The sequence below is a fragment of the Pinus tabuliformis genome, chromosome 3_1 (genome assembly GCF_031772625.1).
Source record: "Pinus tabuliformis cultivar Carrire ecotype Pingquan chromosome 3_1, CPIR1, whole genome shotgun sequence".
NCBI lineage: Eukaryota > Viridiplantae > Streptophyta > Pinopsida > Pinales > Pinaceae > Pinus > Pinus tabuliformis.
This window is the reverse complement of record NC_142301.1, coordinates 728,546,293-728,618,381: the sequence shown is the minus strand read 5'-3', so window position 1 is coordinate 728,618,381 and position 72,089 is coordinate 728,546,293. Positions and strand designations below refer to the sequence as shown.

General features: G+C 34.7%; 4 protein-coding genes and 3 pseudogenes across 7 annotated transcripts; 2 read left to right on the top strand and 5 right to left on the bottom strand.

Moving 5' to 3' along the window:
• Positions 1 to 22,383: 22,383 nt before the first annotated feature.
• LOC149189365 (formate dehydrogenase, chloroplastic/mitochondrial-like) lies at positions 22,384 to 25,674 on the bottom strand (annotated as a pseudogene). Its single transcript, XR_016255599.1, has 5 exons — positions 25,476 to 25,674; positions 25,030 to 25,201; positions 23,054 to 23,238; positions 22,727 to 22,929; positions 22,384 to 22,563 (listed from the first exon to the last, which is right to left on the bottom strand). The product of XR_016255599.1 is annotated as a formate dehydrogenase, chloroplastic/mitochondrial-like (transcript).
• A 1,146-nt stretch (positions 25,675 to 26,820) lies between these two features.
• LOC149189364 (ABC transporter G family member 29-like) lies at positions 26,821 to 29,828 on the bottom strand. The gene is made up of 7 exons (XM_089410205.1): positions 29,423 to 29,828; positions 28,977 to 29,267; positions 28,354 to 28,437; positions 28,121 to 28,254; positions 27,786 to 28,013; positions 27,290 to 27,461; positions 26,821 to 27,024 (listed from the first exon to the last, which is right to left on the bottom strand). Exons 1-7 carry the CDS (start codon positions 29,624 to 29,626, stop codon positions 26,821 to 26,823), a joined length of 1,317 nt encoding a protein of 438 aa, XP_089266331.1. The 5' UTR covers positions 29,627 to 29,828.
• Positions 29,829 to 30,709: 881 nt separating this feature from the next.
• LOC149189363 (putative mitochondrial adenine nucleotide transporter BTL1 pseudogene) lies at positions 30,710 to 31,553 on the top strand (annotated as a pseudogene). The gene is made up of 2 exons (XR_016255598.1): positions 30,710 to 30,985; positions 31,171 to 31,553. The product of XR_016255598.1 is annotated as a putative mitochondrial adenine nucleotide transporter BTL1 pseudogene (transcript).
• Positions 31,554 to 33,423: 1,870 nt separating this feature from the next.
• On the bottom strand, positions 33,424 to 37,228 carry LOC149189362 (putative cytokinin riboside 5'-monophosphate phosphoribohydrolase LOG9). Of its 2 annotated transcripts, XM_089411803.1 has the most exons (7): positions 36,959 to 37,228; positions 36,768 to 36,869; positions 36,502 to 36,634; positions 34,675 to 34,774; positions 34,128 to 34,198; positions 33,908 to 33,994; positions 33,424 to 33,711 (listed from the first exon to the last, which is right to left on the bottom strand). In XM_089411803.1, coding segments are annotated over exons 1-7 (588 nt in total). In that variant the 5' UTR covers positions 36,961 to 37,228; the 3' UTR covers positions 33,424 to 33,618. The 2 variants fall into 2 exon arrangements, with proteins under 2 accessions (XP_089267929.1, XP_089267928.1); XM_089411802.1 differs by having other exon boundaries at positions 36,768 to 37,228.
• A 3,297-nt stretch (positions 37,229 to 40,525) lies between these two features.
• Positions 40,526 to 42,532, bottom strand: LOC149189361 (exocyst complex component EXO70H1-like). Its single transcript, XM_089410204.1, has 2 exons — positions 41,252 to 42,532; positions 40,526 to 41,194 (listed from the first exon to the last, which is right to left on the bottom strand). The coding sequence occupies exons 1-2, from the start codon at positions 42,530 to 42,532 to the stop codon at positions 40,526 to 40,528; spliced, it is 1,950 nt and encodes a 649-aa protein (XP_089266330.1).
• A 29-nt stretch (positions 42,533 to 42,561) lies between these two features.
• LOC149189360 (putative protein phosphatase 2C 44) lies at positions 42,562 to 54,453 on the top strand. Its single transcript, XM_089410203.1, has 3 exons — positions 42,562 to 42,628; positions 53,948 to 54,163; positions 54,332 to 54,453. The coding sequence occupies exons 1-3, from the start codon at positions 42,562 to 42,564 to the stop codon at positions 54,451 to 54,453; spliced, it is 405 nt and encodes a 134-aa protein (XP_089266329.1).
• A 1,818-nt stretch (positions 54,454 to 56,271) lies between these two features.
• Positions 56,272 to 61,025, bottom strand: LOC149189359 (potassium transporter 26-like; annotated as a pseudogene).
• Between the last annotated feature and the right edge of the window lie 11,064 nt (positions 61,026 to 72,089).

Genomic DNA, 72,089 nt, shown 5'->3' with positions numbered 1-72,089 from the left:
CATCAAGATGCCCAAACTGCAATCTCCACTCTGAAACAATTAGACACCTAATGGAAACATGTCCGCTAGCTACGCAACTTTGGGAGAGAATTGAAAAATGTAACAGGAGATCGGAAGCTCGGATGGAGGACGTTACAGAAACCATAAGGAAATGGACCAAGAACCCTTTTAAAAGCCAGCTTCTTAACTCTCTCTGGAGTCTAATACCAGGCTTTCTTTATTGGATTCTCTGGAAGGAAAGAAACTACAGAATCTTCAACAACACACACCGGCCAATAGAAGCTATGTGGCTCCTCCTAAAACAAAATCTTCAAGAAACTCTAGCTATCAGAACCTGGTATGACACAAATTTGCCAGAATCTCCACAGGAATGCATCATTCTGAAGGACTGGAATCTGGACCTCTCCTTTTTAGCCAATGTTACAGCTCGTCCTCCAACAAGCACAGCCTCTCCGCTATCCTGGTCCCCTCCTGCAATCAACTCTTACAAGCTGAATTTTGATGGGGCAGCCAAAGGTAATCCTGGGCCGACGGGATTTGGAGGAATCTTTAGAAGCCATACGGGAGCTATATTGCATATATATTATGGATCGATTGGCAAGGACACTAACAATGCAGCTGAGTTGGAAGGACTTTGGAAAGGGATCTGCATTGCAGAACAAAAGCACTTCTTCCCTCTAGAGGTTGAAGGAGACTCATCCATCCTAATAGCCGCAGCCAACAGAATACAAGCCGGTACTACAGCAGTCAAAATAGCATCCAGCTGGAGATTGCTCAGTAGATTGGAATCACTGGAGGAAAAGCTAAGAAATCCCCAAAGCATAACCTTTCAGCATGTTAGAAGAACAGCGAATCAAGTTGCAGATAGACTGGCCAACCAGGGTGCCACTCAGCAACTTCCCTACTTCTCTGGATCTCTTGAAATGGCAGCCGATGAACAACTCAAACAAGATTGCGCTTCTTTGGTGCAGAAAGATCTCTCTCTCCCGGATGCGGGTGTTCAATCAGCGTAAGGGTACGAAGGTGGCGCTTCACATGGGCAGGTGTCAGCCCATGCGCGCCACGAGGAACCATGCAGATCAAGTGAGCTGGTCTCACGCAGGGTTATTAATGTGGTTCGTTTACTCCTCCATCTACCTCCTGGTAAATTGTGCAATGGCGCTTCATAATGTTTGTGCTCCCGCGGCCTCCTCGCATTCCTCTACGGTTTCTTGGCATTCCTCGGTGGCCTCTTCGCATCCCTCTGCTGCCACTTCGCACTCCTCTGCGGTCCTGTTGGTAGCTCAGGGGCATTCACTCTCTGTGCCCAAGTCCATCTCCGTCTCAGACTCGAGAGTGTTTCACAGGAATTTAGCTCCAGTTCAACGAGCTCACGTTCTGGTTAGTTGCTCCCCTCCGTGTATTTGTGCGCTGGTCAATCCATTGTATACTGCAATGCTGAGAGAGCGTCCAAGAATGGGTAGCAGACGCGGAGGCTCCCATGGACGCGCCACCTCAAAGAGGTCTGCCCCCATCTCTCCCTCCTCCTCGGTTGAGGTGGCACCTGAGCAAAATCGCCCTCAAGTTTCCAGAGCTGGAAGAGGCAGAGGTCACGGGCGTGGAAGGCTGGTTGAATGTGAGCATGCAGCGCATCCAACAGTCCGCTATCGTATCCCCTGCACTCTTGCCAATTCCACTTTCTTAGTCTCTGTTACTATTGAAAATTGTGCAAATCTCAGCGGCCAGGCAGCAGCTCATCAGGCAATTCCGCCAGAACAAGGGACAGCGCCTCCAATTGACACTCAACACCCGGTCACGGGAAGTTCCTCCTTGGCGACTCAAGCCGCCCCTGATGGTCCAAGCGAGCCTGCTCCGAGAGTCCCAACCGGCTCGGTGGTCCTTCGCTCAGACTCGGAAGACTCTTTGCAATTTGGGTGCAGGGTAGTGGAGGAACCCTACACTATGGATGACGACTGATCTTGGATGGCACTCTACTCTCGGCAGCCTAAGAAGTAGGCGCATTACTCTGTTTTTGGAACTTGCAATTCTGCCTGTGTCAGGTCATAGTATGTGTCTATATGTCTCTGTGTCGACTGTTTGGATCTATGTCTATTTGTCCTTGTTCAACGCTGCACAACAGTGCAATAGTTGTTTGTATCAGCTTGTCTGTTTCGCAATATTTAGAGTCTTAGGAGAAGATGTAACAGATGGAAGTCCACCATTTTTGGAAGGTGTTTAGCTGTGCTAATTGTCAATCTCATGGCAATATTTTCAAGGCTACGGCCTTGCTGTAACATTTTGAATCTTTTTGTATAATAATAGAAGTAGACAGATTGAGAAAAAAAAAAAAAAAAGATTAGATTACATCATCAAATTTTAGAGGGAAAAAATAAAAAACTATTTTTTCAACTCATATTTTCAACATATCTCCCTATGGGTTTACTCAAATTTCAAGTGGAAACACTCGTTGGATGGATAATTTAATTCCTCATCCACGAGTACCCATTTTTCATACTTTAGATGGATCCTACTACACGAAAAATGAGAAATACATGAAAAACATTATTGCAAACAAATTTTTAATGTATTTCTCATTTTTTGTGTAGTAGGGTCCATCGAAAGTATGTAACATGGGTACTCCTTAGATGAGGAATTAAATTTTGCATCCAACGAGTACTCCCACTCAAAATTTGAGTAAAATCTTAGGGAGATAAGTTGAAAAAGTAGTTCTATTATTTTATTATTTTTTAATCTTTTTACTTTTTTACTCCAAAAATGGTGAATCATCCCCCATGGTTGACATCATCACCTTGAATCTTATTGGTTCTTATAAATTTTATTTTGATTGTAAATTTTTCTTAGGAGGTCCATTTTAGACATCAAAATTCCCCTAATGTTACAACTTGGTAAAACTATATTCATTTCCAATGAATTTGGAACTTGGTTGCATCTTCGAACTAGAGAAAATACATGTAAATATAAATCATCACAAAAATAGAACCATAATCAACTCATTGTATTTCAAGACCATACGTCTTAGAATATGACCATGAATTGGTTTCATAAGCCTTTAGAACTCTCACCAACTCATTATATTTCACTTGTGCCTCGGTCGATCCATAAAATTTTATTCATTTTTTTCATTGCGGGACACAATTCAGATCGTAAATAGTCAATATCAAGAATTATTAGCCAAAAACTCATCCAAACTCATTAGTAGAGCCATATCATGAAGGCATTCCAAAACAATGAAATCAAATGCTTCAAATGGTTACACCCATAGTCAAAATTATATCGGCTTCAACAAAACCTCTTAGCTACATCTACAATCTTTAAATCAGAACCATGAACAATGTAACTTCTTTGAAATCAAAACCACAATTAATATTGACCACAAAGCTTGTATGTTTCTCATTCTCCAAGAGAGATCATTGTACACACTTAATCCCATGCACACGCACACACACATACATTGTTGAGTGGTACCTGGTGTATGTGGGTTGACATGGATGGAACTAACATTCACACTTGTAAACTAGGAGTTTTAACCCCATAATGACGCCCAAAAATATGGAATGTTAACCCATATGACCACATTCATATGACAAGTGACCATGAACTATGTACATTCTTCAATAAGTTTGGTGATTTGGGTTTTTTTCCACTATTGTTTTTTTCAAATGACCATAACTTCTCATTTGGGAGGTATTTTTCAAGGTATAATATACTATTGGAAATCTCTTTAGGATAAAAATCCAACCACACTATCCATATGATTATTAGGGCAGCGTAAATTCATCAAAAATTTAATAATATTCAAACCTATTAAGCTTCACTTAATGAGAGCCTACAAGAGATATAGTTGTGATACTACTTTATAGAGGTTACTTTTTCTTCCTTAGGCACCCCTTTGAAATCAATGAAACTTATTTTCATCAATTAAAACACAATGTGTAACCATATATATATATGAAATATCTTGTAGGAGCCAACCTATTGTTACATCAATCCCTTCTGCTACTTTATAGGCACCAACCTATAGGAGACACCAATCCCATATACTTCTTTGTAGGCATTACAAGAGACACCAATCCCCTATGTTTCTTTGTTAGTTGCTTCTACCACCACCAATTCTACCTACTGCTTCTTCCTTCACCAACTCTACTTCTCCCAAAACTTGTTTCTTTTGGCTTCTTCTCAAGAAAACATTTATATAGTATGCCATGTATCTAATTTTGAAAATATGGCTCTATAATTTATGTCATAGGTAGATGGATATTTCTTCTCTTTCTCTTCTAAATTTCACAGTCTGAAACATCTTAGGAAAAAATTTATAGTAAAAATGACTAGCTAACCTATTTGAAACATGCTTCATGAGAATTCAAGAAAACTAACTTCCTTAAATAATATCTCATAAATTATAGTTAACCAAGGTCTATAATTTGAACCATAGGTACATAACAATATTCTATTTGTATCCTCCAATCTAATGGTCTGAAACATCCTAGAACATTCTCATATTACATGTTTGAAGAATATTTCAGGAGCATTCAGGAACCCTAATTTTCTTCGACCATTTCTCTAAAATTATAACGAATCAAGGTATGGAATTTCAACCATAGGTACATGAATATATTCTATCTGTATCTTCCAAATTTCATGGTCGAAAACATCATATACCAAAAGATATAGTGAAAATTCCAAGATGACTCATTTAGTCATATATCACTTTTTTGCTTCAAGCTTTACACTCCAAGAATCATCCCAAAAGTTATTCCTCGGATCCTCTTTCGACCTCATATATGTTCTACAATGAATTATTATTAAAATGAACTCATATTACCTTCCTTTATTTATAGTGTTTGTATGTTCTCTTAAGCAGATGACTTATAAAACTATTTTGGTTGGCCTACATGTACTTTGGTTGCATCATCTAGAAAGACTATTCCATATATCCTTGTTCCTATGGAATTAGGAGTTACATATGAAGTTGGAAATTCTACGAATAGGCTTTCTAGTCATACATCCTATGATCTTATTTGAGCTAGGTAATTAGAGTAAAAATCCTTCAACAAAAGGGTATTCAAATGGGGCTTGCTTGTGCTTTGGTTCATTCATCTTGAAAAAATATTCCATATCTCCTCATTCCTATGGAATTAGAAGGAGTGCCATATACCATTCAAAAGGTATTGGAATAATATTTCCAACCATATATCCTATGCTCCCATTTGAGATAGGTTTTGGACTTAAAATTCCTTCAAATATATGGTATCCAATTGGGACATCGAAAGTCAAAAAACAACATTTGCAACAATCTTCATTTTCCAATATTTATCTTGGACATAAGTAGTCTCCCCTGTCTTTAACGTTAATGAAAAAAATATTTCCAAAAACTAGTTGATCGAGTTTTAATTGGGTCATATGATCGTGTACTATTATGGTTGAAAAAGACTCAATGGATTGACAAATAATGATATGATCGTGTTAGCTGGCTGATCAACTGGACCATGTTGTTTTGTTATCTAGTCAACTAATTGGTGATTGTGCTTTGGATAGAAATTGGGAGAAGCACAAGTTTAGGGGGAGCATCCCTTTGTCATTGATGTCTTAAATGGGAAGAGTTGCAAACACGGGGAGTATTGGAGCAAGGGGAAGTTTATTTTTCTATTCCTAGCAGATTATGTGTTTCATTGCAGAATTTCCATCAATTGCAAAGGGGAACATTATTGAACAAATTGTTATCGTTGATGTAAAAGGGCTTATATCATTGATATTATATATAAGTATCCAAGTATTTTAGAAAGGGGGTTCTTGTGAAAAAGAATGAGTCAATGAGTGAAATGGGGATTCCAAACCCATGGTTTATGAAGACAATATTATTTCCCATGGTATTTGGAAAAATGGAATAAAAAGGTAAATTAATTATTTAATTAATAAATTGATGTGACTTTTTGAATTAAAATATAATTTTCATGGAGGGTTATGATAATATATAATAGGAAAAAGAATTGGAAGGAAAGTGTGTGTTAGAAAAAATGTAATTTGTGGAGTGAATAGTTTACTACTTGGAATTTTCATTATAACTATTTTTTTGGTTTCTTCAAATGGTGAAATTTTGAGCATATTGAGCAGAGATTGAGAAGATCATTTGATTATAATTTCATATCTTATTTCTCTATAATTTTGGAGATATACACTATGGAATTTAGGGTTTATGATTGATCCTGTAATCTCCTTCAAATGAATCATCTCGATACTTTTGCTATAAAAAAAATGACATTTTTGACTAAATTTTTTTATGGAGATGGAGGTGAGATCTCCAGATACACATGATCAAAAATTCAAAATTTGATTCATCATACTTTATAATATATGCCTTGTGGAATTTATGATTCCTGAATGCTCTTGAAATCAATTTCAAATAGGTCAATATGAATTTTTCGTTATAACTTATTTTTTGGAATGTTTCACACCGTGAAATTTTGTGTAAATGGAGGTGATATATTTGGGTACATGTGGTCAAAATTATAGACATTGTATCATTATATTTATGAGATATGAACTATGAAATTTAGGGTTCCTAAATGCTCTTGAAATTAGTTTTAAACATGTCATTTTAGCATTTTCACTATAATGTATTTTCTTAGAAATTTCAGAATGTGAAATTTTCAGGAGACGAAGGCGAGATATTTTAGTACCTATTATAAAAATTTCAAATTATAGTTTGCTACACTTTCATAGATATTCTCTTCGAAAGTGAATATTTTTTAATGATCTTGAAATCATTTTCAAATAGGTAAGCTTGAAGTTTTCACTATAACTTGTTTTCTTGTACTTCAAACTGTCAAATTTTTAGGGATGTGTCGAGACATATAAAAGTGTCTCCAGGTTAAAATTTTATAGTCATATTTGCAAAACTAGATATGTGATATTTTGTACAAGTTCATTCTTGGCAGGAGGCAAAAAAACAAACTTTGGGAGAGTTACCATAAATTTTATTTGTAGATTCAAATTTTGGTTAAACCTAGTTAAGGTAATGGTAGTAAACAAACTTAGTGAAGGAAGAAGCAATGATCATACCTAGTGAAGGAAGAACCAGGGAAAATACTGGTGAAGGAAGAAGTAGTAAGGAAATTTTGTGAAGTTGACATGAATGTTACTATCTTTTGAATAAGTTACATGCACTAAAGAAGAGTTGTAATTGAAGGTTGTTGCTCAATAAAATGGATTGATGTATCTTTCTAAGTTGATGCTTGATAGTGGGGATTGGTGTCTAGTATGTTCGTACCTATAAATATTTGTAGGGATTAGGATTAGTGTACCTAGGAGGTTTGTACCTACTAATGTTTGCAATGATGTGGATTGGTGTTTTTGGGAGGTTGATTCCTATGAGTTTTTAGAATAGTGGGGATTGGTGTCTCGATTAGGTTGGTGCCTATGAATATTTGTAGTTGTGGGCATTGTTGTCTCGAGTAGATTTTTGTATAAAAAGGCTGGTAAGATTAGTTTGTACAGAATATTAGGTTCATACTAGTGGGCATTGGTGTCTCTAGTAGGTCAATTCCTACAAATATTTGCAATAATAAGTTAATGCCTACAAAGAATTATAAAAAAAGGTTTTGTGGTTTTATCTTGAAATGGTTTTAATGTAAATATTGTGTTTCACGCTTTACAATTGATATATATTATATCTGATTTATTTAGTATGGTTCATGAAAGTTTAAATAAGTAAAAATTACCCTTGGTAAAATAGTGGTACAACACATTCTTCCATACTTTATAAATTGGAAGTATGACTTATAAAATGGAGTTTCCTCCTTCTTCACATGTACATCTATTCCTCCATATTTCTTGCTTGAAGAAGGTAATTGGTGACAAGATCTCAATTTAAACTATTTTATGAGAGATTAATAAAGAAGGAAAAATCATACTAGAATTAGAAACAATCTTGGAAATAAAGATTAAGTAGTTGAGAAATCAAATAATTATTGAGTACCTCATCAAATGGAATAACCTACTAGTGGAAGAGTTGACATGAGAACATGAGAAGATGGGTTATATTCTTTGCACTTCTATCTCCATGCATGATTTGTTGCACCTAGTGCAATGGGGGAAAAGCTCTCTTACATGAGGGTTCATGGGAAGTGCCCACACATATATATATATATATATATATATATATATATATATATATATATATATATATATATATATATATATATATATATATATATATATATATATATATATATAGATAGGTAACAAGTTTTTTGTGTCTATTTTTGGGGGTTTTCAAATGACTCTTGTTTTTTCCTGTTTAGGTTGTATGGTAATTCATCCCATGGTTTTGTAATTACATTTAAGGAATTACAATTATATTCTAATTGAGGATTAACAGATGGGGGGTTTATAGATGTTAAGGCATATGCATATTTTTTTGTGTCTATTTTTGGGGTTTTCAAATGACTCTTGTTTTTTCTAGTTTAGGGTATATGGTAATTCATCCCATGGTTTTGTAATTACATTTAAGGAATTACAATTATATTTAAATTGAGGATTAATAGATGGGGGGTTTATAGATATTAAGGCATATGCATATTGTATTGTAACATTGTAAAGAATGGATATACTAAAAATATATATTATAATGTTGTAAAGAGCGTATATACTAAAAAAACTTTTTGATTTTCCAATTTATTTTTTCAAAATAAAGTTTTTTATTAATATATATGTTTAATAATATATTTTTTGTTTTTATGGAAATGATTTGCAATAATTAATTATACATAATTAAAATTTACATGGCAAAGTATTGATGCAATGGAATATTGTTGAAGTAAATATGGTTTTTCCATGTTGTTTTTCCTTTTAGTTAAATATTTTATAAAATATATATATTTTAAATGAAATATGATTCAAGTTTCATGTTAGGTGAAATGTGATTCAGGTTTCATGTTGGGTGTTATTTAAGTAAAGGAATATTAAAAATGGTATAGTTAAGACATTAAAAGTGTTAAAAAATATTAAAGATATTTTGTTATGTTTATTTTCATTTATGTTAATATTTAGTTAAAAATATTGTAGTATGGAATATATAAGTTGATTTAAATATATTTGTATTTTTTTAAATTGGGTTTGAAAATTTAATATAAAATAAGATAATTAAAATAAAATAATAATGGTCTAATTTAATTTTAAAGTTATAATTTTATGAAGATGAAAATATTTTATTTTTTAAATTTAAGTTTATAATTCATTATTAATTTATTCTGAAGGGATAATAGTTCCTTTCAAGTTGAGGGTTGTTATCATTTGGCTATATGAAAATGTTATCACCAAGATTAAAACAATCAAGGGTTCATCTAAAGAAATTAAATACAATATCGGCATTAAGCAAGGGTGTCCCCTATCCCCTACCCTTTTTGACATTTACGTCGATAAACTAAACGAGTGTTGGAAAACTATGGGATGTGATGACCACAAACTCACTAGAATGGTCATTACTCTTCTCCTTTATGTTGATGATAACATTCTTCAAGCTAGAAGTCATGAGGATCTTGACAAGTAGCTTAAAATTCTCTATAATTACTTCTCCAAGATGCATATGACTGTTAATACCGACAAGACTAAAGTCATGATAATTAAATACAAAAAGATCAAGCATGTAATTTCATCTATGATAAAAATCTGTTGGATAAGGTTTCTTCAAACAAATATTAGGTATTGATATTCATAATCAACTCAAATAGAATTATAGCATTGAGAAAAGGATTATTGGAGGCTAGAAATCTTGTCATGATCTTGAAAATAGTTATAAGTTGACTTATCTTTGGGTTTGGAGTAAAAAAAAGCTCATCTTTGAGACTCTCATCTCCCCTGTCATTTTATATGCTGTGAGGTTTGGGGTTGTAGTATATCTAGAGAATCATGGAGGAAGATCATTCTGATGTAAAAGCAATTTATAACCTAAAACCTCAAGCTTAAAGGAAATAATCCCTATCCTATCCTCTTGATTCAAGCTTTCCTTTTCCTATTGAAAGCATGACTATGTTTACGTATCTTATGTATAAGAATAATCTTTACAACATGGAAGCCATGAAGTTCCCAAAAATTGCTACTAACTCTATCTAGAACCCCCACCTTCGGCTCAAGCAAGGATGACACAAAGATGCCAAGTCCTGGATCAACCACTGGGGGATAAATGAGGAGATCATCTTGGGGAATTGGGATAATATTAATAACATTATTACCTCTAAATTTAAGGATAAGTTGTAGGATGATAAGGAGTTATAGGGGAGGATGAATGTAAGGTATTATAAGGAGGTGATCAACCCCACTCGTGCTAACCAATATTATCTTTCTGTCTTGACGAGTGATAAGAAGAATGAACATTATGAAGATAAGGACTAATTCTCATGAGCTCCAAAGTGAAACTAGGTGTTGGTCTATTTCCAAAACACCTTGGGATGAAATAATCTATCGTCTTTGCGATACTAAGAGGGTTGAACATGAAAAAAAGAATTATCTTGGATTGCCTAGCTCTTACTCACATCCTTTCTCATTTCCAAAAAATTTCCAGACTACCAACATTCTTGACTTGTTAAGTTAGTAGAACTACAGTGACCTAGGAACACTTCTTTCCTAAAAAATCTCAATTCTTACTTTCTTAAGTTTCAATAGACCACATTAGTCTTAGTTGACATTAATCATCATCATCATCATCATCATATAATATAAACATAAGCTTAATGAAATCTATAAATTATTAAAAGGTATAAAATTTATTAATAATATATTTAAAAATATATAATATTATTTATAATTAAATATTTAAATTATTCTTATAAAATACAAATCTAATTAAAATGGAAAGCATATTAGATTTGAATGAATCTTTTAGGGGTAATAAAACAAATTTTGAGTTGATTAGTATGTTTTTTTTTTTTTTTTTTATTATGATATTATCTAGCACAACCACATTAAAAATATTAATATGGTTGATATAGCCCAAGGCTTGATTTATATCTACCAACAACAATAATAATAATAATAATAATAATAATAATAATAATAATAATATTGCAATAAAAATATTATTGTTATCATTATAATTAATAATAATAATAATAATTATTTAATATTAAATTTTATGTGGTTTATTATTCTATTAATAATTGATTTATCTTTCCTACATTATTAATTAATTCATTATATAATTAATCCATTGATTAAATAAATAGTAATAATTATTTAGTAGTAACAATAATTATTTTAAAATGATTACAATAATTTTTAATTAACAATAATTACTATTAATTAATTAATTAATAATTAATTGCTATTATTAATTATTATTAATAATTCATTAATATTTAATTCTTTATTATTATTATTATTAATAAATAAATAAAAACTATTACTATAATAGTTTGTTTGTTTTTTTTAATTAATGGCTTGTGTGGTAGATACAAATGAAGCCTTCGACATGTATCAACCATATTCACTGGTAAATATGGTTGTGCTCTTAGTAAATGTGGTTGATATATGCTGAAAGAGTATAATTATCATTATTATAAACTAATATTACTATTATTATTAATTAATATTATTATTTCTAATTGTCGACGAGTCTTGGATAGACGGTGATCAGGTGCTCTGTTAAGACACTCCTTGATGTGAAGTCACTGGTTCAATTCCCTGTCCCGATCAAGATGATATATTGGACATGATGAAAATGTAGTCCCCCAAGCTTACAAAAAGATATCATTATTTTTAATTATTATTATTAATTAAATCTAATATCATTATAAATTAATAATAATTAATTAATTCCTTTTTATTTCATTAATTATTAATTAATTAATTAATTGATAATTTAATTTATTAAATAGTTAATTAATTCATAAAACAATTAGATAATACATGATTAATAATTTATTAATAAATAATAATAGTAATTAATTATTAATATTGTTATTAATATTATTAATCCCTAGAATTAATATTATAAACATTATATATAATATTATACCTTAAGAATATGAGCCCTTAGATTGAGAAATTTAAGGAATTTATATTATTAATCTAAGGGATTAATCTAAAACCCCAAGGTACTATAAACCAAAGAGAATAATATTTGACTCAAGGGATTAATATTATAAACCCAAGGTATATAAACCCTTACATAAATATTATAAACCCAAGGGAATAATAAACCCAAGGGATTATAAACCCAAGGGTATAATATTAATTCCAAGGGTTAAATATTATAAACCCAAGGTATATAAAACCTAAGATAAATATTATAAACTCTAAAATAAACATTGTTAACCATGGTTGATTTTCATATTGACACAATCTTTGTTACAATGCGACGTTGGACTATGGTTGACCATGATTGATTTTCATATTGAGACAACATTTGTGACAATGCAATGTTGGACAATGGTTGGCCATGTTTGATTTTCATATTAAGATAATATTTGTCACAATGCGATGTTGGGTCATCGTTGACCATGGATTACCATGGTTGTCACAATGTGACGTTGGACCAAGAAATAATCTTTGTCACAATGCGACCATGGTTATTGACCATGTTTGACCATGATTGACCATGGTTGATCAAGTTTGGTTTCCATATAGAGACAATCTTACAATGACATTCGAACATGGTTGATTTTCATATTGAGACAATCATTGTCATAATGCAACATTGATTGATTTTCATATTGAGAAAATCTTTGTCACAATGTGATGTTGGACCATGGATGATCATGATTATAAACACAATGAATTTATATTAAATCTAAATATTAATATTATAAACCCAATGGATTTATATTAAAACAAAAAAAATATTATAAACCCTAGGATTAATATTATAAACCTTATGAATAATATTATACCCTAGGAATATGAACCCTTAGATAGATAAACTCAAGGGATTGATATTACAAATCCAAGAGATTAATTCTAAAACTCAAAGGAATTATAAAACCAAGGCAATAATATTAAACCCAAGGGATTAATATTATAAACCCGTCGTATATAAACCCCAAGATAAATATTATAGACCCAAAGGAATAATAAACCTAAGGGATTACAACTAGAAACCCAAGTGATAAATATTATAAGCCCAAGGTATATAAACCTTAAGATAAATATTATAAACCCAAGGGATTGATATTATAAACCAAATGGGGTGTATATTAAACCCTAGGGTTAATATTATAAACCTTATGAATAACATTACACCCTAGAAATATGAACCCTTAGATTGATAAACCCAAGGAATTAATATTATAAAATCAAGAGATTAATTCTAAAACTCCAAGATATTATAAACCCAAGGTATATAAAGCCTAAGATAAATATCATAAACCCAAGGGATTAAAACTAAAACCCAAGGGTATAATATTAAACCCAAGGAATAAATATTATAAACCCAAGATATATAAACCATAAGACAAATATTATAAACATTAGAATAAACATGGTTGACCATGGTTGAGCATGGTTGATTTTCATATTGACACAATCTTTGTCACAATGTGACGTTGGACAATGTTTTCCCATGGTCAACCATGGTTGATTTTCATATTGAGACAATCTTTGTCATAATGTGACGTTGGACCATGGTTAACCATGAATTACCATGGTTGTCACGATGTGACGTTGGACTGAGAAACAATCTTTGTCACAATGTGACCATGATTATTGACTATGGTTGACCATGAATGACCAAGGTTGATTTCCATATAGAGACAATCTTTGTCACAAAGTGACATTTGAACATGGTTGATTTTCATATTGAGACAATCATTATCATAATGTGACATTGGTTGATTTTCATATTCAGGAAATATTTGGCGCAATGTGATGTTGGGCCATGGTTGACCATGATTATAAACCCAATGGATTTATATTAAATCCAAATATTAATATTATAAACTCTATTAATAATATTTCACCCTAGGAATATGAACCATTAAATTAATAAACTGAAGGGATTGATATTACAAACCCAAGGGATTAATACTAAAAACCCAAGGGATAAATATTATAAACCCAAGGTATAAAAACCCTAATATAAATATTATAAATCCTAAAATAAGCATTAATGACCATGCTTTACCATCGTTGATTTTCATACTGAGACAATCTTTGTCATAATGCGACGTTAGACCATGGTTGATTTTCATATTGAGAGAATCTTTAGCACAATGTGACATTGGACCATCATTGACCATGGTTGACCATGATTGTAAACCCAAGGGATTTACATTAAACCGTAAGATTAATATTATAAACCCTATCAATAATATTATGCCTGAGGACTATGAACCATTAGATTAATAAACCTTAGGGATTGGCATTATAAACCCAAGGGAATAATAAACCCAAGGGATCAATTCAAAAACCCTAAGGTGTTATAAACCAAAGGTATATAAACCCTAAGATAAATATTATAAACCCTAAAATAAACATGGTTGACCATGGTTGATTTTCATATTGACACAATCTTTCTCACATTACAACGTTGGACTATGGTTGACCATGATTGATTTTCGTATTGACGCAACATTTGTGACAATGTGTCATCGGGTAATGGTTGGCCATGGTTGATTTTCATATTAAGACAATTATTATCACAATGCGACGTTGGACCATGGTTAACCTTAGATGACCATGGTTGTCACAATGTGACATTGTACCAAGATACAATCTTTATCACAATGTGACCATGGTTGACCATGTTTTCATTTTCCATATTGCGACAATATTTGTCACAATTTAACATTGAAACATGGTTGACCATGGTTGAATTTCATATTGAAACAATCCTTGTCACAATGCGACGTTGGTTGATTTTCATAATAAGAAAATCTGTCGCAATGCAATGTTGGACCATGGTTTACCATGATTATAAGCCCAATGGATTTATATTAACCTAAATATTAATATTATAAACCCTATGGATAATATTATACCCCAAGAATATGATCTCTTAGATTAATAAACCCAAGGGATTGATACTATAAACCCAAGGGAATAATATTAAATCTAAAAGATAAATATCATAAACCCAAGGTATAAAAACCCTAAAATAAATATGGTTGACCATGTTTTACCATCATTGATTTTCATACTTAGACAATCTTTGTCACAATGCGACGTTGGAACATAGTTGATTTTTATATTTAGAAAATCTTTGAAACAATGTGACATTGGACCATGGTTGACCATGGCTGACCGTGATTATAAACCCAAGGGATTTATATTAAACCCTATGATTAATATTAAACCCCTAAAATAAACATTGTTGACAGTGGTTAACCATGGTTCATTTTCATATTAAGACAATATTTTTCATAAAGAAACGTTGGACCATGGTTTATCATGGTTCAACATGATTTATTTTCATATTGAGACAATCTTTGTCACGTTGCGATGTTGGACCATGTTTGATTTTCATGTTGAGAAAATATTTGTCACAATGTGACGTTGGACCATGGTTGACCATGATTATAAACCCAAGGGATTTATATTAAACCCATGGATTTATATTTAAACCCTATGAATAATATTACACCCTATGAAAATGAACCCTTAGATTAATAAACCCAATGGATTAATATTATGAACCCAGTGGAATAATAAGCCCAAGGGATTAATACTAAAGATTCAAGGGAGTGATAATAAACCCAAGGGATAAACTCTTACATTAATAAACCCAAAGGATTCATATTATAAACCCAAGAGACTAATAAGTGCAAGGGATTAACACTAAAAACGCAAGGAAATAATATTAAACCCTTGAGTTTAATATTATAAACCAAGGTATATAAACCCTAAGATAAATATTATAAACCCTAAAATAAACATGGTTGACTATTGTTAAACATAATTAACCATTTTTAACTATACTTAATTATCAATAATAACAATTAATTATTAATTATTAATTATTATTAACAATTATTATTAATTATTATAGTTATTTTATTATTGACAATTAATTATTAATTATTATTATTATTTTTAACCATTAATAGTATTATTGAATTATTGATTAATTATTTATTAATTATTATTATTAACAATTTAGTATTATTTATAATAATTAATTATCAACTATTTATTAATTAAGACTTAATTATTATTAATTAAATTTTTTTATTATTATTATTTATAATTATTTATTGTTATTATTGAATTTTTAATTATAAATTATAAATTATAAATTATTAATCAATTATTTTTGTATGGTTAATTAAACTTAAACTTATTTTAATTATTGGGGTTTTCGTAGTGCATTATATTAGGTATCATTTCTTGGGATTCAACTGCATTAAGTAAGGCATTCATCTATGACCATTTCCATGAGAGGTAGTCGTAACTGACTAATTTCTCATGATTTTTGAATAGTCCAATTAGCACTCATTGCATCGGGTGATGCTCATAGGGGTGAAGAAGTGGGATTGAAACTAGTGAAATAAATCACATAGCATCAATCATCACTTTCGAGGCTTGCACCTCGTAACCAGGACTTCCCGGGAGGTCACCCATCCTAGATCGCCTCTGGCTCAAGCATGCTTAACTGTGGAGTTTTCCCCACAATCAAGCCCACTTAGCTTGCTACCCCATTTGCAAAACCTTAGTAAGTATTGTGTCTCATGAACCATTCAAGTAGAGTTCCCTTCACTCTTTTGAATTAAGTATTGGGGTTTTTGCAGTGCATTATATTAGGTATCATTTTTTGGGATTCAATTTCATTAAGTAAGTCATTCATCTATAACCATTTCCATGAGAGGTAGTCGTAACTGACTAATTTCTCGTGATTTTTGAATAGTTCGATTAGCACTCATTACATCTGGTGATGCTCACAGGGGTGAAGAAGTGGGATTGAAACTAGTGAAATAAATCACATAGCATCAATCATCACTTCCGAGGCTTACACCCAGTAACCAGGACTTCCCGGGAGGTCACCCATCCCAGATCACCTCTGGTTCATTATTAATTATTAAATAAACTTAAATTTATTTAATTAATTTTATGTAATTAAAATGATTTAATTAAACTAATTTAAATTGATTAATCAATATTTAATAGTATGTAATATTAATTAATTAATATTAATAAGTAATATTAATTAATCAATGTTACTCAATAAAATAAAAATTATTTAATATTAATTAATAAAAATAATAATTGATTGATTAAATTATTATTATTAATTAATTAATAATTAGTTAAACTAAGTGAGCTTGATTGTGGGGAAAACTCCACAGTTAAGCACGCTTGAGCCAAATGCAATCTGGAATGGGTGACCTCCCGAGAAGTCCTAGTTATTGGGTGCAAGCCTCGGAAGTGATGATTGACGCTATGTGATTTGTTTCACTAGTTTCAATCCCACTTTTTCACCCCTGTGAGCATCACCCGATGCAATAAGTGCTAATTGGACTATTCAAAAATCACAAGAAATTGTTAGTTATGACTACCTCTCATGGAAATGGTCATAGATGAATGACTTACTTAACGCGGTTGAATCTCAAAAAATGATACCTAATATAATGCACTGCAGAAACCCCAATACTTAATTCAAAAGAGTGAAGGGAACTCTACTTAAATGGTTCATGAGGCACAATACTTGCTAAAGTTTTGCAAATGGGTTAACAAGCTAAGTGGGCTTGATTGTGGGGAAAACTCCACATTTAAGCGCGCTTGAGCCAGAGGCGATCTGGGATGGGTGACCTCCCAGGAAGTCCTGGTTACCGGGTGTAAGCCTCAAAAGTGATGATTGATGCTATGTGATTTATTTCACTAGTTTCAATCCCACTTCTTCACCCCTGTGAGCATCACCTGATCATTATGAGTGCTAATTGGACTATTCAAAAATCAGTTACGACTACCTCTCATGGAAATGGTCATAGATGAATAACTTACTTAACCCAGTTGAATCCCAAAAAATGATACCTAATTAAACTTATTTTATTATATGTATTAATTATTATTTATAAATAATTAATTTTATTTAACTAATAATTAAACTCAACGGTGACAACACTGCAATTAATTAGTTAACTAACTAATTGATTAATATATTAATTCATTGTTAATTAATCCATTATTAATTAATTAGTTCATTATTAATTATTAAATAAACTTAAATTTATTTTATATAATTACAATGATTTAATTAAACTAATTTAATTTGATTAAACAATATTTAATATATGTCATATTAATTAATTAATTAATATTAATAAGTAATATTAATTAACTAATATTACTCAATAAATTAAAAATTATTTAATATTAATTAATAAAAATTAACAATAATTACTTAAACTTAAATAAACTTAAAATTATTTAATTAATTATTGCTGAATTGTTTTTCACACCACCATTTAACAAATTTAAATATACATTACCATATCCTTTTGTTTCATGAAATGTATCGCTCTCTAGATAAATATTTTATCACTATAGTTTTCTCATTATAAGTTTTAAACCAATTTCTATTGTAAGTAACATGAATGGATGCCCCTCAATATATCAACCATGCATTACAATCATATGTTTTTACTTATAAGGCTACATCTAAAATAAACAATTTTACATTTTTGATGTTATTACTTACCTTTACTTATTTATCAACAAAGTTTTTAATCCATCTTCTATATTTAGACATATTAAACTTCTTTTTTCTATGTATTCAAAAGCTTAATGTCCATACCTACCATAATAGTGGCATTCACCATTTCTTTCTATGTTTTTATTAATCCTCACCTTGATATAGTTTCACCTCAAGGTTGCCTCTTTTGTTTCTTGTCCATGGTTTTTCTTTGTATGGTTTCTTATCTTGATTCATTAATCAAAAATTTGAATTTGAAATATGTTATGAAACAATCTTTCTCCTTTTTTCATTCTTGCATAAAAATCCATGTCAACTCATTTGGGGATAATTACTTGATATTGCAACATACAATTTAATGTGATAGTTACTAGATTGCTAATGGATACGTTTTCGCCGATATTATCCAATTTATATTTTAAATATTTAATTTTAAATAAATAATTCCCATTGTTCTCATTTTGTTCCATTCTAATTGAAAGAAGCTAGCTTTTCACAGTATTGCTCTATTTGTCTTTATTGATTAATATATTTTAAATCTTTAATTTTAAATAAATAATTTCTAATGTTCTAATTTTGTTCCATTCTAATTGAAAAGAGCTAGCTTTTCAAAGTATCACTCTACTTGTCTTTATTGATTAATACAAACTTTTTAATGCTTGTCATGTCTCATTTAATGTCTTGCATTTCCTTATATGAGAAATGATCATGTATTTTATAAACATTCTCAAGAAAACCCTTTCTTTCGCTTATCTTTTCTCCTAGTTTAGCTTTTTCCATTGACAATCATGCATTATATGGTTTCAATAAAATTTCTCTTAAACTTTAAATTTATATAATTCAAAAATCTTAATTAGTTAATTCTAGTTATCAAAAATCCTTCATACTCCCTATAACAACAATAGATCCTCTAGATAGCATGAAACATCACCGTTGTGTACTTTTCTCACATCTTTACCTCATAACATCTCACACTAAGTTGTGAGAGAAATTAAAAATTAAACTCACAAAAAAAAACTAATTCTTCATATGTTGAATAAAATAATACACATGTATATGAAAAGCTCTTTATAGAAAAAAACTAATTCTTTACTTCATATGTAAAATAAAAAAATATACATAAAAAAACTATTTCTTTACTTCATATGTCAAATAGAAAAATATACATACATATCTATAGACTTTAAAAACATAACCATGAGCACTCAAACAACCTCAAAATATACACAATTTACAAGCAACTAGATTTGTTCGTTTATTTTTAACACTTAACAGTGAGTAACTAATGGATTGATTTGTTTTAGCACTTGCTAACTAATATATTTTTAGATACATCTTTCACTTACTATCCCAAGGACGTTGCACGTCACTACTTTTCTTCCGGGACGTTTTCTGCGTGGGAGAAGACAGCAATGGCAATATTGAAGAATCCTAAAGTTATTAATATTGGGAACACACGAAAGTGGCCAGTCTTCGCAATCTCTCGTATTAAAGTTTATCATCCACGTACTGTACTCGAAGGTTCAAGTCTATGGACGTAGAGGAAGTATTTGGTTGATTAAAAGTGGTTGGAATTTGGGTAAAAAAATTCAAATTTTTTTGCAAAGACAGTGTTTGAATTGTGTTTTTGATAGTGGAAATAGATTCAGCACCATCATAAAAATCCAAAACACATAAAATTATGAATTTAGACAACTTTTACATAAATTTATAAAAATCCCTACCAAATTTCAAAATATAACAAGAATTTCCATAACTTTCAAAACAAAAAAACATAATTGTTCTACCGCATATATGTGGTTTCCACCGTTGTTACCAATCCTTCAATAATAGTCTTTTCACAAATGGTTGTGTATATACGGGCTTCTAAAGATTGCAGATATTTCTCTTGGAATCTATGACCCCCTACCATTCCCTAAATCTAAATATGAAACTCTGATATTGATGATTCAAAGTGACTTTACTCATGCACTGCCTATATCTAAATATGAAACTCTGATATTGATGATTCAAAGTGACTTTACTCATGCACTGCCTATATCTTCAGTTAGTGGGGCCGTGGCATCAACTCTCATCAGGTTTTTCCTGTACCTATTTACTTTTTGAAAATAAGGCCATCTTCACGAACCTGAGATCAGGGCACTGACGATGTAAAACTGTCCGCATTGAGATCGGGATCTCCTTGCCTGACCGTAATGACCTTCGCGTACCCTTCGACTGAGAATGCGTATGCCCAACAACCTGTCAACGCTGCAAACTCTTTTACTTTTATTTAGCTTCGAAGTATTTTTCATACCAACTCTTCGCGCTACGGCGGGCCTAGGCGGTCCTATTCAGTCGATTTAGCTCTAAGATGAAGTATATTCCAGGCATATTTACGCCCAGATTTAATCTTGTCCGTCAATTTTTTTTTGAAATAAAAATGTCAACGACCCTGCATCCACCTAAATTAAAATAGAAAATCTTTCCTTAATTATTTATATTTAATTATATTTTAGATATGTTATAAAATAATAATAATATTATTAATTATTAATATTTAAAATATTTTTATAAAATATAAACTAGCATTTGCACCAGATGTTGTAAAGGAAACGCTGTAAGGCATAAATTGAAAAATACAAATACAACAAAAGAATACTTTGATAAAGAATAAAAATATATTGAAAAATACAAATACAACAAAAGAATACTTTGATAAAGAATAAAAATATATTGAACGCTCAAATCAATGCCCCATTAACTGGAAGCACTTAGTAGACATATCTATCAACATTAGGATTATACACAATGATCAAGAAATTTCCCATATATAAACAACAACTTTCACAACAACCTTTTGTCACATCCACATTTTAAGAAATGCCTTGGAACGTGATCGGAATCTTCCATATTGCCTTTTTCATTATGCAGATAAATCTTCCATATTGCTATTTTCATCATGAATATTGTTAGTTCATTGTTGTAAAGTGTTAGTGTGTTAAATTCAATACTATAAGTTCGACAAGCGAAAAACATTCCTCAATTAGCATAATATGCATTTTTCTCTCGCCGTGTATTTTTCAGTCAAAGAGCACAAGTAACATATTAATATGTATTTCCCCTTCATTATTTTCATCGTAGAGCCATGAAATCTACACCTTATCTATAAAGTAACAAAAACATTTTGAAATAAGTTTAATATTTCAAGCCAGTGTCTAACCTATAAAGTAACAAAAACTTTTTGAAATAAATTTAATATTTTAAGCAATTAACTAACCTACTTTAATAATTGAAAAATTCTCAAAGATGAATTATACTCCATAATAAGAGAGCCAACATTGGAGCCCATACTTTCACTAAAACCAAAAGAAACACAACCACTTGTTAAGAAGAAATTCAAGTAATAATAATAAAACAAAAATAATAAACATTAAAGTATAAAATGGTATTTCCAACACAGGTATAAATATACATGCTCTATGTCCATTGTTAGATTAAATGGGTGTGGAGAAAATTAGTAAAGAACCCAAAATTGTATTTCTAATTAGGAGAGGGGTGGAGAAATGCTTTAAATGCGGGTTGTTGTCATTCTAATGAAACCCTTTGCAAAGGGGATGTTAAGATTCTGAGAGAGAAGCTAGGCTTGGTAGAGAACACCTTCCTTGTTAAACATTCCCCTATTGTAACCAAAAGGAAAGGGCAAGAGAAACAATAATTAGGTTTTTGTTCACAAGTTGTATAAAATATATAGGTGCTATTGATGTCTGAGTGAATAATGGGAGAGATTATTTATGAAATTGTGATAAGGCGCACCTAGTTTTGTCAGAAAGAGGCATATTAATGACAAGTACATCACATTTAGGTAGCATTTCGTCAAGATTTGTCTCCAATGTTGCTCCAGTTTCCTTTTCCAATTCGGGTCCAATAGAAAGACGTTCGTGGTAAAGAAGCTTACAATTGAAGGGCTGTACAAAGGAACGTAATTCAATTCAACATCATGTAATGTTTATTATTATTAGATAGAAATTTTGAAACAAACAGCATGCATGCATAATAATTATGGAGCACTGATTTTTGAAAAGAAGTTTGCAACATCATGAAGTAGTACTAGATCCTAAGAATGAATACCTTCAAACGCTTAAGTAGTTCTTTGCCAATACGCCCTGCACCAATAGTACCAATAGTTTTCCCTTCTAGATCATATGACCTGTAAGAAATTGCTGCCACTTTCCAATCACCCTCAACAATTTGCTTATATCCAGGCACAAAGTTTCGCATCAATATGAGAATGCGCATTAGCTCATCTTCTGCCACGGACACCACATTACTTGCTGTAAAAATTGTTGAAGAAGGTGTCAGTTATATTATGAAGAATCATTGCAGAAACTTGTTCATACCAAAATTTCCATAGCGTGAACAGGGCAGTGACAAGCGGTATAATTTCAGAAATAGTACCTGTAACTTCTGCGACAGTCACAGCAGCGGCTGCTGCAGCATTTAGATCAATGTGATCAGAACCAATACCAGCTGTCAAAAGAAGCTTTAAGTTCTTTGCCTTCTTGATCCTCTCTGCTGTCACATAGGCGGGTGGAAAGGCGTAGAAATCAAAACATGTGCATCAGGTATGTGCTTTTCAAGTTTTGCAAAGGAAATTAATTGTGTAAGTTTAGTTGTAGTGGGTTACAATTCTCAAATGTAAAAGCAAGCAAGCAATACACTGATTTCGACGATCCATGGTAGCAAGTAGGAAAGGGAAGGCATACTAGAAAATTAATAGATTGGATTGTGGATTAAACAACCACCCAACTTCAATTGTGAATAACCAGAAGTCATTTATGACTTGTTCGACAAGATATATATTCTGTAAATCTCTCTTTTTGAAGCAGCACATACGATACAATCTAGATTGATTATTATTCAGGATATGAGGAACAAAAGGAAGTCTAGGACATAAACTATTCATCCATATCAATAAAAACAACAGATAACACGATTTTATATCGCAAGGGGTGGGTGGCCCTTCACGGGAGCAAATCACATTAAATACCTTGGGGTTACCAGCTGGTATTTCAGCTAGCAGTTGGTTACTACCCTCGTCGTCCATCCAGAAAAACTGGGAAGAGGGAGGAAATCTGCAGGGGGCTAGCAAGATGCTTGGAACGCCTAAACTGTGGGACAATATTTTTCCGGACCTGGAAAAGAAAGATGACTCCAAGTGATGTGGAGTTGGAGTATGATGTTACTAGGTACCATATAATTATACCTCCCTCCCAGGTCAAAGACATATGAGTTGAGTTAGAAGGTCGTCTCAGGTTTCAAGGGAAACTGTTTGTCAAGAAGATTCTATAATACAAGAATCAGCATAGATGGTGCCCTGTCCAACAGTCAAAGAAACTCTACCAAGCAAAACCCTGCTGATACACATTTAGCATTAGCTCTAAATCTTTTTCTGTGCTTTTGATGGCTAGTAACTACAGTTAAACAAATGAGACCTGCTAACAATTAGACCACAGTTTATTCATTTATTAAGAAGTCTGGTGTACATAGCTTGATGATGAGTGTGTCCCAACACTCTAGTGTTAGCAGATAAAAAATCACAATTCCAAATCAGTTATCATGATTTCAAGTTTCACGGGGCCAATTTGACAGCACAGTACATGTAGCCTAGTAGGGCATTTAAATTCCATGTTATCACTTCACCAACACAGAGAACACATATAGCCTAGTGGTATACATGGATACAGAAAGAAACAGGGCATTTGGGGGGCTTCTAACAGTTTAAAGAAAGAGATGGCATTTAGCACAGCTCCCTCCAAGCGTTACCAGATGCATAATCAAGGAAAATTCGGGGAGGCCAAGTTTTGGGCAAGGATAAGGAAAAAATTCGGGACAAAATTGGAGAGTAGAACAAAAATATAAAGATATACACATATATATTTTGATGAAAATATATAAGCAATGGTGAGTGCGACAACATGACCTCCCTTCAGTCTGTTTCACAGAAATTAATCACTCAGTAGAGGAGCAATGAACCCAGCAGAGGTAAAAATAACCTAAATTGGGCTGGATGAGGGTTTTTATTACACAAGTTTGATTCAGTCAACTAAGTCATACTCATGCTCAGAGGTCAAACTCGTGTTGACAGTCAAACTCTGTCAACAAACAAGTTACAAGTTGGAAAATCAAACTCTCTGTCAACAACCAAGTTTGACTCAGACAAGTTGGGAAAATGGCAGGTTCAAGCCACGATCCTGGTAACACTGGTTCAAACTTTCCCTTCTATGTTCTGAACCTACAGATCCCCTGCGCAACTTCTATGCATATGATCGATGATGTTAAATTAAGAAGTTCAAAAAGACACATTAATTTTATTTTATTTTGCAGGAGTGCTAACTTAGACATAACAACAAAAGAAATCACTGCTAACTTACCACAGTCAGGACCTTCCTTGTCATCTGTCACAATGTACTGGTGACCATTAGATTCCAGCCATTCTCGTATGCCCAAAGCATTCTCAACACACCCGAGAAAGTTTGGATTGAGCGAAGCATATTCATTGGCTTTATAAAAGACTCCAACAATTTTATTACTTCCTGCAGGTGCCTGAAACATAATAAGAGCATATAAATTAGAAAAATAGGAAGCAGAGAATGTAAGAAAATATATAATCTTGTTTTGTTAATGAGAGTGATAACTAAGAAAATATATAATCTTGTTTTGTTAATGAGAGTGATAACTGAAACTTGATACTGCCTTCTCCGGGTAAACCAGCCTACTTATACTTGTATCTCAGACCTTCATACGTGGCAAGCAAGCATCATCTTACCCAACTTCAATCCCAACAAAAAAGAAGCGAGGGTGATCGATCATCACTTACATGCAATTCTCTGACAGAAGAGACTGGGGAGCAGATTGGCCTTCTACTCGCAGCTCGGAATGCAGATATAACAGATCTCCTGCTCGCCATGACGACTAGAAACACAAAGAAGAGAAATTTAGCAGGTCAGCCAGTACAGTATGGTAGCAATGGCGAATGGATGAATTTGGCCCCAGGGGTTGGTTGCCTTAAATATGTGGTGATTGCTGGTTTCAATTCAATTTGCGAGTGAGTCTCCAGATGATGAGACGTATAGGACACCATCAGCATACATTAGTTAGATTGTGGATTTCTTCTACATTACAGACAGATCCTGATGATCCTGTAATCTTACAAGAATACAGATTTTTTATTATTATTTTACATTTTTGCTGGACATAATAATCCCCACAATTACACCTACTACTACACACGCATTTTCGTTCCACATTTAAAATATGGTCACATGTCATTTTATAGTTAATCATTTAATTTTAAAGTCGTGGTTTAATCAAACACTATATAACTTCTTTATTTACCCATGCTTTTCCCATGTAATAGAAGTTTAACTTATTTTAATTATTTTATATATTTCTAATTAGGAGAGGGGTGGAGAAATGCTTTAAATGTGGGTTGTTGTCATTCTAATGAAACCCTTTGCAAAGGGGATGTTAAGATTCTGAGAGAGAAGCTAGGCTTGGTAGAGAACACCTTCCTTGTGAAGACAAAATGTCAGTGTTTGGTTGCTCAGAGTTGTTCTCCTAAAAAAAGGGGCAGATGAATTTTGAAGAGGAGGGGCAGATGAGTTTTGAAGATTTGCAAGACGACTTATAGATCTATGAAAATTCCTTCCATATAGATGCTTGGCATCTTCTATTTCTAACCAATGTAAGTTTATGACATATTATATGAAAGTTATGACCGATACGTCTCACGTTATGAGCCATTTATGATGGGAGATTCACATGCTAAGCAGGGAACATCTCTTGAGGAACGATTATTTGTTATATTGGCTAATGATTCCTTTGACAGAGAGATATTTTTGTAATTTCTGTTTCCTTTCTTGTCAAGTCAAGTTGGGAGAGCATTGTAGTTAGCTAGAATGAGTAGAGTGAATCTACTGAGAGGGTGCCTCAGGCTTTTGAGAAGCCATTGTAATCCCTTCACGACAGTGGTGTAACTTTTATATTATGTGGATAAGAAAATATTAACTGTTGTTTCAAACTACGCGGTGTAACTTTTATATTGTGTGGATAAGAAAATATTAACTGTTGTTTCAAACTACTGTGTGTTGTCCACTATATTCATGTTACTGAATTATTAGATCTAGTTATCTTCTGATATGCCATGTTTGTGGTCTTTGAGTTCACCATTCAACAGCAGCAACTTGGTAGCTTGGAGTGATTGCGACAGCCAGCATTCCATAATATGTAAAATAGAGAAAGGTGAAGAACATGGTGAATATATACCAGAAAAATTTCAGTGCAGACCACTGAAATCCTATCATGGTGTACGTGAGCAATCCATACATGGCTGTCTGAATAAGTATGTAGGGAATCTCAATTACAATCTGAAACAAACAGCATATTGTGCAATTTAGATAACATATTGGTATATTTCAATCTAATGTAGTAATGCAATGTCAGTATCTATTATAATTTATCAAATATAATGTATTTTCCTGATTGAAATATTTATTATTAGAATGAAAAATAGGTGAAGTTTTAGTTGTAGGCTATCATATATATATATGTGTGTGTGTGTGTGTGTGGGCTAAAGAAGGTAGAAAATCATTTTAAAGTTTGGTTGAGAAGGTTTATAGTCACTAAGCTTGCCTGTGATAGAGCATAGGGTAAAGCAGAGTACATTCCAGCTGCCTTTTCTCTATAAAAGACAGTTCGCTCCACAGCCACTATGGATTGCACTAAAGAGGAATTAGTGACTCCCAGAAATAAAGTTGCACCATACAAAGCCCCCCTGACCTTTAACAAGTCGTTTTTAGTTTCTCTGCAACAGATGCAAACAAAACAGTTAATACTTATTGTTTTTAAAATTATCGGGTCCCATGGCAAGAAAATAATGGCAAGAAATATTTTCTGCCAATTTTGTGATTCTGGTCATGAATTTGTTCTTTTTTATATTTAAAAGGATTTTTACATTAAAAGGTCTTAACCCAAAATTCCTCCATCAAGTTGCAATGCTTCAATTTTGGCATCACCCCTGATATATTGTTTGGAACATCTGTGGATCATGGATATATAATACTAAAATTATAAGCCATATAAACTTTCTATTTATTATCATTGCTAAGCAAATGTTTGTCGTACTTACATTTTCATTCCACACTGCCAGTAGATGGTGCCAAAAAAGAGTGTCGATATAAATGTGAAGAACAAACGGACTAAATTGTAATCTGTGCTTCGCCAATATGTCCAGTGCTTCTTCCACAGACAAGCAGTAAATTGGGCCCATGTAGATTGGGCAAACTTGGTTGGAAAGTAAAGATCCGTGGCACCTTGAACTTGTGTGGATAATTCTTTAACTAGCTCTATATGATACCTGCAAAAAAGATAACACCATATCACTCAAATAATTGATCTAATATGATATTCATATTTCTTTGAAATCTGTTATGGGCATTATAAGAGCGTTTGATCTGGACTTACTGGAAAAGAGGAGACTTCTTATAAATTTCAGCAAAATCTATCTCAAGGCACTCCTCAGCAGCTCTAAAGCTGATTTCTAGCATCCATGTTGTAGGGTTACATTTATCAGTAATCTTTGTCACACCTTCAATAGCCTGTCCAGGACATTTCAAGTTGCTAGATTCAATGAGACTTGAATAAACTGTAAGATGCCTTAATAACATATGCTGCATTAGCAAACATTAATCATATACCTGGAAGTACTCTATGACATGGATTGAATGGCGACCTAGTGGACCGCCATATATAATTTGACCACCTTGTTTCATCAACAGCAGCTGCAAAAAAAGAAAGAATGCTATTGTAGTTGGGATTGTTTGGGAAAGTAAGCATCATTAAATATTTGCAAGGTGTTGTTCAATAAGCATTGCTTTACACACATGATTATCAGGTTTTACCTAGGTGTCCAAATGCATTGCCCTTCAGAGTGGGCAGTGAAAATTGTTTTAAACATTGATATTGGTGGGCTTCTAAAAGATCTTCCTTTCTAGAAATTTACAGAACCATCTACTTCTTCCTACAATCCATCTTATAACCTTTTCAAAACTAGCCATTTTGTTGAAGACCTTTGATATTAAATATTTTACTCGATGGCCTTGGATTTGAAATTTAAATATAGCTCTCCAAACTCTAGATACATCACTAACAATTGGCCCCCTATGATTATTGTCAGTGGTTTGGATTTCTAGTGAAAAATATTTTTCCTTCCATGACATGTGGTCTCATGCATGCTTTCATATTTTTTTTGTGGGTGTCTGATCGCAATTTCAGATTTGGCTATATTAACAACCTATAAGGAGTTAGAGATGTATCTTACCTCATCAAATCCTTCAAAAATATCTATACTTGGCTGATGGATAGTACAGACTACAATTCGGCCTGTGTCCACTGTATTCCTAACTGTACGCATCACGATAGCTGCAGCTCTGGCATCCAGACCAGATGTCGGCTCATCCATGAATATGATTGAAGGATTTGCAACAAGTTCTACAACAATGGTTAGTCTCTTCTGTTGCTCAGTTGATAGACCACTCACACCAGGAAGACCCACCAATGTGTCTCTCAAGCTATCAAGCTCTACAAGCTCCAGCACTTCATCCACAAACATCTGTTAAATAGAACAATCTCAATCTTAGGAAACCCAATATTAAGAATGAAAGAAAGAAACTATATTAAAGTCCACAGGTGGTTCATAAGTGGCTCTCAACATTTCTGTTGCATCAGGAGTATATTTTTAAGATTAAAATCACCATAAATATTTACCTGCTTGCTCTTGGTATCTATTTCTGGTGAAAGGCGCAAGTAAGCAGAGAACACTACTGATTCTCGTACTGTTATCTGAGGAAAGTGAATATCATTTTGCTCGCAATAATCTGAAACCCTGGCAAATGTCTCCTGTACCTTTGGAAAACCAGAGATATGTATATCCCCCTCAATATAACCTCCTGTTTTTCTTCCATAGCACATCCATGAATATGATATTCATATTTCTTTGAAATCTGTTATGGGCATTATAAGAGCGTTTGATCTAGACTTACTGGAAAAGAGGAGACTTCTTATAAATTTCAGCAAAATCTATCTCAAGGCGCTCCTCAGCAGCTCTAGAGCTGATTTCTAGCATCCATGTTGCAGGGTTACATTTATCAGTAATCTTTGTCACACCTTCAATAGCCTGTCCAGGACATTTCAAGTTGCTAGATTCAATGAGACTTGAATAAACTGTAAGATGCCTTAATAACATATGTTGCATTAGTAAACATTAATCATATACCTGGAAGTACTCTATGACATGGATTGAATGGCGACCTAGTGGACCACCATATATAATTTGACCACCATGTTTCATCAACAGCAGCTGCAAAAAAAGAAAGAATGCTATTGTAGTTGGGATTGTTTGGGAAAGTAAGCATCATTAAATATTTGCAGGGTGTTGTTCAGTAAGCATTGCTTTACACACATGATTATCAGGTTTTACCTAGGTGTCCAAATCCATTGCCCTTCAGAGTGGGCAGTGAAAATTGTAATAAACATTGATATTGATGGGCTTCTAAAAGATCTTCGTTTCTAGAACGAAGCCACTAGATATGGTGCCGGAATCGAACCATTCAGTCTCTTCAAGTAAAGACGGTATTTCTGCAGCAAAACATGACTTATTTCTTTGTAAGGGATATGCCTGAGAATCCAACAAGCAAGCTTTCCTCTAGTCACAACATTCAGTCATAAGCATTCTGAATTTGCATCTGCCCAAACCTAAGAGAATTGGATTTTCTAAATAAGTGCCTTGCAAATGTTCAATCTAATTAAATTTATTATATTTTTGTTTAAAAATTAAGGATTAAACATTGTTTTTTATTTTTATATGCATCCAGTAAATAATTATTGAATAAAAACAATAAATTGAATCTAAAGGGAAATTCGAGTCCTTTACTATACATCTGTAACAATTTTTATGTGTATTTTGTCATATAGTTTTCATACCAGCATTTTGAACCATACATTACAATGAATCAAAATAGTTGAATTTTATCATTACTATGAGAAAAAGCAGTGATGAAAGAACAAGGCTGGAAAGGGCTGTGGGCTGGCAATGGCATTAATCTACTTCGGATAGTTCCTACCCAAGCAATTGAGCTTTGCACATTTGAATCTACAAAACGATTTTTAACATCTGTCCAAGACCACTGGGAGAAGAATGGATGTCCCCGAGTTCAAATTGTTGGGCGGACTCTAGATTTGCCAGTATCCTGGATTTCCCCAGTTGCTATAAATGGTGCTGTTGCAGGTGTCGCTGGCACATTGTCTTGCTATCCTTTGGAGGTCTTGAAGGTAGTTTTTTTGCTTCTGTAACTAGTAATGTTTTTATACAACTTTCTAGAAAGGTGCTTGAAATAGATATTCTACTAAGGATCCAAGTCACATTTCTAGATATATTGCATACTCAAGCAGGAATTTCTTTGGCAATCTGTGAGTCAACTCAGTAAAGGTAATTTCTTTCTTATCTTGCAAATCAGGACCGTTTCACTGTGCATCCTGGAGTGTATCATAGCATCAGGCACGCTCTAAGGAAAATATCACAGGAAGAAGGTCCAGGAGCTTTATATGCAGGCCTTGTACCCACTATAATTGGTATGGTTCCCTACAGTACATCTTATTATTTTGTATATGAGTCAACAAAGAGAGCATATTGCAGATCATGCAACAAGAAGTCTCTGGACCGGGTAGAAGCACTTCTTATTGGAGCCTTTGGAGGTGGGTTCGCTTTCTAGCTTATGCCTACTTTAAACGGAATAAAACAAAGTAGTTAATTATTAATCCACATAAGATTTCCTCAGTTATTATTATGAAGTTCATTAATTTATTGTAAACCACTTAGTCCTGACTTCTTGTTTCTATATGGGCAGGGCTTACATCCAGTGATTCAACTCACTGCAAGAGTGTTTAGACGGTAACCTATGTCTACCTGAGCAGTCACACTCCTCCAACCTTTTCTCCAAAACAGACCTTGCAGGGATACCATATATGTGCTGTAATATAAATTTTGTATTGTTTCTGAGTTTGGGTCAGAAGCAAGGTGCATTTTACTGCCCAGTATGATAAAGATGTATAGCATTTATATGTAAGGCTGACTTGACTTTTTCTTTTCTTTCTCAGAATGCTGACAATGGCTGACATGAGATATATTATATATTGATCTAATATAATATTTAAAAATACAAATAAAATATCAACCCAACTCTGTGTAACATCCACCCTTACCAATCAAAATAAAGAAACAAATAAAATTCATAATATAGAAAAGAAAATTAAAGGAAAAACAATAAGCATTAATATTACACACACCAGCATGATTAATCGTTAATTCAAGATTTTTAGATGCCTAGAGATTTGTATCTCAATTTCTTTTTGACCTCTCTCAATACTTAATAGATCTGAAATTAATATGAATCTGCACTACTTAATACCTCAATTTCTTTTTGACCCTTCTCAATACTTAATAAATCTGAAATTAATATAGATCTGCACTATTTAATAACTTAATAGATCTGTAATGAAATTAAAATAGATCTGCACTAGTTTAACTCACTACAACACATTATTTAGAAAACAACCTGGGGACACCATCCATTCACAAATTCAATCATCACAATTCAACTGCTTAAGATATGATTGTCAACTGTATAAATAGACTGCAGCTATATTCTCACCATGGTTCGGTGTTGAGAAATATAATAATCCAAAGTTCGTAATTTTTTGTTTTCTTATAGCATAGCTGAGAAATGCATTGCATTCAATTAAGTAGGACTATTAGTTCCATGGACCTTGCAGGTGTAACTCGTATATTTGGGTAATATATTTGTGTATATTGTCTTCTGTATTTTTATAGAACCTGTCAATTGTGTGTCATTTAACTCACTTGGACACAATATGTAGGACATAATCTGTGTTCACTTAAACAGACATACTGGCAATTGACAAATTCGATCATCATAGTTCATCTACTTGTAATACGGCTGTTTAACCAGCACTGTATGAATGAAATGCAACTACAATAGCATGGACACATCCATGACCATTCATATATTGCTTCTTTATCAGCCAAGTAATATAAACTATCGCATTTGTTACATCCATTCACCGGGTAAAGCAATCGCACTGGGATTTTAATCCTACAAATATGGAAGGGAGCTTTCTATCAGACGTTTTCCTCGAAAGTTTTAAATGCTATACGATTCACGTGGCAGAACGTTCGATCTCTCTAGTTTATGCAATCATATTAACCATGGAAAGAACTATAACACTGGCTCCTGTCTTTTTCCTATCTGGGCAGACATGAATTTGAGTAGATCTCATGCAAAATGTGCCTGCAAATTGCCAACACTCCACAAAAGCACAGTTCACAGAGGGATTGGATACACAATCTTTTTAAGACTTCTTGTTTGTAGGATAAAGGATCTACTTCCATGCAGTGATTTGACCACCAAAATCTATAAAGATGTATATGCTTTCACCACATACTCAACTATAGACAAACAGACAAACAAACATAATAAGAAATTAAAGTTTTATCATACTCAACTACGGACAAACAGACATAGTAAGAAATTAAAGTTTTATCATACTCAACTACGGACAAACAAACATAGTAAGAAATTAAAGTTTTATTTTCCATTCTTTTTAGGAGCTTCTGCCCAACTTTTCCAGCATTCACTGTGCTCTTGGGTATAGAGAAAACAAAAACATCCAAAACACATTTAGGACACATTAAAAGATCAAATAAATATCAATGTCATATATTGCAATCATGTTAATGCCTGCAATAATTTGGCAGGCATTTGTAGAACAAAAAATTAGATTCCATGGAATAGCTCATTCCACATAATTTACAAATGTTGCAACAATGAATCATTCAAAACAAACAACAACTGCCTACAATTGGGGACCAAGCCAGGTCAAATTTATTATGAATGCAAATCAGAGGCTGCAGGGTATCCTAGTCGTTCAATTTCCCAGTTTCCTCGAGGAGCAACCCTGTCGTGTATAGGTACATATTCCTGCACAGAATATCCAAACTACAAATGTTTTTAATCCCCGTCACCAGAATATATGAATATATAACTAAAAGATGAGCAGTCAAAAGTTCTAATCCATTAATGATAACATTTTATTTTGGATACCAATCCCTGACCATGTTCTTTACTAGACACTGCAAACATCAAGCTAGAATCACTTCTATAACATTCTCCCTACCTCCATCCTGGCTATAAGTTCTTTTCCTGTTGGAGCAGACACAACAATATGCCGTGCAGAAGGCTTTATAAATCCCTCTTCAACACCCTTATCAAATAAGGCAAGCAAGCAATTGTAATAGCCATCAATACTCTCAATAATTGGCAATACTCTTGAAGATCAATGGTAAGGGTACTGAATGAACTCTAAAACAATTCAACATTAAATAGTGGATATGTACCGGCTTATCATGAATGCCTAGTTGTGACCATGTGATCATCTCTAGCAGCTCTTCCATTGTTCCATAACCACCTTCAATCAGCCAAATCTTGAAGAAATCAGGGAATGGAATATCAAAGGATTTGGAAGTTTTATTATAAATTATCTGCATACTGTCTCTCACCAGGCCCTAATCAATGCATATTTACCATTAGCATAGATTCATCGTAACCTTTGATCTATTAAACATAGAGAGATATACTTAACAAACAAACAACAAGAGATTCAAATTTCTAGTTACCAGGTATGATGGATCTATATCAATTTAATTTTAAGTTTTTTTACATAATTACAAATGGCCTGAGCTCCTTTCTTAACATTGATAATTGGACCTTCACATTTTATTTTCATTTTAGTTTATTAGAATTACCTACCGTCATGGCACATTTCAGTGGCTATGGAGTGCACCTGGCTTCTCAAGGTGCAATTAAAAACTAAGCAATTAACAACAAACCATCCTATTTATCATACCCCAAAAAGTTTCTTAAAAATGCGAAGTATCAAATCACCTGGAAGAGCAATAAAAGCATCAGCTTGATGAGCCATTTCAGCCTTCCTTTCATGCATGTCAGCAACAGTCTTTACTTCACCGGCTGTATGACCAGATATCTGTGATATAATTTACCATCTCAAACAGTTTAGGTTGTAGGATCTTTACGAAACATCGTTAGAAAAACTATTTCAATTACATAAAAAGCCAGAATAGTCATGCCCATAGCATCAAAAGCACATCAATCAGTTGCAATATGCAAAATCCTAATCATCCAATTTCAGAGCAATCAGTCCTTGGAAAAGAAAACTAGAAGCCTTATGACAGAAATTTCACTGCAATACACTGTTCCTCTTAGCATGTTTGACTGATGTTATACAACAAAACATCAGGTTGAATAGGTCATTGTTCTTTATTTTATCTCCCTCTCTTATATCCTCTGTTCTGTTCTGTGTACCTTCTGATTAGCGTGATACTGTTCTGGTTGGCCTGGATTTAGAGAAGTTTGAGATAACTGTCCCATTTTCATTTTGGCTTGGTTTTAGAGAAGTTTGAGAGCGGTGTTCCATTTTCATTTTGAGTTATTTGTGTTTGAAAACATTTGATACCCGATCTTCTGAAACCTCAATAGGACTGATGTATCAAAGATGGACTAAAGATTAGTAATATGAGAAGGCCAGTAACCACTAATTTCCCAAACTGTTTGGGGCAGCAGATATAGACACCAATGGTTCAATGTCATTTAACATGAAAGAAAAGTTACTTGTAGATAAGAACAATCACTTGGTTGAAATTTTTGAAGTTAATTAAACAGAGAAAAAGGATGCTTCCCTTAATTTCAGAGTGACAGTTCCTTTAAGCTTCCATCATTTTCATTTAGCTTGAATTGCATTGCTTGTGAAAACCATGTAAACAAATAACGTTATCCTATAACAGAAGAGAAGATTCACTATCCTGCGATAAATTTCAGGGTGAAAGTTCTTTCAGGCCTCTATCATTTTCATTTAGTTTGAACTGCATTGATCGCAAATGCCATGCAAACAAATAATTGTATTCTATAACAGAAGACAATAGCTCCTATTCTGTCTTCAAAGGTCCTTAATCTAAACATACTAAAAACCTAGCTATACAATTACAACCAAACAGTTGAGGTACATTGAAAGAAAATTTGAACCAGAAGTACATAAGCAGTAAATCAATTATTATCATTGATTGTATATATCAAGAAATGGATGTGTCCTGACATGATGGTAACTAACTGACTAAACTTGTGAGATGCTCTTTCAGTATCTCTGCTTCCCCAGCTAAATAGATATTCATTGCTACTAAGGAAATGTGTTTAGATCTTGAGATGACTAGGTAAAGTATCCAATCCATGACTCAAGGAGAAAAGTCTGTCTCTCGAAATATAGGCTTAGACAAATCTCACATCTACCCTAGAATGTAAACCCCTGTCTGATAGCTCCCACAGGTCTTAATTCATTTTTTATTAATATATCGTAATTGTCATATTTTCTTGACATTTCTTGTTAGGATATATTAAGAGTTTACAGGTTCAGTCTGATGCTAAGAGCAATGGTACATCACACAGGCAATACCTAACTTCACAAATAGTGTGATTTTATTCCTTCCTGTCGAAGGTTATTACCCAAATTCTTTTGTCTGCAATAGTAAATGAAAGTTGTGTATGGGCCCTACCCGCATGGGTCAGACAATATCCAAACACAAAGGGAAACTTTGAATCAGCCAAAATGGCTAAGCCTGCAAATTCCTACGGACAAGATAGAATTGAAGGTTTAATAATCCAGATAAGCAACCTAATAAAGAGCAGAATGTGAGCAAGCACCTGAAATGGTGAAGGACATAAAAGACCAGATTCCCAAGTTATTCCTGAGGCAACCCCGTTCTTGTGGCTAAAATTAGCCTTCGCAGTAGAGGGCCTGACACCCTGCAGATCAACCAAGAGCAGAAATAACACCCTGCAGAGCAACCAAGAGCAGAAATAAGGAAACTATTGTAAAACCCTAACCGAAGAACAAATCGAATTCTTTCAATTGTCAGTGGTCACTTACCAGGGTTTATGCATTCTTGCAATTGTCAGTCGTCACTTACCAGGGTTTACGCTCCACATTAGAACATAAATTTTCCTGTGGGGTCTTCGGATTCAGCAGGGAAGTCATTTGCGTGATGGATTCGGGCAACCTGGGAGGAACCCTACACATCACAGTAAATTTAACTCAGATTAGACATGGGAAATTGAGCTAAAATCTAAATTAAACACCTCAGGGCACGATAAAGGCTACATCTGTAGGGCAACTGTGTGAATCAGGAAATCGAAACTCCAGCGAAGCCATCACTACTGTCTGCGAAGGGTTTCGAGCGGGTAATCTCTCCAGCATGAGATAAACAGGGAGTTCAACCAGCACATGCAATCTTAACTGATTAAAATTCCAACTATAATGATCTGATCCAACGGCACAATCTCTTTTAATCGTCTAACACATCAGATCAATGGTCGAAAATAAGACACGGTGGCATATAAGGGAGTTCTTCCCAGAGGGAAACGCCTTACGGCATAAATAAAATATTAATATTATTTTATTAATTATTACTTATTATTTATTTATATTTAAAAATTTTCCCCAGGATATCTTATTTTGTAAGATTGTTGAATTAAAATATAGCTTGGAAGCGACGTCTACTAAATTGTAGGCAGGAAAGACGATCCCCTGTGGTAGCGGATCGTCACCCTGACGAGTGGTCCTGGATGGAAATGCTCTTTCTTTTCTTATGTATTGGCGGAAATATAAACATGTCTCAGGGTGATAGAGTTTACTGTGTTAATTTATTAGTAAAGATTTATTTTAAATACGGATTTATATTTTTAGGGTGATAGATTTTACTGTGTTAATTTATCAGTATAAATTTATTTTAAATACTGATTTAATATATATTTAGACGGATTTAATTTTTTCATTTGTAAATTTTTTATAAGTTAATATTATTTAAATGTTTTGTATAGTTATTTTTTATTTTTTATTTTGGATTTTTAGATTTTTTTAGTTTTAGATTATGAGTTAATATTATTTAAATATTTTGTACATTATTTTTTTTAGATTTTTTAATTTTTTAATTTTATGGAAATAAATAAAATTTCAACTTTGATAATTAACAAATAAAATTACACAGCTAAAAAATAAACTTCTCCACTAAAATCCAATTTCTAAAATAACTTTCTTAGTTTCTCAAGCTCCTGCTGGCCATGATGTCGGCTATATCTCCAGATTTCCATCGAAGAAGAGCGAAGTCAATGACCTGGAGATCCCCCCATTGACGTACACTCTTCGACTGGGAAAGGAATGACATTTGTTTTGGGTTTTGAGTTTAACATCAGGCAGTATTACGAAAATGAAAAATAACAATTAAATGTATCTCTATTTCATTTAAAACTTTTTATCCGATATACTCAACTAAAATTTAAATAAAAATTATAAACAAAATGTTTAATCCAAGGTTCTAATAACATTTATAACTACAAAAAATAACAATTAGATATATCTTTATTTTATATAAAACTTTTTATCGAATATACTCGAACCAAAATTTAAATAAAAATTATAAATAAAATGTTTAATCCAGGGTTTTAATAACATTTATAACTAACTTTGTGGGTCGATGTTACATTTTTCTAGGGTGATAATAATGTTTAGAATTAAATTTATAACTAACTTTATCAGTAGATGTTACAAATTTTTTTAATACGATAAAAGTAACATTTAATGGAGAAGACGGAAGAAGTAGCAAACTAATTATTAACTTAGATGTTACAAATTTTTTTAATAGGATAAAAGTAACATTTAATGGAGAAGACGGAAGAAGTAGCAAACTAATTATTAACTTAGTTGAGGGTGTTTAATATTTATTCTCTAATTCTAACTATTTTTTTTCAGAGAGAAATCATCATATGGCCGAAGACTGCAGATTTTTTACAATCAATATGGCCGAAGCCAGCAGAATTTTTTTAGCCATTACAAATATGGCCGTAGCGAGGGGGGCCTCAATGAAACGCCTCCGCAGGAATCGAACACAGCTGGGGGTCATGCATGTCATGTATCTTTATATTTTCTCATTATTAACTGTTTGTCAAAAGTTAAATCTTAAAAACCCATAAATTAACTCAGCAAATAATAGAAATTAGGTTAAGATTACCACAAAATTTTTTAGATTTTTTTGAAAATTTGAGATACAGCTGTTAAACATCAGGTGTCTCTAAAAAATTCTTGATAGTGTTAAATCTATTTCTACCATCAAAAAACCATTCAATATTCCAACTTTCTGAATTTTTATATTTTTTACTACATTCTAACCAAAAAAAACTACCATTATCATCCAAACAAAATTTGTAACGTCTGTAGACAAAGCCGTTGGGAATGACTCCTAAAAGGAGTAAGTACAAAACGACTACGTATACCTGACTTCGCAGTAATGAATGATGTCCCATCGATGTGGAATTCGTTTTTAAATATTGAATAGTTCGAGAATAGTTGAGTAATGAACGGTGTCCTTTTCTATGTGGAATTCGTTATAAAATATTACTCAGTTGGCCGAAAGTTTTAAAAAGTATGCATACATTTGCGATACATTTAATTTTATAAGCCACCATATCAAAAAATGAAGTTTCATGATGGAAATTTGCCTGATTCAAATTCAGACGTAGCAGCCTTTCACTTTATTGTTTGAGGTTAAGATTTTTCGCCTTTTATGTTGATATTTGAAACATAGGGTTTGTCATTTCACTCTATAGGATAGTTGAATTGGATTGTAGATGGGAAAAATTTAGAATTTGAGGCATACAAGCGAAGTTGATTGTTTAATCTTACATCTCTATCAAAATTTAAAATATTTTATAACGTGCAATCAAAATAAAAATGCCCATTTAAAATAAATTTGATACTCGTTCAAAATGGTTTTTTAATAAACCACCATGTTGCAACCTGTTTATTACAGCTTGAAGCAATACACAGAAATTTACAACCCACATTTGATACTCTTTCAAAATGTTTTCTTAATAAACATTATGCAAAATGTTTTCTTAATAAACATTATGCACTATGTTACAACCCATTTATTACAGCTTAAAGCAATACAAAGAAATTTACAACCCACATGTTACCCTCAGCTGCAGTAAATGTACTACAACTAAATGTTTAATGTTTGCTGTTCTCCCTATAATCATCTTAGGTAGCTGCCAAGCAACAAAAGAGTCGTGCGCAAAGTTACTGAAAAATAAACGTGTTAAGGCAGACTCTATCTTTAGCAAAGATGTCTTTCTCAACTGTGTGACTTTCTACAAATATTACAACCTATACAGAACAGATCAACTACACATGGTGAAATATCAAGAGACACTATTTGGTAAACGAAGGACGACAGGCATCCAAAATCCTTGTCCTTAGACCAAATGGATAGTTACCTCTCTTGCTGTCAGCTTGTGTAGAGTTCAAGCATGGAGTTATTTTATAGGATGTGAAAACAGTGACCATAATAAGCATAGTAGACCCTCAATGATTAGGGATTCAGTGAAGTATGGAACTTCCTATCAGAACAAGCACAGAAATTCACATGTAGTTCAAGGAAAAGTGTCAACGATAACTCTTGCACTGAGTTTTTTTTGGCCATATATGTGCACTGAAATTTTACATTAGGAAGCTACATTGTATATAGCCTCATTACAATGAACGTTGTTTTCGCAGGAGTTAAGTTAGATGTACAAAAGGCAAAGTCCCAGCGATCTCAATATTAATCATGAACACCAAGTTTTTTAGTAGTCTGATCATACTGTAATGGCATATTGTTCTATCTTTATACTCTCATTCCTTCTGTGATCTCCCTGAACTTAAGGACGATGGATTTCTTGAACTTAAGGGTGATGAATTGCCATGAAAGAGATCCAAAAGACGAGTTTCCAGTTCCTCACGCGTGTACTTTATATACATCTCATAGTGCCTCCCACTTTCCAAACTCCTGCCCACTCTACCCAAGAAGGACCGATAGGCTGGTATCATTTTCTCAGCGATTGAAATCCTAATCTCCTCCCGGAGCTCCATATCCGGCACCATCCAACCAGAATGCTTCATGAGTGCCTCTTCAATTGCAAAATTGAAACCCTTGAATCTATCCTTCAGGGCCTGCTCTGACATTCCAGTGGAAGCACTCTCACACACATTAATCCCCTCATACCTCAAACAATTGAGAGGCTTCATCCAGGCCGCTCGCTCATAATTTGCCGCATAATGTTTCACAGTTTCCTGATTTTTCCTCAACCAGCCATACCCTAACAGCCCTAAAAGCTTCGAACCTTTGACCTTCTTCACGATGTAATGAAAATTGTTCATGAGAAATAGGTATGACAGAGCAACATCCTTGTAGAGGTTAGATTTTGAATCTAGCTTACATTGCAGGATGGTGATAATCCATCCAAGTTTCGCGGACAGAGCAGAGGTCGGGCTACCCGATTCATTATCACGATGGCTATCCAAGTCCCCAAACATGCCTATAAGGCCATCAGGCAGTGCTAGCTTGGGGATATGATCAATTGGTGCATTGGCCATTACGTTCTTGAGAGCCTCCTTGTAATCAGACAGAAAACTAAGATAATTCATAGCATACCTCGTAAGCGGGTGAATCGTGCCGCCTGGGAGCGGGGTCTTTGAATTTTCCCCATGGATTGCATTCTCGAATTTCTTCAAAATCCTCTGTGCCGACTCACCGAGCTGAATTACGATCGTAGAGGCCTGCATCCTCACGCTTGCGCATGGTTCTTGGCTGAAAACGGCGTCGATGTCGGGCATAAGGTCTAACAGAAACCCATATATGTCGAGCACCCTGAATATCCTTTCGCTGGATTTTTTGCTCATGGCCACAGAATCGCCAAAAGCCAGAAGCTTCGTCGCCGGCCCCTTGACGACCTCAGCGAAACAGGAATCCCTGACATTATTAAAACCTGAAAAAATCTCGTCACAGAGACGTTTCTCGCTCGCGAACAGAACTCTCACCGCAATACTCATGACGCGTATCCAGTTCTTGATCCTATTGTCCAGAATTCCCCATTCCATCTTATGCACATCGCTCGTACTAATCTGATCGATGCCGATTCTGTTGAGACACTCTTCAATTACAGGATGTCTGGTCATCCCATAGATTCGAACGCACTCCCTCCCGTACCCACTTGCAACCATGCGCTTCGCTATACTGCGGAGGTCTATCACGGCGTCCAGCGGCATCATGTCGATTTCACAAATTTTGTCGGCGTTAGAACTTCGAGTCCGACTGCGTCCGCCGCTGCTCCCCTCTTCGTCCGTTGAACCCTCGTCCCTCGAGCCGTGGCTCGAGTTGTCGTCGTCCGTTACCATCGTCGGCGCGACGTTGGCCAAGAGAATTCGGCGAAACTCTACTTTCAGGCGGACCATCGACATCTCCATGAGGCGCTGCGCAGGCACCAGTTTGGCTGAGCTGTTGTCAGTGACGACTAGATTTTCCATGAGATGCCGGAGACGGTCCACGGCGGCAAGATACTCGTAGGCTTCCTTTCGGCTGCTCTTGAACAATGTCATGGATTTGGCCGCGTTCGAGTCCCAGAATGAGATTATACGTTTTGCAGAAGCCAAATTGTCCCCCAAATCGGCCGATTTCCCAGGTCGGGTGTTGTGATTTTGACGACTTATGGCGGAAGGGAGGTTGTCGGAGGTGGAACGGACCGTGAGCATGTCTCTCGTTATGTGATCTGAGGAGCCCGAAGATTTCATGATATGACGTTCAGTGGCCACTACTCTGCGTTCTCCTTCCCCTCCATCTGCTTCTGTTTCTTCTATCTCCATTGACGTATAATGAGTACAGTATCATCAAAATGCGTCTGAGAGGATTCGAATCCAAGAGAGAATCGAGGGAACGGAGAAATGCAGAAGATAGAAAGGGTAGTTATGAAACGTCTAGAGCGTTGACAAACATGAGAGCACGATGTGACACTCGAGTTCTAATGCTTCTATTTGAAGCGGTCTAAATGTTTTGGGTGGACGTGGTCTACATTTAAATCTGGTCGTCCCCCGCATAAATTTGTCCCCCTTCTGCATGTGGCTGAGCTATCAGTCCTGTAGACCATTTCAACTCCGCTCCACTGAGAGGTTGAAAAAATGTTCATTGAAAGATTATAAGTCATTTGGTACTAAGTGGTCCTTGACTTTAGTGTCATGCCCGATGCACTTGAATCCATAACTATTACGGTAAACTGTTTGTTGATTTTTATTCAAAACATTATCACGGTAGGTGTACTGAACATTATAATGCTGCGTAGAGCCTTAACCATATATATTTAAGTTTGATTAATTTTGATATTATATAAAATTAAAATTATAGCAAATACATTTCTAGTTTATTATTATATTTATATTACAGTTTAGTTTATTAACATATTTATGTTAATTTTTTTCAGATAGAAAAAGCTGTATATTGATTATAGTCCTAAAAGTGGAATACAATTATGGAAATTGAACCATATTTCGGCCAGTAAGGAAAAGATGAAACTGTACATCAAAAACATTGCATTCTAATCAGGTTCATTGTCCATATGTGTGATGATTGTTCAAAAAAGATGGTTGTAGAAAATCTAATTATTCTATGCATAGAGAAGAGTAAGTCAAAATCTTCTACGTGTTCATATGATAGAAATGAGTGAACCGGCTCATGAAACATACCAGGTTAAATACTGAGCTATATACTGGGTATAGAGAAAGGTTGAATGCAGTATGTGTTGGATTCTACTGTGATGTTCAGGTGTTCATATGATAGAAATGAGTGAACGGGCTCATGAAACATACCAGGTTAAATACTGAGCTATATACCGGGCATAGAGAAAGGTTGAATGCAGTATGTGTTGGATTCTACCGTGATGTTCAGGTACCACACACTGCATTGAGATTCCAGTCCTTTCTTTGAAAGTTCATCCGCCTCCTCATTTTGAGACCTCCTGATATGAGAAATAGGATAGAGTGAGCGCTTCCATAATGATGAAATCCTGTGTAGCCATCCTGATAAACTGTCATTTTTTATGCACTGTGTGCCGGAAACATGCTCAATAATGATCTTAGAGTCCCTGAAGATTTGAATGGGACCCATGTCCAAAAAAGAGTAGAAGGAGAGTAGACCATGCAGTGCCATGGCTTCAACTTTGTTGTTGGTCCCAATGCCACTAACTATAACGTGTTAAAAATTTTCACAGTGTTCACATTTTATATTAGTATAGATTTATTTAATTAGGGATTAAGGGAATAGATTTCTCAAGATGCAAACATCTTTATGAGTGCAAACTTTAAAGAAAGGTTTGTATATAAGATTTGATTTGATTTATTTCAGATCTTGGTAGTTCCATACTTAAAATGGATCCATACTGGATTTGAGCAACACATAAAATGTTTTAATGAAAATAAATTCCTTATTGTCACTTATTTTATTTAATATATACATAGTTAACATATTTTAATTATAATTCACATTAAAATATTTTTTTTGTTATTAATATATTTATATTTTAAATATTCATCTAAATTAAATATAGAAAAAATTATACATCATGCAATATAATAATTTTATTTTTTTTTGGTCAAATTCCATATTAACAAAATAAAAATAAAAATCTCTTATATTAAAAATATTTTTTATTTTTTTATTTTTTATTTTTTATTTTCAATTATTTTATTTATCTTTAATAAATTAATATAAAATTAAAATGGAAATCAAACTATTTTATTTATAATTAGTATTAATTTTTATTATTATTACTATTTTTTATTTATTAATATAACTATTAATTTACTACTTTTAAAATATATTATTGCTTAGCAACATTTCTCCAATACTGCATTATACAAAAAGTTAATAAAACTAAACAAAACATCCTATTATCATTAATATAATAATTAATTTTTTTATTTATTAATTTTTTTTAAATACTCTAAATTAAAATATACTTTATTTATAGTCAATTAAAATTTAAAAATCAATAATTTTCAAAAATAATTTAAATTTAAAATCAATAATTACTAATAATTAGAAACTATTATTTTCATTTGCAATATGTAATTACATTGTTGCATTATAATTATAATTATAATTATAATTATAATTATATATATATATTAAAAATTAGAATTATTATAAATGAAGAGTCAACAATATTTTTGAAATGTAGACTTTTCTTAAATTTTTTGTTTTTATGTAAATTTAATAATGAAATATTTTATATAAATAAATATGGAAATATTTGTTTTCAAATTACCAATTATATAACACAAATAAAATTACACATTTTTTATATTAAAAAATAAAAATAAAAATTTATTAAAAAATTCCACATTTATTAAAATAATAAAATATATGTGATAACATAATTTTAATTTTAATTAATTTACAAAATAAAATGAAATTACATAATAAAATATTTTATATAAATAAATATGGAAATATTTGTTTTTAAATTACCAATTATACCATACAAATAAAATCACACATTTTTTATATTAAAAAATAAAATAAAAACTTGTTAAAAAATTCTATTTTAAATTAGCATAAAAAAACACATTTATTAAAATATGAAAATTCTAATTGAAGCAACAATTTGATAATATAATTTACATTTCAATTAATTTAAAAAATAAAATATAATGAAATTTTTTAAAATAATCAAATTCTAATGGAAACAACAACAATGTGATAACATAATTTACATTTTAATTAATTTAAAAAATAAAATGAAATTATATAATAAAATATTTTATATAAATAAGTATGAAAATATTTTTTTTTAAATTACCAATTATATAATATAAATAAAATGACACAATTTTTATATTATAAAATAAAAATAAAAATTTAATAAAAAATTCTCTTTTAAATTAAGATTAAAAAAAAACACATTTATTAGAATAATAAAATTATATTTGAAGCAACAATGTGATAACCTAATTTACATTTTAATTAATTTAAAAAATAAAATGAAACTACATTTAACCAATTGTATAAAAGTCTTAATAACCAATTATGTATGGATGAAGTAAAGATGTAAGGAGTGAAGCAACTAATGATTTTTATGTTTTTTTATTTCTCATCCCAAAATGTATGTTTGTTTGTTTGTTTGTTTGTTTATTTATTTATTTATTTGGGTTTTAAGCTCAATTGTTATATATATTCTTGTCCCAAAATGTGGGCTAAACTGAAGCGACAAAGATGCAGCAAAATATTTTTAATTTTAATTTAATATTTTTTAAAACTTTTAATAAATCAAAATTTAGATATATTAAATATTTCCAATTTAAATATTTGGATATTTATTTATTTATTTTATTTTTCTTTATGTATCAATTTTCACACCTCATGGTAGTCTAGATGTCTAGAAACAGAAGTGGACATGTATTTGGAGTTCTCTATCACTCACAAATTCAAGTGTATAAAAAACAAAAACATAAAAGTGTAATTACAGTTTTTAGGAGTTGTTTATTGAGGTCACAATATTGAGGCCACAATTTCATTTAGATAGTCATTTTTAGTTGGAATCATACCTTTTTTTCTCAAAAAATCTGACCATAGAAGTGTTTAAATCATTTTTTTTAATGGTGGAAATGCATTCAGCACCATAAAAAACCCATAGACCACCTAAAATATTGAAACTCAACAATAGTAACCTAGATTTCTCAAAATTTTGGAAGGATTTTGATCAAAATCTTGCTAGACTTTTCACTATTTTCCCAACAAAATTGTAGCATCCTTAAACTACTCTATTACATTTATCCAATTTCTTGATGAAGTCCTACTGACACACTTGCAGTTTGAACCATGCAATAAAATGTATAAATATGTTTTATTTGTTTTCTCTTATTTTGATAACTTTTTCAATTAAGTAGCATATAACCAGGGAAGGAGATGTTGAAGCACATTGATATATTATAAATGAAAAGTGAAGTGTAGTTATTAGGATAATAGGGGAATGAATTTCATGGAAAGTATAAAGTTTTTCAAAGATAATAAGAAAGATACATATGTAAAATTAATAGTGAGATATCAATTATAAGAAATATGGTTAAATACATATTATCATGCTGTTAAAATAGTGAAACTGATAAGTAATTGGTGCTTCCAAATTCTAACACACTAACACTTACCAACTTTCTTGTCCCTTGAATATACCAATGGATCACATTATCTAATAGTGAAAGGGCTATACTTGGGTGGGCCAATTTTTTCCCTCTTACAAGAATTATATAGATGGTCACACAAACATGAGGATAGAACAATGCATGAAAACCAATCTTATTCAAAAAAGAGTGTTTATGAGAAGTAACATATGGATGCCCACATGCTAATGGAGTTTCAAGTGATCACATTAGCTCACTCACTTTCTCCACTCTTGATTACCTTACCGATTTATAATACTACATGGGGAGGAGAGATGCATTGAATTCAAATTAGTGAAATGAAAATGATCAATTCTAGCATGTTGCAAGTAATATATTGTCATGCCAAAAATGCTAATTGTAAAAGAGAAATAACATTTATGTAGATTCTATATGCTCACATAACATATTATTACACTATCAATGCCAATTTCATAATGCTTATGTAAAATATTGTCACATCATCAATGTAAGCTCAAGAAAAGAATAGTACTTCTATACATATCATAATAGATCTCAAAGAACCATAGTCCCATAGATTTCAAAAGGGATTTCTAGCCTTTTATTGTAACAAAACCACAATTTCTTAGTGCAAACACAAATCTTAAATTAATTGTAACACACTACTCCCACATCTACCCAGGCAATCGGCCAGCCGGGGTGAACATGCGATGAGAGGACACTATGATAGGACTCAACCTCCTAGGTAACCTTAAGGAAATGGAATAGACAAAACAAAACCTTACAGACCTCCCTCTGGTGCTTCGGGACCCCCGGGAGCTAATCCACCACTCTAGGTGCCCAACCCCTGAGTTAACCTAGCATTTAAATGAACTAAAACCAAAGTCGCTCCCATGACATGGAATGCATGAGAATGGAACCCTATAGTCATTCCCACAATGCCTGCAAGGGAGAGACTGCAGTCTTTTTAAGCCAATTCTGTGCCAGAGACTACGAGATTTAAGCCACTTTTCCAGGGTTAGTCTCCAAACCAATGCCTAGACCTTCATGAGACTTTCCAAGACAATAAATGACACCAAGGCAAAGCCTCTAACATAAAAATTGATTAAGGGTTTCACCTAACCCATCCTAACCATGATAAACATTTTGTCAAACACTTAGTAGATATGCAAACTACATGTGTAAATAACAAACCTGAGCATAGGGGTCTCATACTTATCTGAGGTTCACCATGAAGCATTATTTCCTTATCACTTTAACTACCATTCCATCCATTAGGTCATAGATACATTGTTCATTCATTTACAAGTAGAAACATGATGAGAGCCATACATAGTTGTTGTCATAAAACATGTACATAACAAACATAATAGGGACAGAAATATCAATGAAATCACAACCATATACACCACATATAATCCATCATAATACTCATAGCAATACAAGGAGAAATAAACTTTCATTAATGACACAAAATCCAAACTCGTGATAGGACTTCCACGTTCCACGTGACTATAGAATGGCTGAGCCAAATCTCTTTTCAGCCATTCACCCCTGTGCCATATTCCAAGCATGAATGTGGGATCTTATAGAACACATCAATTAAAAACCATTAAGGGCTTCCAGAGGCCATCCACCTCAACCCATCAAACAATGATTCCACCTCACGACCGAACATCACCAAAACCATCATCTGATCGGTCTCTATCCGAGCCTTTTAGAGCTCCAAAGCATTTGTTCCAACCCAACTCCCAAGACTAGTAACTCAACCCGCGGCTGCTGTCGGGATCCAAAGCGTTTGTCAAACCAAGGCTCCAAGACTAATAACTCAACCAACAACTGTTGTCGGGCTTCAAGAGAATTTGTCCAACCAAGGCTTCCAAGTCTAGTAACTCAACCTACCTAGGGCTTCCAAAGTGTTTGTCCAACCAAGGCTTCCAAGACTAATAACTCAACCCAGGTTGTTACATGGCTTCTATAGCGCTTTTCCAACCAAGGGTACGGGACTAGTAACTCAAGCCAAGTCATTACAGGTTTTCCCGAGCGTTCGTCCAACCAAGGATTCTAGGAACTAATAATTCAACCCAAGCTAAGGAAACATGAGAACCGACAAAAACAAAAAAATGGAATAAACCCACAATCTCCATGGTTATCTAGGAAATGGAAATGCTAGAAAAATCCACTATCAATCCAGGCAATCCTCCATGCCAGTGACAAATCATAACCAAGAAACCAGATGCATGTGTCATGCATGCCAAAACTAGTGAGGAAAACATACATACAACTCGGTACCTGCAAGAAAAAATGTTTTAGTTGATAATCTCGATGCCCTCTTGCGCTTTCCTTCTCTTCCTTTTCCTTCTTGCTCCAAAAATCCAAGAATGCCACACCCTCCAAGAGTTCTCCAAGAAAACTCAATGTATCCAAGAGTATGAGAGAGAGAGAATATAAGAGAGATCCACCAAAACCTATCAAAAGCTTACCAACTGATCCTTGGAAGCCTTTTTATGAATGAGGCCTCTATTTTCTTCATTTTCCATTATTTTCCTTCATTTTCCTCCTCACATGAAATGTGTGACCTTTCACCTCCTTTTTCTCCTAATTTCCATTATTTTCATAACTAAATGTCAATTAATGTGTCACGCATTTCCAAAACCTTAGCTATTGTCTTTGCTAATTTCCTTAGCCATAATAAATCGAATCAACACCCACTAGGATGTTTCTCCCACCATTCAAGTTGCAATATGTGTCCCATCATCTGTGGCCTTATATTTTTTTTACATGGAATTTTCATCAGGACTGTTACATAACCCTCCCCCTTGGGGGAACACCATCCTTGGTGTTCAATGACACCTATGACAAACAAGACTACTGAAGAAAAAAACAAAACTTCCCATGGAGCTTTATAACACAACTTATTGCAACATTTACAATGACCACTACTGAAACATGAAAAACATACCGTTTACTAGAGCTTTATAACACAACTCATTATAGTATTTACAATAACCACATATACACATACACATTTTCTTCAACCAACAAATAACCATACTTTCTATGGAGCTTTATAAATCCAGCTCAATATAATATTTACAATAATACACACATATGCACATTTTCTCGAATAGAAAATAAGAAGGATATGATGCCTGCATCTCCAACAAGGGAATCCAGAGGCACACACCTCCACCCTTGAAGTAATATCGGGATTCACCTCCTTTCCAGGAAGTCCAGAATCCACTGCAAGGTCAAATCCACATCCAATATCTAGCACTATAATCCTACGCCACTTGTCCTCTCAGTGAACAATTACCAACTCATTTTTCCAGGGCGCACTCCCAATGTGCATTTGATTCCATATGGAAATTCTAATGACCAAAACAAATCCATCCCTGACCTTCCCTTCTCTGCTACACAGTCCCTCGGGCACTCTAGTCAACCCCTTTCGTGCAGTCACTCACCTTCCAAGTTCTACTTTCACCCCTTCCCCAACAATCCATTCCTTGGCAAGGCTTTCTCGCCTCGAAATATACAAAAACCAAGGCATATCCCTGCCTTAAAATCATCATACCGGTCATAGCATGCTCATGGAAATCAATGGTCACTATTAGGTACTAGCGTCCCACAATGGCCCTACTCCTGAAGTGCCTTACCAGCATACTACTCCGTGTTCCAATTTCTTTCACTGCTACTACTAATACTTACAGTCGGTTTCAACCACCGAACCAAGAATTTCCATGTTTCCTGTGCCAAGCACATAATTCCCATTAGATTCAAAATAATTTGAAATAAATTCAATTCATACCTTATTGGTAGCTCATTGATAAGGTACACTTGCAATCATGTTTACTTCTTGTCACAACAAATCAAACTAGAATCTTTGACCAAATCATCATGTATAAATATGCATTAGGGGAATTTTAAGGTATAAAATGGGCCTCCTAAGGAAATTATAAAATAATAGTGGAAATAATAAATTAAGATTAGATTACATCATCAAGTTTTAGAGGGAAAAAAGAAAAAACTATTTTTTCAAGTCATCTTTTCAACATATCTCCTTATGGGTTTCCTCAAATTTTGAGCAGAAACACTCGTTGGATGCATAATTTGATTCCTCATCCAATGAGTACCCATGTTGCATACTACTAAATCGCCAAATGGGCACTCCTTGGATGAGGAATTAAATTTTGCATCCAACGAGTACTCTCACTCGAAATTTGAGTAAAACCTTAGGGAGATAAGTTGAAAAAGTAGTTTTATTATTTTTTAATCTTTTTACTTTTTTATTCCAAAAATGGTGAATCGTCCCCCATGGTTGACATCATCATCTTGAATCCTATTGGTTTTTATAAATTTTATTTTGGTTGCACATTTTTCTTAGGAGGCCCATTTTAGACCTCAAAATTCCCCTAATGTCACATCAGGTTGGCTCGAAACACAACCATCATAGTTAAAAATCATAACTCACATGTATCCATCATAAACCATAATCATAGATCACATGTAATCATCATAGACCAGAATAATAATAACATGCATAATTAAAATGAAATAAACTAGCATTTGCACTTGATGTTGCAAAAGAAACGTCGTAAGGCATAGAGTGTGGAAGAATAGCGACATGTGAATGGGCATTGGTTAAAGCAAGGGTGGATGATAATAAGTTGCAATTGAAATTGTTAGTTATGTGTATGCTGAATATGGATATTTTGTAAATAATAGTGTGTAGAAGAATAGTGACATGTGAATGGACATTGTTGAAAGCAAGGGTGGATGATATTGAGTTACACTTGAAACTATTAGTTATGTGTGTTTTGAATATGGATATTTTGTAAGTAATAGTAGTTTGTGGAAGAATAGCAACATGTGAATGGACATTCTTGAAAGCATGGGTGGATGATAATGAGTTATAGTTAATGTCAGGTAGAGGTTATCCATTATCCATGTAGTAGTTGTTGTTTATGTGAACGTGTTTTTGTACATTATTTTAAGGTTTTTCAAATGGGCATCTTTGAAATTTTGGAAAAGAAATTGAAGTGTTTGGCAAGTTTTGGCCTACTACTCATAAACATCAATCCGAAAAAGGGGTACGTGTTGTAGTATTTGTAAATGAGTAAACATTTAAAATTTGGTTTTATATGAAAAAAAGATTTAGTATGCATAACGAAACATTAAATCAAAACAATAATAAGAAAACAACTATTCAAGTGACACCTTCCATTAATTCCATTTCAGCAAACAACAATCTCAGTTGTATATCATGAACCATGTCGTCAAAATTTTGAGGTTCAGGGTAAATAACCGAGATTGCTTTTGCTGAAACAGAACTGATGGGAGGTGTCGCTCGAATAGTTGTTTTGTACAGTTTAATTTCTTGATGTACATTTGGATAACGTGGTTCATGGTATGTAACTGAGATTGCCATTGCTCAAATGGAATTGATAGCAGATGTCTCTTGAATACTTGTATTTTACAGTGTAATTTCTCAATGTACATTGGCCTCAAATATAGAAAAGAAAGTATAGACACTAAGTGCTCACTCCTAGATGAGGATCTAAATTGGTGAGAGTTAGTCCTGGCTATTTAGTATTGTTTTTATATTACAGTACCATTTCCTATTAACGGACGACAGAAGATAAGATAAGAATAGTTTTATTAATGGTAGTGGGTGACCAAAAGAGAGGTCAACGGGGCTCAAAAGTACACCAGTTACAACATACTGTGGAAGTGCCCATTACTTGTCATTAGGTATAGATGTAAAAAGTAGAGGAGGGAGAAGAAGCATCCACATCTGTATCAATCACTCTGTAGCTACCGATGTGCTGCTTGATAATGTCACCTAGGGAGTGCCTAGGCAGTAACAATCTATAGTCTACATATTTAAATTAGTGTTGGAAAGGGGCTTAGCAAATTTCAGTCCTTTCATTAGTTGAGTAGGGTTTGATTCCCAACTTAAATCGTAATCTAAAATGCGATTCTTGATTTTGCCCACAATGAAACTCTCTAAATTAGCTAATTTGTAAGTCTATTTCAATTGTTACCAACCTATATCCTTTCTGAGCTGGATGATAGGTATCACGCCTCGTTACCAAATGCATATATTTTTTATTATCTTATTTTTGAGCCCTGGGGTTGGCTTGATTGGCCTTGGAGTTAGACATTGAACTTCTCAGAAATGGGATGTCACAAGTTCAACTCTTACGATTCCTTTGGGGTTATGAACTGTAATCAATGCTGATGGTCTACCTGGTTTACCATCTATGAATCATGAGGAATACTTGTAATCAATGCTGATGGTCTACCTGGTTTACCATCTATGAATCATGGGGAATACTTGTAATCAATGCTGATGGTCTACCTGGTTTAGCATCTATGAATCATAAGGAATACTTGGAAGGTCTCTGTGAATTTAACAACATCTATTTAAATTTTATAGTTGATTGTATTGTGACATGTATTGTTTTGCTATTGCTAGTCAATCAAAAATTAAAATTATACATTAAATTGGAGCAGGTTCAAAGTTTCTTTCCATTTTCCAAATTGCATATGTTTATGTCAATTGCCTAACTTGATTGTAACTTGTGAAACAATTTCGTTTTCTCCTCTATTGGTTCTATTATGGTGTTTCTACTTGCATTGACTTCATGGGTTAATTTCCTGTGTTTTATCTTTGGCATATGATATATATTGTTAATTGTAACAATGATTTGCATCTATGAACAAAATTTTTCTAGTTGTGATATATCACCATGTCCATTTCTCAAACCTCAAAGGCGAAGATTCTCCAACATTTTACTTCTCACACATAATGAATTTCTTGTTTTTCCCATCATATTTCTAGTTGAATATGTTTCATGCGTAAATCCACTATTTTTCAAATAGCTTAAACTGTTCATATATTTCCTATACTTATATGTTCATGTGTCTTTTGCACCTATCCAAAGAAAAAACGTCCAGTAGTAGCATTACGTCATGGCATAAAGCAATAGTGCTTCCTTATTGCAAAAATTGCATTTGCGACAAATCGTTATCATTTTTGATAATTTCCTTCATTTATATAAATATGATGGTTCTCAAATGACTCTTTAGAAAAAAAATGTATATCAGATGAGATTTTAGCAAAGGCAGTTGATTTATGGCCTGGTGGCTCCACAACAGTCACTGCTATTTTAGTTGATGGGAAAAAACTCTTTGTAGCAAATATAGGGGATTCCAGGGCTGTTATATGTAAAAACGGCACTACTATTCAGCTGACTATTGATCATGAGCCAAGTATTGAACTTCAAAACATCGAGAAGGGTGGATTTGTGACACTCCTGCCAGGTACCACTACAAATGTTGTGCAGAGATTAATTTTAATGAGAACATACTTGAATAATTTTTTGATTTGTAACTTTATAATTCTATCTTAATGTTCTAGCTCAAGAGTAACATTTGAATGGTCACAGGGAGAAACTGTATACTTAATGGCGTTCTTTTTTGATATATTAGGAGATGTACCTCGAGTTAATGGTCAGCTTGTTGTAGCTTGTGCGTTTGGTGACAGGAGTCTGAAGCAACATTTAAATTCAGAACTAGATGTGAGAGACACGACCATAGATGCAACCACATAATTTCTCATTTTGGCTAGTGATGGATTGTGGAAGGCAAGGCATTTTTTCCAATCATTGACTTATTTGCATAGTTACTGTTAGATGCATATTTTTTTTTCGCAAACTCATCTCATGGGAGAAAGCATCTAGGAAATTTTTTGATTACTGTATTGTCATTAATTTTACTCCAATACTTCATCTGAATACCAGAGAGGTTTTTTTTTGAAGTGCTTAAAGAAAGATGCCCCAAGTAACTGCACTGCAAAGAGAGGATTTCCTTTCCCTAGGTGCCATATCCGAGGGGTATTTATCTGCCCAATCCCTGGAATTTCACGTAGTGTCACCCCTTAACTTATGCTATAGGAATGCGGAAAACTGTAGCGAGAATGGAGGTAAGGTAGTTGGCTTAACATTCCGTCGACCTCACCAGCTGAATCAATGCCTGTTGGGAAAATAAAATCTTCTATGGAAATGATATGTAATTATTAACATAAATACTTTTAAAACATCAAAGAATATAGATCAAATATTCTAAAGTTTCAATCGAGATCACGGTTTCTCCAGAAGAAAAAACAGATTGACAGCAAGTTCAGTTATGTCAAACTAAATTAAACCTACCGATTGGGAAGAAGTAGAACAACGATTTACAATAGCAATAAGGAGGTGCATAGAGCATCTCTGAAACAGTCTAAAATATGTAATGAGCTCAAATGACCAAAACAGGTCAACAGGACTGAGAAGAACAATGATTGACTGCCTAGAGCATCTCTGAAATAGTCTAAAATCTATGTTAAGGAAAGAAAGGAAGAGTAGAGAATAAGATGGAAAAGAGGTCCGGGTGGCCTCAAAAGGGGGGCAAATCCAGAAGTGTAAACCCTAGACAATGAAGTAAGTTAGAGGAAAGCATTCCAGTAGTAGTGTTGCACCAGAAAATGTTTCGTGGAAGTAGCTAGGACTTGGGAAGTTTGAGGAAGAGCAATAACAAGGTCAGAGTGAGAGTCAGAAGAGGAGCCATCATCACTGTAAACCGCCACAAACGTGCCAATGCTGAGCTGATAATGGGCCAACGAGAGGAAAAAATATTTTCAAGGATTGAGTTCCAAGTCATATTTATTATTATTTGGACATCTAATTTCATTCTGTCATATTTCACTATTCAATATTTAGGATTGTATGGAATCCTACGACAATTGCAAGGCAGATAACCATGACAACATAGTTAACTTCAGGTGAATAGATCTAACTCTCGTAATTTTGTGAGGTATGCACAATATTCACTCGAGGGAAGCAACTAAGAGCCATGGACTGTCTTATGATTGAGAATGTTGCTGTAATCAATGCTTGACTGGCTACAATGGCTGCTAAAGTGGCAACAGTACAAATTTCCGAGGACAAAGGATAAAAAGGAGTTACTATTAAAATTTAAAATTCCCTCTTAACAAACTCTACTTGGGATTTCTTGAAAATTTTAATTTACCAGCCTCTGCATTTCATTAAAAGATAAGAGCCTTACTGTAAAAGAAGGATTGAAACTGAAAAGTAATGAGCTGTTATCATTTTTTTCCATTCCGCCAGTCACAAAACATTAAACATGCATGTACCAGTTCACTCTACATGATTCATGATTTATTGCAGAAATGGTAAAAAACTCAATGCTTATTTCTTCTGATCTCAACAGAAATTTGCATTTTGAAATGTTATAAATCTATTAAAATAGTAACAATAGTACAAAATTATATCTTATTTTTGAGTGATCAAGAACTTTAAGGCCCTAAAAGCTTTATTATGAGTAAAAGCTTATAATTTCATTGTCTTCTAACAGTTTTGTGTGAACGAACTCTAAATTTCTTGCACCATTCTGACTTGAAGTAAATGCATAGGTGGTATATTGTAGGGAGACAGAGTCAACCTGCAATTGTTTTGGAGAAACCTGTAGAGCTTGTCAATCAGTAATCCTTCAAAAGGCCCAGTGCTCTTATTAGTCTTCAATGTGATTTTTCCTAGAACATACACAAACCTTGTATTCTTTGCCAATTCAATCTACTACAATTCCTCATCTAAGAGTAGTTACTTTCTTCGACTGTATTCTTGCTTGCATAACTTTTGTCATGTGAGGAGGAATGAGTTCCTCTAAGCTTGAGATAGTCTTTTACGCTTTCAAAAACCTGGTTGATAAATTCAGATCCTTCAATGTTTGGGGCATCTTTGTAACCATATTGGGCTACACATTTATATACACCTTTTGGCTCTAGTTTTCCAACCATAAATCTCTCCGACAAAAGTATTGTCTTGAATGGAACCATTCTTATGGTGACAATGACAAGAACTTCATGCAGAGACCCCACATTCTTTACATAATGCTCAATAATCGGTGGTAAGTCAGAAATAAGGTCACTGCAAAAGAAATGAATTCCTGGTACAAGTGAATTCACCCCGACAACCAATCCATTCAAACCTTCTATGCTGAGTTTTCTCTGTGCTAAATATTTATACTTTTTCTACCTTCCTTATTTCCAAGAGAACATTATGGTCAGAAAATTTGTTGCAATGACAAAGGGACACCAACCACCCTGTGGCACCTTATTCAATACAGATGATAGATAAACTCCTTCAAAGATAGCAAAAAACAGAGTGAAGGGTGGTATAAGAAAAACATGCATGTTCCAAACCACAAGCATGACCAAAATTGTTGCAATTAGGAAGGGACACCAACCTCCCTGTGGCACCTTTTTCAATATAGATGATAGATAAACTCCTTCAAAGATAGCAAAAAACAGAGTGAAGGGTAGTATAAGAAAAACATGCATGTTCCAAACCACAAGCATGACCAAGGTTACTACGCACGTCGTAATGAACATGACACCAACCACTGCAACCTCTGCACCACCAAACACCTAAAATTGTCCTTAGAAACTCAAAAGAATCGATAAAAACTACCAAATTCGGTTGTCAGATATAAATTTGTATATTCTTACCATATGCATTTCCAAACTGTGTTCCATCCCAGAATCCTACAACAATTGCAAGGCAGATAACCATGAGAACATAGTTAACTTCAGGTGAATAGATCTAACCCTCGTAATTTTGTGAGGTATGCACAATATTCACTCGAGGGAAGCAACTAAGAGCCATGGACTGTCTTATGATTGAGATTGTTGCTGTAATCAATGCTTGACTGGCTACAATGGCTGCTAAAGTGGCAACAATGAACATTGGCCAATACACGGGTTGTGGTATTTCTTTGTAGAATGTACAGCCTATGTCCCCTAGGTTTTTTATCAAATAAGTCGCTTGTCCCGTATATGTGATAAGCAGAGATGGGTAAACTAACACACAAAAAAGCAAGCTGCACCAAAAAACCCAAATTTCTCATTATGGTACTAAAACTTAAGGAGTATGAAGCACACAGGTATGATGAAATAATAATAATTCTGTCCTTGACATAGCTTGGACCTAGATTGATTTTCTTTTGAAATGGCCCAAGTTTGCAAACATGGCCTCGGCACCTGGATCCAGTCAGAACAAAGAACTGATGTTAGTGTTTCTATTTGTATAGCTTTAAAATAAATAATTGGGATGAAGTTATGAATTTTGTTTGAGAAAATCATTGGTATGGATTTATCAATTGAGTTAGAAAACAATTCCAAGTATACTATATGATAAAATGAGACACATATCATCATGAGAATAATCAATACCTGTTATACATAAGACTACACCTCCAAGCATCACCCATCCTTGTTTGTGATATTCATGAAAGTAATAATATATATAATATGGGTTGAATTCCTTCAATGCTCCAAAATAATATTTCACAATATTATACAGTCCAATCACGATGTTGGTCACAAACCAGGCAATCGTTATGGTTGAGACATGAAGCTAACTTTACTTGTACTAAGATTTTGAAAAAGGAACAGTAGTAATAGGATAAAAAATGACGAGTACAACAACGCCAGCATGAGTTAACATACGAAAACATAAATTATGTCAGGAAGTGGGATGCCATAATTCACATTATACTCACAGATGATATCATGTTTATGATAGGGAGCTGCATCCCTCCTTCAAATAAACTAAACCATACTGGAAAACTTGATTGCATCCCAATATACTCATGGAAGGCAAGCTAATAGTGTCTACTTCGCATTCTTGTATCATCTTACCTTGGCTCATGTTACTATTCCTTGACTAAATTCCTTGCATAGCTGACATCACTGTAGGAATAAAAAAGGCATCATAATTTGGAACAAAATCAACATGTGTGATGGAGCATTGAGTTGAGGTGCCACGTTGATACTAGTTTGACATGAAAGGAATTTTTGAGATACATTTATGGGCAGACCTGATTGTAGGAGTCAGCGCTCCAACCAATCACCATACAAGTTCCCATCAGAGATTTATTCAAGCTTAGTAGCAATTACTATCATGATTCATCAGCGGCTAATGTTTAAATACTAAATTGCAAAATGTAGTTAATGCCAAATAATGTATACATTTTTTATGGCATTAGGCAGTAGCAACAATAGAACTAAGTTGTGGGTTCTGTATTGGGCAAATTCGTATTGTGGAATTTGGGTTTTGCATGAGTATTGTTGTTTCTAGAGAAAACGAGGTTATGAATAATGGTGGAGAGATGTTGTGCAATTGCATAGAATGCAATGATAGGTGGCTATGGTAAACATGGGTGTAATGACCAAACACTGAAACTATTTAATGCAACGCCTAAGCTAGATGAAGTTACATGGAATTTTGTAATTTCAGGATATGCACAGAATGGGTAATGCCATGAGGCCCTAAATTTTTTTGGTCAAATGAAGGAGTGTTTTTAAGCCAAATAACTTCACCTTTGGCACCATTGTCAAGGCCTGCGCTGGTAGTACAACTCCAGAATAGGGGAAGAAGATCCATGCTGACATTATTAAGAGTGGGTTTGAGGTAGATTTTGCTATTGGAATCACCCTTGTTGGCAGGTATAGAAAATGTGGGAATGTAGATGATGGACGCCAAATGTTAGACCTAACCACAAGATAAAACAACATCAACATCATCAGTTAAGTAGAAAAGATAAGAAGAAAGATGCATACTTTTATAGGTGTTTTTCCATATTCAATACTTGTGACATATAGCTTGGAATTGGATTGATTTCCTGTTGACATGGCCCAATTCTACAAACATGGTCTCGACAGCTGGATCCAGTCAGAGCAAAGAACTGATGTTAGTGTTTCTATTTGTGTAGCTTTAGCATAAATAATTGGGATGAAGTTATGATTTTTTTTTTGAGAAAATCATTGGTATGGATTTATCAATTGAGTTAGAAAACAGTTCCAAGTATACTATATGATAAAATGAGGCACATATCATCATGAGAATAATCAATACCTGTTATACACAAGACTACACCTCCAAGCATCACCCATCCTTGTTTGTGATATTCATGAAAGTAATAGTATATATAATATGGGTTGAATTCCTTGAATGCTCCAGGATAATATTTCACAATATTATACAGTCTTGTCATGACATTGGTCACAAACCAGGCAATCATTATGGGTGAGAACATGAAGCTAACTTTACTTGTACTGAGTTTTTCAAAAAGGAACAGAAGAATTTTGCCCAGAAAAACAGAGCTTTCGAACGGGCAGAATCTCTACCTCTCAAACCCAAGATGGAGGTGTCGGCAACAAAGCCACCATCATAACAACAATTAGAAAAATTTTCTGAGTCGTTGCACTCTTCTCAAGCAATTCCTTTGTCTTCGAGTTTATAGCATTTCCACCATTTTGCATACTGAAAAAATTCAATCTAGTATATGATGCAAGGAGCGTGAATTGCTTGCCAGTGCTTTTTTCAAGGTTGACAACCCCTGTATTCTTTGCCAATTCAAGGTGTTGCTGGAGAAACACCTTATGAAATTGCCGAGTTGGCAGGAGTACTTAACTAAAGAAAATTGAACTGAAGATGTGTGTCATCAGACTCGATTTAAAATACAACCCACACCCACAGAGGATCGATAGGAAAATAAAATTGTCGTTCCCATCATGTGCTTCAAAAAGTCGATTGTATTGAGACACTGAATTAAAAAATTACATGTCAACAAGCGTGTTTGGTTAGGAAAGAGGTGTGTTACATGCTCCTACCAACGTTCGAATCTTAGAGACATGTTTCGCCCCTTGAGGCCAGGGTACATCTTGCGAAGCAAAACATGACAAGCAACCAGGGCCAGATACAAGTCTGGGGAGACATTATAATAGAAAAGATACCCACCCACGGTTTCTAACAAAAGGGATCTTTAGAATTGTATCCTGTAAGAAGTCTACATTAAATAGTAATATATTCATATTAGCCATGGGTTCAATTTCCACACAGTGATGAAAGTAAGCATTTTGTCTAACATAAATAATTAATTATCAGCACTATAATTGAATTTAGAAGAATTTTGCGCAGAAAAAACAGAGCTTTCGAACATCTCTTGGAAAATAAAAAAGCTCTAATGGAATACAGAATTCAAGGGGAAACCCTAGGAATCACCGTACAGAATTCAAGAGGAAACCCCAGGAATCACCACCACAGGCATGTGCAAAAACTTCCATGTGGACACCGAAAGATCTCAATACATGCAGCGCCAAAGTTTCAGGTCAAATAAAGACGAATAAATGGAGTAGAGAGGGGCCCGGTTGAATTGGCCCACGCTCGTCCAGATGCTTGTTGAGCTATCGATGCAGGTTGAGGCTAGTGTCATGGGAGCGGAGACGGCGTTTTCAGTACAAGAGGCCGGAGAGAGTATGGTTGCTGGTGCCGAGCCTTATCTACCCTCGTTACGCAGCATTTAATGCTTCGGCGTGTGGTATACAGGTCGTCGAACCATATTTCACGTCATTAAACGCTGCGTTGCCATTGTGGATATTGGTCGCCGTTGCTGGGAGAGAGGTCCCCGAGACGAGGATAGTGGGAAGCCTTATCGACGACGAGAGGTCGCCGGCGGGAAAGGTGGGGTCGTCCGCAAAGGGCCAAAACGTTGTACCTTTAAGACTGGTCTGATTCTTTCATCCTCTCTCCTTCTTGGGCATCGAATGTCACCTCATCTCCATTTGTCTGGAAACAGCTCCTCTGCCTCCAAGAGAACAAAAAATAAGTTCACAGAGCATGTATCTACAACAGAGTAAAACCAGGCAATGTATGATATAGTAGTAGACAATCCGAAGAAACAAACCTCTCCATTCATCATGCGCTTCGGTTAAAACAAACACATAATAACCCTCGTCTTCCCTTACTCATGGTTAATCCTCTTTTTACAACCTGCAGATATAAGCGGATTTCAAATTAGGGCTACATCTATCATAGAAATTAGAAGCAAACTAGATTCTATCTATTACAATGCCAATAATTAAAATCCTTGCAATCTTCCACAAGATGAATCTGAAACAATTAATAAAGAAAATCCATTAAACCATGAATAAACTCCTAGGGTTCTATGCATACCTGATTGTCCACTCCAGGCCAGGCGGTAGTATGCATACCTGATTGTTCATAGAAATCTGAAATATAAAAATAGTCACATCTATGTTCTTCACCACGTTCTGCACCAAAAATAAAATCAGACAGCCAAACAATGAAAACACACAGGGCAGAAATGTGTTCTGCAACAAAAATCAAATCAGGCAGCCAAACAATGAACAGGCACACGCATCAGACAGCCAAACAATTTCATGAGCTTCCACTCGGAATTACAATGAACAGGCACACGCATCAGACAGCCAAACAATTTCATGAGCTTCCACTCGGAATTTTAATGAGCTCGTCATTTAATCTCAGATCATCAATGGTCGATCTGCTGGGTTGCATCGCATACCATACCGGTCCGGTCTAATCAATTGGATGGCTAAGATTATTTTAATCGTCTAACAATTAAATCAAAGGCTCAGAATTGTACACGTAACCCCATAGGAAAGTTGATTTCAAGAGGAAACGCCTTACGGCGTAAATATCAATACTTATCCTTTAGTCGATCCTTAGCTTGTACCTTGTCTTTATTCCATACGCACTCTAGATCGGTTGTTGGACCTGATAAACACTAAGTGCCTTATCCTCAACCATGTTCACATAGTGTACATCTGACACATACCACCACACATGACATACCACACCATGCAATACATGCATCTACACCTGACATACAACACATACACCTACACCCAGTGTACAACACAACACAATACATACTCCTACATCCGGTGTACGACACAACACAACACGTATATGTACACAATGTACATCACAAGACATACATTCCACACACAACGTGTGACACCACAAAATGCATACACATACACCCGATATACAACACAACTCATACATCTATACCCAATGTACAATGCCACAAAATACATGTACCCACACAAAGTACAACACAATGAATACACATGTCATGATATGACGACTACACAATGCACATACATAGTACCGCATGTACACAACACAACATGTACGACATGTACATAATACCACATGTACACCAATACCATATGTACCACATGTACACAGTACCACCTGTACACCGCAACCACCTGCACAACGTGTGCACAACATCACATGTAGACGACACCACCTACACAACATGTATACAATGTCACATGTGCACTGCACCACCTGTAAAACATGCACACAATACCACATGTACTGATCCGAATGGAAAATGGCATCAACCCATGGTACTCATCCATCCATATTATTCATCGGCCCATGGAATTTACCCATGGTATTGTAAATGGCATCCGCCTGTGGTATTGTAAAATCCACCCATGGTATTCATTCACCCATGGAATTGACCCGTGGTATTGTAACTGAAAAATACTATAAGTAACAAGTCACATTTTGTAAAAGGACAGATTGTCCGCCACAATGTAGCCTTTACGGTTCAGAGGCATGTAGCCACACATCTCTTCTCAGAGATAAGCTACCATCGCCCTAGCTGGTTTATTTCCATTTCTGGTTGTAAGCATATTTCATTATTTTCCATTAATGAAATGAAGCATTATTTCTATTGCATCTTTTTGTATATGGTTATCTCGGTATTTTGTGGCGTTCCTATTTAAATCCAGATCAGTCGGTTTTAATAAAAAGTTTCTTAGTGGTGTTGCTTTTTGGGCATTCTCCTATTTTTCTTCTAGCAATGCAAGTTTTCAGATCTTGGGGGTCTCTCCTCCCAAGATCCATTTCAATACTTTAGATCTTGGGGGCCTCCCCCCAAGATCCGGATCAGTGGTATCAGAGTGGTCCACTTTTTCTATGTTTTTCTTTGCATGTCCCCAACGAGGTCGGGATATAAGGAGTTAGGTCTGGAACTAGTCGAACCTTTGCAAGACTAGCCTCGCAAATCTCGACGACCTCCCATGGCGGATGAGAAGAAAAACGAGGGGGCAGGAGATCCTATCAAAATCTTGCTCGAAGAAGCCCTCAAGCGACAAAGGAACGCGATGATGGACAACTTTGCCCAAATCCTTCAACGGCTACCTAGAGGTGACTCATCGGCTTCCAACAGCTACTCTGGAAATGCCACACCGTTTAAGGTACAAGTTAATTTTGAAATCCCCATCTTCAAGGGTCAAATAGACGTAGATGTCGTAGATAAATGGTTAAATCTGCTCGATGGGTATTTTTCTGTTCATGAATTTTCAAGTTGGGAAAAGATTGTTTTCGCTCTTCTCAAAGCAGCCCCCCATGTCAAGGACTGGTGGGAAACCTACTGCGAACAGAAGGATGAAAGTACAGGCTCACTGTTTTCAGCTACACCCACTTGGAATGACTTCCGGGATGCCATCAAGGAGCAGTACTACCCTGTCAAAAGCTATGAGGACAAATACATCAAATGGACCACACTGCGGCAGGGATGAGACCAAGATGTGTCGGAGTTCACAAACATTTTTCATACCCTTCGCACACAATTGGGCATCAAAGATTCTGAGCTGCATCTGGTACTCAAATACCGTGGCTGCCTACATAGATACATCTAAGAAGAGATGGAGTTCTTGAACATCTCCTCACTCGGCCGATATGCTGTCAAAATCGAGCAAAAGTTCAAACAGAAGAAGCGAGACTTTGGATCTGCAAATCCAAAGCCCAAAGGACAAAGCCGAGGCGGGGTGACCCCAGACAACCCATCGAAGCCGCAAGAAAATAAAAACACCACGAAGCCGAAGAAGGACACAGGAAAGTGGTGTGAGTTCCACAAGAGTCCCACTCATAACACAAGTGATGTCGGACCAAGCAATCGCTGGTGGCCGAGTTGAAGGCTTCTGAATCAGATGCATGTTCCGAATCTGAGTCAAAACCCGACAAGGGGAATGACGAAGGGAAGCAGATCATTGATGCGGATCCCAGCGCCACTGTTGCTACTGCCAAGATCCAGAAAAATGAGCCCGAAGATCTAGAGGAGGGGGAATGTCTTTTCCACTCACAGATGTGGGTGAAGGGTTCACCGCTGCAATTCATTGTCGATAGTGGCAGCCAAAAGAACCTCATTTCAGCAGAGGTCATGAAGCGGTTGGGCCTACCAACTACACCACACCCACAGTCGTACAGTATCGGTTGGCTTCACGAAGGACGAGATCTCAAAGTTCGCCAGCAGTGCCGCCTTCCCTACAACATCAATCCCTTCACAGACGAGGTATTATGTGATGTTACACCTCTGGATGTTTGTGATGTACTATTAGGCCAGCCATACTTGTGGAGGCAACATGCTGTGTATGAGTCAAGGCCTCGCGTTGTCATCATTTCTTTGGATAATTCATTATACAGGATACCGGAGGTAGCCCCACCTACCGCCACCTCTTTGATCACTACTAAGAAAGGTAGCAAGCTCATCTCACAGACTAGGAAATTTATTCTCTGTCTGGTTCACTCCCAAAGTAAGGGGAAGATCGTTGCTACATCCATGACCCCCGCGAAGGGTTCCTCCACACAGCAGCAGCAACAGAGGGATACAGTCATGACAGAACACAGGAACAACTTCTCCTTACCTGTAGGGGTACCACACAAGTTTCAAGTGGGCGACAAAGTTTGGTTACATTTACAGAGGGAGCGCCTTACCAGAACCCATCAGAAACTCAGACCACTTCGACATGGTCCTTACACCAGTAACAAGGCTACGGGAAACAATGCTTTGAAGCACAACATTCCTCCATTCCTTCGCTTGCACCAAGTGTTCAATGTGGACCGTCGCCGACCATGCTCCCCACCATTTCTGGACACATCAGAGATTGCAAAACAGCTCACTAGAGACCCAGCTCAGCAAAAGCTTCCTCATCTCAGGGAGGAACTCAACGCAATGGGGACCATTGCTTCCTAAGGGGGGAGGAATGATCCAGGTGGATGTTGGTGGCCACCCACTTATCCCATTTGGACCCCCACAACTGTCTCTTTCAGTTTTTCTGTTTCCTTAATTATAGCACAATTTACTATTTTTAGTAATTATTCGGGTCCTAAACTTCCGGAGCCGTTATGAGGCCCTAAACAACGTTTTTTGGGAAATCCATCGCCAGCGATTTTTCTATCTAAAAATCGTCTTTTCTATCGTAGTCCTCAGAGAGATCTTTCCAACATGCTATCATGCGTGTCAAATGGAGATAGTACGACCAATTCGCGACCCCGGGAAGTTGATGTACCAACTTACCCAAAAACGGGGCCCACAATTTGGCGTTTCATCTTTAGGGTTAGGTTTTGGAATGTGAAGGGTTTTCCATTGTTTCTCAACAATAAATAGGCCCTCGAGCCTCATTGTAACACAGTTTTTAGAGAACAGTTCAGAGGCATGTAGCCGACACATCTCTTCTCAGAGATAAGCTACCATCGCCCTAGCTGGGTTATTTCCATTTCTATTTGTAAGCATATTTCAGTATTTTATAGTAATGAAATGAAGTATTATTTTCGCTGCATATTTGTCTTTATGGTTATCTCTGTATTATATTGCGTTCCTGTTTAAATCCGGATCAGTGGTATCACAGTTAGTCACAAGCATTACAGAGTATCTCTATCCTCGGATCTTCGTTTATCAGGGTTTTGGGTTAACCACATAAAACCCTTATCTTCTGTGGCTCTTCATATTCAACAAAGGCTTTGTAGGAGGGAACTTTACGCAATGGGGACCATTGCTTCTTAAGGAGGGAGGAATGATCCGAATGGAAAATGGCATCAACCCATGGTACTCATCCATCCATATTATTCATCGGCCCATGGAATTTACCCATGGTATTGTAAATGGCATCCGCCCGTGGTATTGTAAAATCCACCCATGGTATTCATTCACCCATGGAATTGACCCGTGGTATTGTAATTGAAAAATACTATAAGTAACAAGTCACATTTTGTAAAAGGACAGATTGCCCGCCACAATGTAGCCTTTACAGTTCAGAGGCATGTAGCCACACATCTATTCTGAGAGATAAGCTACCAATCGCCCTAGCTGGTTTATTTCCATTTCTGGTTGTAAGCATATTTCAATATTTTCTATTAATGAAATGAAGCATTATTTCCACTGCATCTTTTTGTATATGGTTATCTCGGTATTTTGTGGCGTTCCTATTTAAATCCAGATTAGTCGGTTTTAATACAAAGTTTCTTCGTAGTGTTGCTTTTTGGGCATTCTCGTGTTTTTCTTCTAGCAATGCAAGTTTTCAGATCTTGGGGGTCTCTCCTCCCAAGATCCATTTCAATATTTTAGATCTTGGGGGCCTCCCCCCAAGATTCGGATCATGTACATAGTACCACATACAGTACATGTACATAATACCACCTGTATACAGCACCACATGCACAACATGTACACAACACCACCTACACATAGTTCCACTTGTACAATGTGTACACAACACCACATGCACACAACACCATTTGTACAATCATGCATACAACACCATATGTACATAGCAACACATGTACAACATGCACACAATACCACATGTACATAGCACTGCATATCCAACATGTACATAGAATCATCTATACACAACACCGCATATCCAACATGCGTAGAGCACCATATGCACACAACCCTATCCATACCACCTTGTACATAATCATTGCATAACAACATGTACACACACTATATACATACAACATTTCATGCACACAACATCACAGATGCAACATGTACAACATATGCACAACAATAGTACCTCACATCCAAAAACACACTATCTCTACCAAGAAACCTTGCTTTTAGTGTCTTATCCATGCTTGTACGAACATGTCGCAAACCAAACTACTTTCATTTCACTAATGCATCCCTCAGCGTTACCTGTCATAACATAAACATAGGCATAATACAAGCATACACTATCAATTTATATCCACATGATGTTGACCTCATAGATTTGTCATGACTACTCTCCCCAATTGATTCCTCATAAGACCAGGAACCTCTTCATGACATTTTCCTGCGTAAGCAATCATACCTCCACAAGAACTATTCCTGATGACCCTGTTAGATAGTGACACAGATACATAGATACATACACATATACAAGCATTATCATAAACAATCATGATCCTTTCAGGGAATGATATGCATACATACACATACATACATATAAACATCAACATAAAATAATAATGATCTAGTCATTCAATGACATACATATATACATGTATACGCATATAGACATTAGCATAATCATGATCCCAACATAATTACATAAGGTCAAGGTTAAGATAAATTCCTTATTTGTGCATAGAATGCACAACATTTAGAACAATCATTCCCAACATAGCCAAGGCACTTGACACCTTAGCTCCATTTACTTTACCCTTCTCGGTTACCTTTCTCATGACATTCCTATCATCATCCATTTACCATAATGGACCCAATCAATCCAACTAATTGTCATAGCCTTACCTTCCACTGCGCTTACTCATGCACAGTGCTTCATCTGAGTCTTACATTATGTGTTGGGTACCACACAGCTCTCCCCGAGCTCCATTAAATTTCCTCCTTCCCCAACTAATTCCCAAGACACTAAAAAAAATAAAGGCAAGCCAAGAAAAACAAGAAGAAAGTCATGAAAAATAATAACAACAATATGACACCACAACCAAAGTGGCATAACTATGCACAATACACAATCAAAATTTCCATTCAAGCACAACAATTGCAAAATACCAAAAGCACAAGACTAACAAAAAACACCACGACGCAATTCCCATGGTTCCCAAGGAAATCTCAACCAAGCCTTCTTCAGAATTTCATGGCAGTTTCCTTGCCATGCGATCCCCTGCATCATATTGCCATAAACACATAACCATCAATGCATAAATAAACATAATGACATACTAGTTACCTTACCTTGTTACAATCGAGGCTTACTATGTACGGTCACATCACCCAATTGTTAGTTATATAAACATATAAACATATCAACTATTACCTTGTCATACTAGTACCAAGCATGTTTTCTACAACTATTTACCCATGTCAATCACACGTTCCAAATATCAAGACAATCGTATCTATCAATTTGAAATCAACCTTTACAAACAATCATGTCATAATTGTTGGCATTATGATATAGGTATGACACAAGTGTTGTCCTTGATGGCAACTCTCTCAGATGAAATATCATAGTATAGCAGGTAAACAACAAGAATGAAGAAAGAAAGGTATACATAGGTTCACTATATACCAAGTCGCGTATACACATAGGTTCACTATATACAAAGGCACGTATAACATACACACGCACTTTAACAGAAGGAAAGGCACGTACATGTTGGAAAACTAAGTTTTCTTCCATGGTATTTGGTCCAAGGTATTGACCCCAGATATTGAGTCCAAGGTATTGGTCCTGCATGGTTTTGGACCATGGTACTGAGAGAGGCCTAAACCGATATAAGGAAGAGAATATCATTAGGCCAAAGTGTGGAAGTGATGCAAGTATTGAATATCTATTGAAGTGTGAGATCCAGTATGCTAGTTATGGGTTTGTGAGGCTTTTCTTGATCTGAACCAAGGATGCACCTATGTGGATGTCGATGAATGATGGATTGGGATCATAAGGCTTGGAATGTATTATCATTATGTGGTTTGATGATGGATAGACTAGATCTGAATTACTGACGCATATTTTATTGTATAAATGTTATGATTTGGGTATCACTGTTGTCTGGCATAGCTACAAAAGCTATGAGTAAATATTTGTAGATTTGTATGCGGGTTCGCCTTGGTAAAACCGTGTATACACGCTAGTTCAGCTCATCAGAGTCACGCATATTGTATTAAGTATGATATTTGAAGTTGCAGTTGGATCTGGTTGTTATTGCAGAGTTCTGGGTTTTGCTCTACGTTATGGTGACTGGGTTTTGATGACAGGTTTCAGTGATTCAGTTGTTGGGTGATTCAAAGATTGATAATGCAGGTGTAGCTGATGGTTGTGTTGCAGTTATGATTGATTTTGAGCTTCAATGTTGTTGATGGGTCCAGTATGAAAATTGGATGAAACATGGCCTTCAGATTATGATGTTGTGCTTCAGGAGTATCCAGTTTGAAAATTTATGAAACACGGTCCTTGGAGGAAGAGAGAAGGTCGTAGCCTTCTGTAGGCCGGTGCCTATGTACTGTTTACTATGTATTGGTAAACATAGTAGCCAGTACAAGAGCCAGGGGGTTGGAGCTCCCTTCTAGTAGCAGTTGGAAAACGAGTGAAGGTTGGAGCCTTCAGTAGGTCGGCGCCTACGTACTAGTAAACATATTGGCTAGTACAAGAGCTAGGGGGTTGTAGCTCCCATCCAGTAGTAGCTAGAGAATGAGAGAAGGTTGTAGCCTTCTGCAGGTGGGTGCCTACGTATTGGTATGAGTCTGCATTAGTACAAGATTGTAAACAGGTTTTTCTTATATTAAAGGAAGACGAAAACAGGTGGTTTTTGTCCCGCATTGGGTTTCCACCTTATATCATAGTGTTCATGTGTGTTTCTTATGTGTGATGATCTGTTATGTTTTATTGCACCTGTTTACTATTTATATGGTTAATGAAGTTTTGATGCACTGGTTAAAGATCAACATATAATGGATTAACTGAATCATAAGTTTACTGGATATATGCTAGTTGCATTAAACACAATTGCATGTACACGCGGGTTCCCTTAACTGAAGTAGCATATATGAATCTGATTATGGAAATGAAAAAGTTAGTGATTAGCCAATACTGATTCACCCCCCCCCCCCCGCTCTCAGTATTATTTCCAACAATTGGTATCGAAGCAGGTCCTTTGGTAGAAGCTTGATCGCTTGAAGGAGATCCGTAGAACAATGGGAAAGAAAGCACATTAGAAGAAGAAGACAGTGAAAGGAACAATGACAACTTTCCATTAGGTGGAAGCAAGTATTCAAATTCTGAATCACCTCAAATTGAAGATGAACAAGCAAATGAAGCATCAGATAAAATCATTGATCAACAAGATCTATTTAACAAAAGGCGAAGTGCCCTCAAATAAGAAGTTATCAACTTGAAAGTTTAGCTGGAGTGTGCCTTCAGAGTACGTCAAGTGCTACAGAAGTAGAATGAAGAACAAGAAAATGAGATTCTCAAACTAAGGCAACAAGTGGAAGAAGGAAGAAAGTTCGAAGAAATCTTGAAGAAGAAATATCTGGAAAAGGAAGAACAACATCAGGTTGAGGTAAATATCTTGAAAGGTAAATTAGAAGAAAAAGATAAACTATTACGATTTTAAGACAGTACTAAGATTTTGGATGACATTCTTAGTAGTCAAAGGTCGACTACTATTAAAACTAGTCTTGGTTTTTATGAATCTGTTGAAGGTGAATCTAGCTCACAAGGTGAGGCAAGGAACTCTAATGCAAAACCTAAAATGCTAAACAAGGAGATAAGAGGTAAACCCCATCAACAACCAAGGAAAGAAATTCTTGAAAGAAAATATTTTCTTCCTAATTGTGGAAGTGATAGACGGTTATTTCCTCCAATGAATAATGTTGAGGGTTATGTATGTCATAATCTTGGACATGTTGCAGCCAGATGCAGAAGTAGAGTGGTTCAAGACCGTCACACAGAAAGATCATCACGTTCCAGGTACTTTAAGGGATATTGTTTTGCTTGCAATATGTTTGGTCACAAAGCCATTGACTGCTATAGAAGGAATATGAAACATATGAGATGTTATGCATGTAACAATCTTGGACATATAGCAAAGGAATGCAGGAGAATATTTTGGGCACCATACCAAAGGGAGAAAACATCATCACAATTGAAGATATGGAAGAAGAAGGAAGTACAGTCAGAAAGATGTGGCATAGCAAAGTATACAGACATGAAAGACTCAGAGGGAGCTGAAAGTGTGAAATTTCAGTGTTCTAAATCTCATACGTAGGTTTCATGAAGACAAGTCGTGTATATACGTGAGTTCGAAGCTACACAGTCGCATATATGTTAGTTTGAGGAAAAGCTGTGGGAAAGACTCAGGAAAAAGGGCCAGATATGGTTCAGTCAATTATTTGCTCTATTTGATGATGGTTACAATCTACTAATGATGTGTGGAAATGTGTTGGTACTCATAAGATGTTGTTTAGAAGTGCTTTTGATCCTAACTTGATGATGATGATGCCTTGATACTTCTTGCTGATATATTCATGATTAGATCTGACAGTAAACAAA

What these genes read in the sequence shown, in the direction of transcription:
- LOC149189364 (XM_089410205.1), bottom strand. Translation starts at nt 29,626, where the DNA reads ATGTGCTATGGAAGAAAAACAGGAGGTTATATTGAGGGGGATATACAT. An exon ending in TAGATACCAAGAGCAAGCAG is followed by an intron (nt 29,268 to 29,422) that starts GTAAATATTTAT and finishes TCTATTTAACAG; the next exon opens with ATGTTTGTGGATGAAGTGCT. An exon ending in AAGAAGTCTCCTCTTTTCCA is followed by an intron (nt 28,014 to 28,120) that starts GTAAGTCCAGAT and finishes TCTTTTTTGCAG; the next exon opens with GTATCATATAGAGCTAGTTA.
- LOC149189360 (XM_089410203.1), top strand. Translation starts at nt 42,562, where the DNA reads ATGCGTCTGAGAGGATTCGAATCCAAGAGAGAATCGAGGGAACGGAGA. An exon ending in AAATGCAGAAGATAGAAAGG is followed by an intron (nt 42,629 to 53,947) that starts GTAGTTATGAAA and finishes AATGTATATCAG; the next exon opens with ATGAGATTTTAGCAAAGGCA. An exon ending in ATTTGTGACACTCCTGCCAG is followed by an intron (nt 54,164 to 54,331) that starts GTACCACTACAA and finishes TTGATATATTAG; the next exon opens with GAGATGTACCTCGAGTTAAT.
- LOC149189362 (XM_089411802.1), bottom strand. Translation starts at nt 36,877, where the DNA reads ATGTGTAGGGTTCCTCCCAGGTTGCCCGAATCCATCACGCAAATGACT. An exon ending in AATGTGGAGCGTAAACCCTG is followed by an intron (nt 36,635 to 36,767) that starts GTAAGTGACGAC and finishes GTTGCTCTGCAG; the next exon opens with GGTGTTATTTCTGCTCTTGG. An exon ending in TGCTTTTATTGCTCTTCCAG is followed by an intron (nt 34,199 to 34,674) that starts GTGATTTGATAC and finishes GGCTGATTGAAG; the next exon opens with GTGGTTATGGAACAATGGAA.
- LOC149189361 (XM_089410204.1), bottom strand. Translation starts at nt 42,532, where the DNA reads ATGGAGATAGAAGAAACAGAAGCAGATGGAGGGGAAGGAGAACGCAGA. An exon ending in ACGTAATGGCCAATGCACCA is followed by an intron (nt 41,195 to 41,251) that starts ATTGATCATATC and finishes ATGTTTGGGGAC; the next exon opens with TTGGATAGCCATCGTGATAA.